Below are 72,089 nucleotides of genomic sequence, written 5' to 3'. Positions count from 1 at the left end.
AAGACTATTAACAAATATATATATATTTATATATATATATAAATATTATATATATATTATATATATATATATATTTTATTATACTTTAAGTTCTTGGATACACGTGCAGAATGTGCAGGTTTGTTACACAGGTATACCATGTGCCATGATGGTTTGCTGCACCTATCAACCCGTCATCTGCATTAGGTATTTCTCCTAATGCTATGCCTCCCCTAGCCCCCACTCCCAACAGGCCCCAGTGTGTGATGTTCCCCTCCCTGCGTCCATGTGTTCTTATTGTTCACCTCCCACTTATGAGTGAGAACATGCAGTGTTTGGTTTTCTGTTCCTGTGTTAGTTTGCTGAGAATGATGGTTTCCAGCTTCATCCATGTCCCTGCAAAGGACATGAACTCATTCTTTTTGATGGCTTCATAGTATTCCATGGTGTATATGTGCCACATTTTCTCTCTCCAGTGTATCATTGATGAGTATTTGGACTGGTTCCAAGTCTTTGCTATTGTGAATAGTGTTACAATAAACATATATGTGTGTATGTCTTTATAGTAGAATGATTGATAATCCTTTGGATTGCTGGGCCAAATGGTATTTCTAGTTCTAGATCCTTGAGGAATCACCACACTGTCTTCCATAATGGTTGAACTAATTTACACTCCCATCAACAGTGTAAAAGCATATCTGATCCTCCACATCCTCTCCAGCATCTGTTGTTTCTTGGCTTTTTAATGATCACCATTCTAACTGGCGTGAAATAGTATCTCATTGTGGTTTTGATTTGCATTTCTCTAATGACCAGTCATGATGAGCTTTTTTTCATATGTTTGTTGGCTGCATAAATGTATTCTTTTGACAAGTGTCTGTTCATATCCTTTGCTCACTTTTTGATGGGGTTGTTTGTTTTTTTTTTTCTTGTACATTTAAGTTCTTTGTAGATTCTGGATATTAGACCTTTGTCAGATGGATAGATTACAAAAATTTTCTCCCATTCTGTAGGTTGCCTGTTCATGCAAAAATTTTCTCCCATTCTGTAGGTTGCCTGTTCACTCTGATGATAGTTTCTCTTGCTGTGCAGAAGCTTTTTCATTTAATTAGATCCCATTTGTCAATTTTGGCTTTTGTTGCAATTGCTTTTGGTATTTTAGTCATGAAGCCCATGCCTGTGTCCTGAATGGTATTGCCTAGGCTTTCTTCCAGGGTTTTCATGGTTTTAGGTTTTATGTTTAAGTCTTTAATCCATCTTGAGTCAATTTTTGTATGAGGTGTAAAAAGGGGTCCAGTTTCAGCTTTCTGCATATGGCTAGCCATTTTTCCCAACATCGTTTATTAAATAGGGAATCCTTTCCCTATTTCTTGTTTTTTTTTCAGGTTTATCAAAGATCAGATGGCTATAGATGCATGGTGTTATTTCTGAGGCCTCTGTTCTGTTCCATTGGTCTATATGTCTGTTTTGGTACTAGTAACATGTGTTTTGATTACTGTAGCCTTGTAATATAGTTTGAAGTCAGGTAGCATGATGTCTCCAGCTTAGTTCTTTTGACTTAGGATTGTCTTGGTTATATGGGCTCTTTTTCGGTTCCATATGAACTTTAAAGTAGTTTTTTCTAATTCTGTGAAGAAAGTCAGTGGTAGCTTGATGGGAATAGCATTGAATCTATAAATTAGTTTGGGCAGTATGGTCTTTTTCACGATATTGATTCTTCCTATCCATGAGCATGGAATGATTTTTCATTTGTTTTTGACAAATATTTTATTTTAAAACACTGGAAGTAACCAGTATGAATGCAAGAAAAAATAATGAAGAATTCCTGGAAAATATATAACAAATGAGAATAAATTAATGGGCAAATCCAATGACTAAAAACCCATGACTACATACAACTGACAAGGGGGAACTTCCAACTGAGGTCGTTCTCCCAGCAGACCACAGAAGTCATGAGACAGATACAGACATGGGCTGGGGAGCTGAAGAAAGGAGAAGGCCATGGGGTTCTACCAGGTAATTATTGAAGAGCAGAATATTTGAGGGTAATACTAGCATTTATCCCCAAGGTAATATTCTAAATAAGCTATGAAGATAAGTTCTAACTGACGATACATTTTGAGTAGGCACTGGCACCAGAAAAGCAGGCAGTATTTTTGTAGCTCTTAATGTAAGCCAGAAGCCTGCATGATCCCCTGCCAAAAAAGCTACTTACCTATTTCTCCAGGTCATATGCCATCTCCCCTCCCATCCACACATCAGAAGTTCAGCTCCTATACTGAAGACAGAATTCATTGTTTTACACCCAAGATAGTTTTCAGGGATTCTTAGCCAGGTAAACAAGGTTAAAGAAATACTCAAGGAAGAACTGTAACTTTCACTTAATGCTAGTGGAAATGCCAAAGGGTACATCTGCTTTGGAAACAATTTGGTGGTAATGATATGTTCTTCCCCTCCTCCAGTCTATCCTCTATACTACTTTAAGAATCATCTTACTATTAAAAACATACTTAAGTAGAAAATAAAAGAATGCAAAATTGAACTTCCACATCCAGAAATGATAAATGAGTAAGTTCAGATAACTCGCTTAGGTCAATTAGAAGAGCTGCAAAATATAAAATGTATTAAAACTACCTACATGAATGCATGAGAGAGCTAACATTGTAGTGAAGAATTATAGCCATGATCTACGACAGACATACCCAGAAAAGTAAACCTGTTATTTGTGGTTGCTTGACCCCTGAGGGCATTTGTCAATTCCAGAAGACATGGATGAGAAGGTAAGCAGTACTTTTGAAAGCCTGTAGTTAGAAGCCAGAATCCACAATGGGATGGAGCCCTAATATGTTTGTTTCAGTGATCCAAAAAAAAAAAAAAAAAAGAAAAAGAAAAAGAAAATTAGAGTGAATCAGAAGTAACATAATCATTGCACAAACTGCAATCCAACTTTCGTTTCCATGCATGGCCCCAAGAAAAACAATTACTAAATATCAAAATTGCTACTGTCTCCACATGCTTTGGGGCAGAATGAAACACTCATCTCTAAAGAAAAATAACATCATGACAGGACTTAAATTTTTTACAAAGGGTTTTTTCAATATGATGTCTGACAAACAATAGAAAATGGCAAATGAAAATACCAAGACAACATAAACAAGAATGAATAGAATCGGCAGATCATAAAAACAGACCCACCAAGGCTGTGGACATGAAAATTACCAGATATAGATTTTAAAATAACTATGCTTACCAAATAAATAAAAGATTCATTTTTAAGCAAAGAATGATAAACTATAAAAATGGCATAGCTATGAAGCAAAACTAAATAGCAATTTTAACACGGAAAAATACAATTAAAATTAAGAACATAGATGATGCATTTTAAAACAAAACAGACACTGGTGAAATGAGAATTAGTTAACTGGAAGACATACTGGAATATCTTGAACATAATGAAGGAGAGAGGAAAAGCATGAAAAAAGAAGAGAGGGTAAGAGAGAAAGCATTGCAACAAGTTATAATATACATTATAATTAATTGTAGGACCATGAGAAGAAAACAAAGACAATGGAGTAGAATTAATATTTGAAAGACAATGACCAAGAATTTTCTAAAATTTTTTCTAAAACTGTTGAAAAGATACACACGCTTTTGTCTGTTTGGGCTAGATAGATCATAAACAACAGAAATTTATTTCTCAGAGTTCAAGACGCTAGGAAGTCCAAGTTTAAAGTTGCTGGCAGATCCAGTGTCTGGTGAGGGCCAAACATTAATCCAGTGTCATAGGAGGCTGTATTCTTCCTGTGTCCTCACATAGTGGAGGAACAATAAAGCTCTCTGAAGTTCCTTTTATAAAAGCACCAATCCCATATAGAGGGCTGTACCCTCATTACTTACTTATGGGACTTTGGGACTTTCCCAAAGTCCCCACCTACTAATACCATCACAATGGAGATTTGGTTTCAACACATGAATTTGGGGACAATACAGACATTCAATCTACAGAAGAAATAGAGGCGGCAAGTAATTATGTTGGAGACTCTTGGGAAGCGTACCTAGGAACATCTTCCAGAAAATACATAGAAAAATACCCACAATTGTTCAAGGTGTCAGGCATAATCTTCCAGGAGAAGGGTTTTATAAGCAGAGCTCTAAAGGATAAAGATAATTTAGCAAGGTGAAAGGTGAGGAGAGATGAATAGGGAAAAGAGTATTTTGAAGCAGGGAGAACAATATGTTATCTTTTCCAAAGAAAGAGGATGCAGTGACTTCCGGGAACTAAAGGTAACTCAATATTGCTGAAACATGGAATATGGAGTGGGAAAGTGGTTAGTGATAAGAAAAGGTCAGTGACAGCATCTTGATGGTGGGTCCTATAAACCATACGTTATTTGATTATTTGATAATTACGTTTTCATATATTAAAAGTCGCTGTTGGTATCAACTGATAAATAGATTGGGACAAGATTAGAGTTAGGATGCTAGTTAGAAGGCTATTGCAGTAATTCAGTCAAGAGATGGTGGTAGCACAAGATAGTAGAGCAGAAATGGAGAACATTAGGTGGATTTTGAAGTATAAATTTGAAGTTTATAACAAGTGGATTTGGGTGATAAAAGAGAACAAAGTCTTAAAGATGATCCCCCAACTTCGGGATTAGGCAACTGTGAGGAAAGTGGTATGAATCACTGAGATGGAGGTAACCTGAAGCTGCAGCAGGTTTTTGAGGAGATGATTTTATGTGGGACATCCTGTATGTGAGGTGCAAATAGCCCAGTGAAATGTGGATGTATATGGTATATGGGTCTGAGCACAAGAGCAAGATGTGGGTAGAGTTGTAGAGGAAGAATAGGTACATAGATAGCTGCTGAAGCCACAGAAGCGAGCTTCGGACAGGTGTCTGAGGAAATGTCAACATTCAGGAGACATGCAGAGGTTGAGAGTCCAGTAAAGCAGATGGAGCCAAAATGATTTGAGAAGTTTAGCTTTGAAGAAAAGGAAGAGATTCATTTATCATACTGGTTAAACATACCAGGAGCTAAGATCATATTATTAATACCTGTGTTTTAATATGGGTTCTGCCACTTACTAGTTTTACAAAGCTGGTCAAATCAGTCTCTCCAAGACTCATTTTTCCTTACCTATAAAATAGGGATGACAATATACTTACTGAATAGGGTGGTTTGAGAATTATATGAAACATACTATACTTTAAATTATTATGAATACACTTAGCAAAAAGCAGGATAGTTGTAGGAAGTGTGAGAGGCAGTCAAGATTAGTTGGGTGGGAGCTCAGATCTAGACTCAGGTCCTTTGCTCACTTACTGGGTAAGGTTGTAAGTTACCTGACTTCTTTCACCATACTGGGTCACAGTAGGACCTATCTCACTGAACAGTTGTAAGGATTAAATAAATAATATTTAAAAGGGGGTTAGGACAGTGTGGTGTTTTTTGCATGTCTAATGCATGTAAGAGTCTTACTGTTTTACATATAATATGCATGCAATAAATATTAATAGTTATAATTATTATCATCATCATTGACCAAACATCAGTGTCAACCTGGGCATGGGTTCATGTCAAAGAGACATTAAAATTGAACTACATGACGGGAGTAGGGCTTTAAGGACCACCATGGAGTATGTGAACCATCAGAAACTCTATCAGAGAAAGGAATCTAACTGAGTGAAGTACTCATTATCAAAGACTATTTTGATATAATTTTAGTCAAAAGAAAAATGATTCAATTAAAACCTTCTTTGGGTCAGGTGTTGGTGGCTCATGCCTTTATCCCAGCACTTTGGAAAGCTGAGGCAGGAAGATCCCTTGAAGCCAGGAGGTCAAGACCAGCCTGGGCTGGTGAGACCCCCATCTCCACAAAAAGAATTTAAAAATTAGCCAGACGTGGTGGCACACACCTGTACTCCTAGTTACTCAGTAGGCAAGATGGGAGGATTACTTGAACCCAGGAATTTGAGGTTGCAGTGAGCTGTGATTGAACCACTGTATGTACTCCAGCCTGGGTGACAGAGTGAGACCCTGTGTCAAAACAAACAAACAAACAAACAAACAAACAAAAATAACACCACACAAACAACAACAAAAACCTTCTTAGATTCTCCATTTTAAGTGAAAAAGTCTTAAGCCTTTTGTGGTATTAAAGCGGTTAACTATCAAATCTAAAAGCCTAAGAGAGGCCAGAGGGGCTTGTAAGATTTATGCTGAGAACATATACCACATATAGCAGCTGGCAGGAAAACAAAACAAAACAAAAACTAGAATCAGTTAAGAAAGTGAGAGATGAACCATGGAAAATTCAAGAGCTAACAAAACTAGTGGGAGAAAGAGCAGGGAGGGTGGGAGTTTAGAGGAAACAAATTTGAGATATTTTGAACCTTACTATGTGCCAGGTACAATTCTATTTTGAACCTTACTATGTGCCAGGTACAATTCTAAGGATTTATGTAGATTAACTTTTTACTCACTATAACAAGGCTATGAGGAAGGTAAAAGTAAAGAAATCAAAGCATAGAGAGTTTATATTACAACTCATTTAAGTACTTAAAAAGAGAGTTGGGGAAAGCAGGATGCATGAAGTTATGAATGGTATTCTATTTTGGTGTTATTTTAATGACTTTGTTAAATACTTAAATTGTCTTGTTCTAATTTTGTGTGAAATAAAGTTTCTTTGCTGCTGAAAGTGAGCCATACAATGGCTGTCGCATATGCATTAGTGGTTCTCAAACCTTTGCATCTATTAGAATTACCTGGAAATTCACCTGGCAAAATCCAGAGGTATGTGCCCTATTCTACCTCAATAAGCGTCATTTTTTATGACTGGATTAGCTCTCCAAGTGACTCTGAATCACATAAAAGTTTGAGCATCACTGGGTTACATAGTATTTGCTGTTGTCATTCACACCATTTGCCTGCCTGTTTGCCCCCATATTATCACAGCGAGTTCTGGTAAACCCTGCTGACCCTCTATTGTCCACAGGCTAAAGCTCAAGTTTCTTTAATGACACAGGATCTCTCACAGCCTATGAATTCAGTCTCATTACCCACGGTTCCCACACTTTTCACAGTTCCTCCAGGTATGTCAGGGTTCTCCAGAGAAACAGAACCAATAAGATAAATAAAGATATATAAGAGGAAAGTTATTAAAAAAATTTGCTCATGCAACTATGGAAGCCAAGGAGTCCCACAATATGCTGTCTGCAAACTGGAGAACCAGGGAAGAAGGTGGTATAATTTAGTCTGATTCCAAGTCCAAAGTCCTGAGAACCAGGAAAGCCAACAATATAACTCTCAGTCCAAGGCCACGACAAACTTATGGGTCACTGTTGTCAAGTCCAAGACTCTGAAGACCTGAGAACCTGGCGTTCTGATGTCCAAGAGTAGGAGAAAATGGATGTCTCGTCTCCAAAAGAAAGAGAACAAAGGTAATCTTCCTCCATTTTTTTGTTCTATCTGGGGCCTCAATAGATTAGATGGTACCCACCCACATTGCTGACAGTGACCTTTACTTCATCTACTGATTCAAATACTAATCTCTTCTAGAAACACCTTCACAGACACACCTAGCAATAATATTTTACCACCTATCTGGGCATCCCTTAGTCCAGTTAAACTGACACCTAAAATTAACCACCACAAGACCCACCTGAAAAGACATTTTCCTTTGTCTTAAATTTTTTTGTCTTTTATTTTACTATGTTATATTTCTTCGCTATCACACCTCCTCTAGGAACCAAAAGAACAGATACTTTTCACATCTGTTATTGCACTTGGCATTTTGCATCAAGTATTTGTTTTCTGTCTTACATGTATATTCCCCTACCCTCATCAATCATACTAAAAACTGCAAGCAAGAATTATACTTTATTTACATCCATAACCTTAGTGACTAGGCAAATTATACTTTATTTACATCCAGAACCTTAGTGACTAGACACAGATGGTGTTCAGCAAATGCTTATTGGATGAAAGAAACAAGTATTATAACATTTCTTCTATGCATCAATCCAATTCTTCTTTGCACACTCTGACTTAAAAGATATTATCCAAAAACAAAGAAAAAATCAACTTCTCCAATGAGTGTTAGCTACATCCCTATTCTTTGACATATGGATCACTTTTGACATTTTTTTAAGTTATAAATTTTTTTAAATGTTGAAAATGATACATATGTCAAGGAATAGGGATATGGCTAACACACACACACACACCACGGAATACTAGAGAATTATTAAAAATAAGTATTTCAGGGGATTTGCAGAGCAGTGAAATTATTTCTAACATGACATTATAATGCTGAATGCATGTCATTATACATTTGTCAAAACCTATATGGTGGCTCATGCCTGTAATCCCAGCACTTTGGAACGCCAAGGTGGGCAGATCATGAGGTCAGGAGATCAAGACCATCCTGGCCAACATGGTGAAACCCCATCTCTACTAAACATACAAAAATTAGCCGAGCTTGGCAGCACACGCCTGTGGTCCCAGCTACTCAGGAGGCTGAGGCAGGAAATTTGCTTGAACCCAGGAGGCAGAGGCTACAGTAAGCCAACATTGTGCCACTGCACTCCAGCCTGGGTGACAGAGTGAGACTTCATCTTAAAAAAGAAAAAAAGCCTATAGAATCACAACATCAAGAGTGAACCAATGTAAACAATGGATTTTGGGTGATAATTTATTCCGGTGTGAGATGTTGATAGTGAAGGGGATTGTGCAAGCGTGGAGGCAGAGGTATGTAGGAACTCTCTGTGCTTTCTCCTCAATGTTGGTGTGAACTTAAAACTGCTCTGAAAATAGTCTTTTTAAAAAATAAATAAATAAACCTTTTAAATATGTATGTCAGAAGTATGTGTGTACAAATCACACTGATTTTATAGGATACAAATTGGATCTTACACTGGAATTCATATACCATATAGTTACTTAGAAAATGAACTAATGTAAACTAAGGAAAATAAAGTTTAAATTTTACTTTTTACATTTTCATCAAAATTGCTTAACCTCACCAAAGGCAGGGAAAGAAAGGAGGGATATAGGACAGAGGAGGGGAGGAGGATGGAAAAGCAATTATGCCACATTTCTACATGTGAGAAATTCACATCAAAACTCTAAGAATCACTCTTTCAGGGAGCAGTTCTCAACCTTCATTCCATTGTTAATATGATGAAAGGTTGAAATATACTTTTTAGAGAATGTTCTAATTATTTTTGTCCATAAGGAGGGCTGTGTTTGGGGCCTAATTGGAAAAGTAAAGAAATAAGTAAAGTAAAATTCCCAAGTAAAGAAATACAAACTTCAATATTCATTTCAATCTGGTGCTCGTAGAAAACACCCATGTCCATTACATGAATAAAAGCCAAGAAAACAGTCATAAGCTAGGTTGAGCCAGCTCTAAAATGCAATTGCAAAATTCACAATCTGCTCTGCAAGCCTCTAATCCTACTTAAGTAACGATTCTACGTTCACAGCAGTTTTTCAGTATATTCAGAGACAATTAACAGAAATGTTACTAACATGGGCTTGATAAAACATTTTAAAGATGCAAAAAGCAAAGAGTTGTCTGGATTTAACATTGAAAAAGTGACTCTTATCCAAGATCAAACTACAGACAAGATGAATATTAGAAACTAGGTGAGTGGATATGTTAGATCTTAATTTTTCTTAACATGCCATACTGGTATAAGTTACTTTTCATTTTTGGTTTACTTTTTTCTCAAAACAATATTGATATTGTTAGTAGCATTTTTAATCAATCATGTGTCTCAAATATCTATATAATATATGATAGAGAGAATCCATAAATCTGTTTATTCCTAGTTTCTTTTCCTACTTGGAATGAATGAGAGAAACTATAATATTTCAAAGAGAAATAGTAATATACATGTGCACACCATTTAGAATGTACATTATAAGTGACTACATTTTCTTTCTTGTACCAATTTATAGTCGCCAGTGTTTAAAATCATTTCTGTGCAGTATAGAACTGAGATAAAGCAACAAGGGTTTAGTATTTGAACTGACTTTTACTACGAGGATTTCTAAACTAGCCATTTGCTTCAAAACACAGAATGACAAACAGATTGACAAGCTTTCATCATGTCCCTCTACAAGATTCTGGCCAACTGTCTGACTGACACAGCTGTCCCACCTGGGGCAAGAGGACAAAGAAATGACCTCTCTACATGGACCTTCTTCACTCATAATGCTACAAGAAAGCTAAAATAATGAGAGAAAATGATAAAAAGTCAAGATTGAAACTTTTAGAAGATATATTAGCTTATAAAAATAAAAGCCAAAACTTTTTAAACCAAAATTGATATTTTATTGAAGAAATTTTAAAAATTAGAAATGTAAGATTAAAAATGCCTGTTCTCAAGAAATCAATCACATTGCCTCTTATGCCACACATATAAAAATAAAGACAAAATCATCCAGGTTATTTGTTTGCAGATATGTACAAAATAATTCCTTCAAAGAATAATTATCTAAGCTTAGGAATAGATCCTGGAAACAGCACCTTAAATGACACCATCTGGGATATCACTACGTAGTCCACACATGGCTCTTTGCCTCCCCTCAAAACCTCTGTCACCTGCCCCAAAATTTCCTCTATTAGTCTTCCCACCATAGATAGCATGTTCTTGCAACATGCTAATACTGGGTTGACTACCTACAAGGTTCCAAGTGATGTGCAAAGTGCTGGTAATTCAAAACAAAGAGAATATGTGCCTTCTCTGAAGGAGCTTCAAGAATGGTGGGAACATACAGTAGACAGTTCAGTGTGTACAAAATCAGATCCAAATGTGCAAAGCCCTGTGATAGAAGAGTGTGCATGGTTCTCTGCCACATAAATCACATATAACTGACCCAGCACAGTGTCAGGAAAGATGTGTAGGCTAGGTACTGACAATTAGACCAGGACAAGAAAGGTGTTCCTGACAGAGCGGAAAGCAAAATCAAAGACTGGCAGAGAAAGTTAGTGCCCATAGAGAACCACCTGTGTGGCTAACAGGATATGAAAACTTTTTATGAACTGCTCTTCCCCTGAGACACCAGTAGGGGCTTAAAGCCTCCTTGAGGCCACTTCTTAGCAACAGGGGAGCATGGTAAGTTAGATTTTAGTCCTCTCTGATAATATGCTAATACACATAGTCCATGAACTTGTCTGACATTTTTCAACAGGGCTTAGGAGGGGTCTTAGCACAAAAAGGTTCAGTGGAGTGAGCAGCGGGCCTGCAGCTCAGGAGGGTGCCAGACACTGAGTCAGAGCATCGTGAGATGGATCTTCACTGCCAGGCTGGGATGAGGTGTGGTGGCAAAGGTCTAAACAGCCAGAGTCAGATAGCAGCTCAGTAGGCCCACTGCAAACCAGGGAAAGCAGGTCAGGTAAATGGTCTCCCGGCATGAAAAATAAATGGTCCTGTGATGCAGAAAGTCTGAACTCTAGGAATGCAACAGCAATTTATCAGCTAAATAAATATAAAAATATAAAATAAGGACACAAACAGGGGAGAGGCTCTTCCAGAGATTTTATCTCCTTTTTTTCTGATCTCATTCTGTCCCTTTTCTTCTATGCTCTCGATGAAAAGAAAAAGAAAAAGAAAAAAAAAGAGACAAAAATCAGCCTAGTTATAGTGAATTATAATACACAAATCATCACAAACAAATAGAAGATTAAACATGTTTATGTCCAAGAAATGCACAGCAAAAGCCAGAGTTGAGGATTCAGTGCATAAGCCAGATATACTTAATGTGTCTCTTAGGACCACCTCTCCCCATTTGCTACATTTTCCTCTCTTTCTTCTCTCTCCTTACTTCTGACCCAAGCTAACATTTCCCATTTCTCTCTTCAATACAAAGAAAAGATAGGCAGGATTCAGAGAAAGGAAGATACAGATTAAGATGATGAGAAAGTATAGAGATCTAAGCAGGCAGCTGAGGAGCAAGGGCAAAGAGGAAAGGTTTGAGGAAGGAATAAAAAGGAGGACAGTAAATAGGGAGGGGAGGTAGGATCAACAAATCTCACCTTTTGTTATTTTATCTAAGCCTAAATTCAAAGAAATCACAGCCTCTTGTGGGATCTACACTCATATCCTACAGTAAGACAGAAAATAAGGAACAAGTATAAGTCTCCTCTACATATCAATCCTGAACAAAGCTTCACATTCCCTGATTCACTGAACTTGAGTTTGTAAAATTACCAAGGCATAATCTGAATGTTTTTATTTCACAAAATATTTTAAGGCAGGGTGGCGGGGGGGGACATTAACTACAATTTCTACAGAAAATGAAGCAATAGCAGCACTACCAGCCTTTCATCTGACCACTATTAAGTTTATGTCACCTCTCAAGACTGTAAGAGAGACCTCTTTCTCCTCCCTGGTTTATTGTACCAGACTTACACTGTACTAGTGCATGCACCTGAGCAGACACAGAAAGTTCAAGTCTCTTTGCAGTTAATGTTTACTTTTTGCTTACTATATGCCAGGCACTCCTCTAAGTGCATCACATAGTATCTTATTTAATCCTCATCACTGACTCCATGAAGTAGGTATAATATTTATCCCTTTTAAACAAAAAGGATTCAAGCATCTTGCCCACGGGCATATAGCCAGTAATTGGAGGAGCCAAGATAGGACCCCCAGCAATCTATGGTCAGAGTCTTTTTCTAACTTGTAAGCTATATTGCCTCTGTCTCTGCCTAGCCTGTGAGAAGCAGTTTGTAAAAGTAATACAGCAGGAAGCATAATGGAAATTTAATCACAATTCTTTGACAATAAACTGAAGTTTATATAGCATGAAATGTTTTTCAGTTTTTTAAAAGAGAACATATTCTACTTTCTTACATATTTTAAAATAGTCCTGCCCAAAAGTAGACTAGACTCTGTAGGTACAAAGTGGCAGATTTGGTCTGAGGCAAACACCATTTAGCCTGCCTGTTTTTTCTGCAAATTTAAGTCTGTGGGCTAATTAGAATGTATACCTAAAAGTTCAAGTTTTGAAAATCCTGGTTCATATTTTGTGATGTCTTCACTGACTTCAATTAAAAAAAAACACAAAAAGATAATTCCCACTCCCCCTTGTATAATTTCTTCTATTTTCATCTTTTCTTGGAAAGCTTTTTATATTTCATTCTTGTGAAAAAGCCCAATTTAAATTCCAGTTTTTCATGATTCTTTGGAAGCAAGCAAATTTTCATGATCTTCAATGTTTGGCATAAGAGAAGAAAAGGCAGTGAAAACAATGATTTTTTTTTTATTTTTCTCAATCTGTTAAGTAAAAAGAACCTAAAAAAATCTTAACAACAAATTTAATATCTGCAGAGAAAGAATCTCTGCATGTAGAGTGGTGAAGCTGGCAATACTTGACTTTTGGTAGCTCTCACTCACTGGCCTCTGCCTAGAATTTTTAGTTCCTTGACCTGATCCCACTTCCCTCCACTTCAAGGCCTTTCCTCAAGGGCTCCTCCCACTTAGCTCATTTTTCTTTTGTAATTATCTGCAGCTTTCTGCTTAAATGTAGCTTACACAAGAAAGATTTTTCTGGGTGCCCTCACCCCCTCAGGACCACACCAAATAAGACTAGTTCCCTTTCTTCATGTGCTCTTGTAAACTTGATACTGTATTTTAAATAATGAGTTAAAATTTCTTTTTCTCCACCCAGACTGAAAGTCTCATGAGCATAAATATCATTCCTGTCTTGATAAGCTCCTGACTGTGCTGTAGTGCCCAAGACAGCACCTGGCCTGTGATTGATGCTCACTACAAAGTCCATCTGCATCTGCACCTATTTGAGACATGACTCCATATTAGAAACATGTGAATACCTAAATAATAAATTTATATGGGAAGTATAAAAAAATAACAAATATTCAATTTGACTCCTACACTGGTAATGGGATGTGTTACCATATGACTATCACAGTTTTTCAAAAAAGAGTATAATAAAAACCAGTTAAAAGTAACCATATTATCACTACTTAAGCCTGTGCAATACAGGGATTTTTATTTAATATTATTAAGTTTGCAAATAAAATGCATTAAACCATTTTTAATGGCTGACTTTTCATCAGAAAATTGTATTTAAAAGTTTCAGTCACAAGGTTTACTTCCTTCGCTTGCTTGATCATCTCCTATCATTACTCCAATAGCCAGAGTTGGCATATATTTCCCAGCAGCACCTATGGCAAACTAATCTGAAGTTTGAGAAATGAATCAGCCAATTTAGAGTTAAATAACTTTTAAAATTATTTTCAAACTCACAAGTTGCAATCTTTCAGAATATAATCAACCAAGAGGAAGAAAAATGAGGAAAACGCTGAATGAATAAACAAAGCTCATTCAATAATAATGAATTATTAGAAAAGAAAAAATCAAGTATATCTTGTCTTGGCGAAAGGATGGTGATAACTAAAATCAATCTCTTTCAATATTTAATGCACTCCGTTATAAGTTAGGCATGTGTTACATTTGCTTCTAAATAAAATAATTGATCTTTCTTGATTTTGAAATATACTCATTCACAAAATATCAACTAATTAACTAATTTATTAAGCCTATTATTAACTTCACACATCAATATATTCTTTCCTAATATTCTCTCAGTTAATCTCTCTTCAGTTAAATATTTAGAAGTACAAAACCTTTCATTTAAAATGTCATTCCACTCTATTCTTTAAAAACCTGCCTCAAATACATATACATCTATAGTTTATTAAATATCTGATTACTAAGCATCATCTGATCATCACTCTCATGAGCCTCTTTTCTGGACATTCCTGTTCTTTTTTCTGCTTCCCAGCTATAATAACTTTTTCTGTTTCTTAAATAAGCCATATTCCTTCAGACTTTGAGCTCTTTGCCCTTTGCTGGAAAGGTCTTCCTCTATTCTGTACCTCTTTATTTCCTACTACTTTCTCAGTTTGAGGTTAGCTCAAGTGCCACTTTGTGAAGGAAGCCAACTGTGGTTTTGCCCTCTCAAGGTGCTTCAGGGTTCTCCTACAAAGTACACAGAACTGTAACTTTTCAAATAATTATCAATAGTTGCTTAATAGCTATCTCTAAGGAATCACTAAAGTCACTAATGAAGTGACTGTAATATTGCCTGTAATCCCAACTACCTAGAAGGCTGACACTGGAGGAATGCTTGAGCCAGGAGTTTGAGGCTTCAGTGAGCTGCAGTCATGCCACTGCACTCCAGCCTGGGAAACAAAGCGTGACCCCCTTTCAAAATATATATATTTAATTAATAAATCACTAAATTAAGATGTTCTGCCTTCTCCTGTAGTTGCTTACTCTTACCAACATTTAATTTTATGGAAAGGAGACAAGAGAAATGAAGCCTATATCAAAAGTTTCCAATGGAAATATTTCACTAAAATGTATAATGCTCTACAAAATAAAATTTAACATTTCAAACTCTTTAGTTCTTTCAGTATGAAGTTGATCTAGGACCAACAAGCAGGCCACTCCTAAATACCATGATTAGTTAAATATCCAGGCTAGCAGGCCTCTGCTGACCTTACTAACCCACTGCCCCAAGCTTTCCTTGTCCCTATCCTGCAATGGCCAGAAAGAACATGTTCCCAGGCAGTCACCTGATTACCCTCCTGGAAAAGGGAGAGTCCAATCCCGTTTTAGAAGGCATTTTCTTCTATCCCACCAAAATCTTTTTATTTATATGAGAAGAGCATTCTACTGTTCATTTGGGTTAGTTTTGTCAGTGAAACAAAAAGCTAGTTAACATTTCACCTTCATTTGAAGAACAAGGTACATGGTGATTGATATGGTTTGGATTTGTGTCCTCACCCAAATCTCATGTCAAACTAAATCCCCAATGTTGGAGGAGGGGCCTGGTAAGAGGTGGTTGGATGATGGGGGCAGATTTCCCCCTTGCTGTTCTCGTGGTAGTGAGTTCTCACGAGATCTGGTTGTTTAAAAATGTGTGGCACCTCTCCCCACACTTTCCTCCTCTTGCTCTCACCATGTAAGACATGCCCCCTTCCTCTTCACCTTCCACCATGATTATAAGTTTCCTGTGGCCTCACTAGTCATGTTTCCTGTACAGCCTGCAGAATCCTGAGCCAAATAAGCTACTTTTTTAAAATAAATTACCCAGTTTGAGGTATTTCTTTATAGGAGAGTGAGAACGGACTGATACAATGATTAAGATTTTATAGGACAGGGAACAAGACTTTCCCCAAAATGGAGAAACATGTGTTTTAGAACAACTATATTTACTTGGAGTTACTTTGTTGCTGAATGGGAACTGTCTAGTGAAAGAAATTCTGAACAGAAGTCAAGTCTCAAATTCTAGTTCTGGTTAGGCCATTAGCTGTGAAACCTCAAATAAGTCTTTTAACTTACCTGTGCCTCTTCCTCTCTTCTCAAAAGTAAAAAGGATGAGCTAAATGACCATTTAGGCCCTTCTAGGTTTGTGGTTCTACTTTAATTCTTAAACAAAAATACAAACAATTTGCTTCCTTATTCCCTACTCATTTAGCTAAGAAGGAAGTCAGTGTCTTCAACACCACTTCTTCAGCAGCCTGTTATATCCACATTATTATATTTAGTTTGTTTGAGGTAGTTTAATTTAACAGCACAGCTTGTCAGAAGCACTTGCATATTTACATTGTAACGGCCTTCAGAGCAATTATGACATCAACAGAACTATTATAATTGCAATGCTGCCATAACATCTTATAGGTATAGTAGCACTAGAGATCAAATTTTTTATGGCACATACTCAAGCTACTGCACAAAGCAACAGTTTTTCCAACATAAATAGTTGAGTATTTTTTAAACATTTTGGATTTAAAAGACTAAGAGCCACTGACATACACCAGACCATATTGCCAGTGTGGAAAGAAGATATCTGACTTAATTTTTTTTAGTTGTGGGGGTGAAGCAAGATGGCTAAATATAACCCTCCAACAGTTGTCCCCCAACAGGAACACCATATTGAACAACCATCCACACAAAAATACACCTTCATAAGAAGTACTCCTGGAGCACATCACACTGCAGATAGGCCTGCAGTGACCAAAGAGTTAGATCACAACACAAAATTCCCTTTGAATATCTGGAAAGCATTCTAAAGAAGGATGAGTACAAACAAGTCCAGACTTCAAAGATTAAATACCTAACTCTTTAATACCCAGACATCGACAAATATCCAAAAGCATTAAAAAATCCAGAAAAACATGACCTCACCAAATGAACTAAATAAGGCACCAATAACCAATGATGGAGAGACAGAGATATGTGACCTTTCAGACAGATAATTCAAACTGTCCATTTTGAGAAAGCTTAATGAGCTTCAAGAAAATGAAGAGAAGGAATTTATAATCCTATCAGAGGAATTTAACAAAGAGATTGAAATAACAAACAAAATTCAAGCAGAAATTCTGGAGCTGGAAGACTCAACTGACAAATTAAAAATGCATCAGGGTCTCTTGACAGCAGAAATGGTCAAGCAAAGGAAATAATTAGTGATCTTGCAGGCAGTCTATGTGAAAATACACAGTCAGAGGAAACAAAAGGAAAAAGAATAAAAAATAATTAAACACATTTACAGGATTTAAAAAATAACTTCAAAAGGAAAATCCAATAGTTATTGGCCTGAAAGAGAAAGTAGAGAGACAGATCAGGGTAGAAAATGTATTCAAATAAATAATAACAGAAAATTCTCCTGACTTAGAGAAAGACATTAATATCCAGGTATAAGAAGGTCATGGAACACCAAGCAATTTTAACCCAAAAAATACTATTTCAAGGCATTTGCTAATCAAACTCTCAAAAAGTCATGGATAAGAAAGGATCCTAAAAGTAGCAAGAAAAAAGAAACAAATAATGTACAAATGAGCTTCAATATATCTGACAGCAGACTTCTCAGCAGAAAACTTATGGTTCAGGAAAGAATGGCATGACATATTCAAAGTGCTAGAATATTCTATTTTTGTCTCCATAATTCCAATTACCAGTGAGCTTTGCACCTTCAGATAATTTTTTATTGCTCATTAACATAATTTTCTTTCAGACTGATAAGCTCTCTTTAGCATTTCTTACAGGACATGTCCTATAAGTTTGAGACATCAAAACATCCCACCTGAGAAAATCATCTTCACCTTTAGAAAGACAAAAAGGAAGAGAAGACCACAAAACAACCAGAAAACAAATAACAAAATGAGAAGAGTAATTCTTTACTTATCAATAATAACATTGAATGTAAATGGACTAAATTACCCAATGAAAAGACATGGAGTGGCTGGATAATTTTTTTTAAAAAAAGACCCAACAATCTATAGCCTACAAGAAACATAATTTGCCTACAAAGGCACACAGATTGAAATAAAGAAATAAAAAAAGATATTTCATGCCAATGGAAACCAAAAAAGAACAGAGTTAAATATGCTTATATCAGACAAAATAGATTTCACAAAGAAAATTGTGAGACAGAGAAGCTTATTATATAACAACAAAGCAGTCAGTTCAACAAAAGGTTGTAACAATTGCATATATATTTACACTCAACACTAGAGCACTAGGATATATTCAACAAATATTATTAAAGCTAAAGAGAGACACAGATTCCAATACAAAAATAGCTAGAGACCCCAACACTCCACTTTCAGCATCAGACAGATCATCCAGAATGAAAATCAACAAAGAAACTTCAGACTTAATCTGCACTATAGACCAAATGAACCTAATAGATATTTACAGAACATTTCATCCAACACCTACACAATACATATTCTCCTCACCACATGGATCATTCTCAAAGACAGACCATATATTTGAGCAAAAAAACAACTATTTAAAAATTGAATTAAAATTGATATCATATAAAATATCTTCTCTGACCACAATGGAATAAAACTAGAAATCAATAACAAGAGAAACTGTATTAGTCTATTCTCACACTGCTATACATATACTACCAAAAACTAGGGTAATTTATAAATAAAAGAGGATTAATTGATTCACAGTTCCACATGGCTGGGGAGGCCTCAGGAAACTTACAATTATGGCAGAAGGGGAATTAGGCACCTTCTTCACAAGGTGGCAGAAGAGACAGTGTCAGTGAGTGAAGGAGGAACTGTCAAACACTTATAAAACCATCAAATCTTCAAAACCAATAATCCCCCAAACTATTAACTCATTCCAGCATTAACCCAAAAGTCCAAGTCTAAAGTCTCATATGAGGCAAAACAAGTCCCTTCTGCTTAGAAGCCTGTAAAATCAAAAGCAAAATAGTTACTTCCAAGATACAATGGGGGTACAGGCATTGGATATATGCTTCCATTCCAAGTAGGAGAAATTTGCCAACATAAAGGGGCTACAGGCCCCATGTAAGTTTGAAATCCAGCAGAGGAGTCCTTAAACCTTAAAGCTTCAAAATAATCTCCTTTGACTCCATGTCTCACATCCAGGAAATCCTGATGCAAAACTTGGGCCACCAAGGCCTTGGGCAACTCTGCCCCTCTGACTTTGCAGGATTCAGCCCCTGCAGCTGTTCTCATGGGCAGGTGTTGAATGTCTGTGCATTTCTTAGGTGCATGGTACAAGCTCTTTGTGGATCTACCATTCTGGGAGCTGGTGGATGGTGGCCATCTTCTCACAGCTCCACTAGGCAGTGCCCCAGTAGGGACTCTGTGTGAGGCCTCCAAACCCATATTTATCCTTTGCACTGCAGTAGGATAAGGGCCCCACCCCTGCAGCAGACTTCTGCCTGGACATCCAGGTGTTTCCATACATCCTCTGAAATCCTTCCAAGGCTCGGGGCTTGCACCCTCTGAAGCAATGGCCAGAGCAGTACCTTGGCCTCTCTTAGCCATGGGTGGGATGAAGGGCACCAAGCCCCAGATTGCACTATGCATCAAGGGCCTACGCCCGGATTATGAAACAGTTTTTTCCTCCTATGCCTCCAGGTCTCTGACATGGCCTGAAGACATTATCCCCATGGTCTTGGCAATTAACATTCAGCTTCTCATTACTTATGCAAATTTCTGCAGCTGGCTTAAATTTCTCCCCAGAATATAGGTTTTTCTTTCCTATCTCATCATCAGGCTGCAAATTTTCCAAACTTTCATGCTCTGCTTCCCTTTTAAACATAAGTTCCAATTTCAAACTATTTCTTTTTGAACTTGTACAACTGAATGCTTTCAGAATAATATAGGTCATGTCTTGAATGCTTTGCTGCTTAGAAATGTCTTCCTCCAGATACCCTAAATCATCTCTCTCAAGTTCAAAGTTCCACAGATTTCTACGGCAGGGGAAATATGCCACAGGTCACTCTACTAAAACATACCATAAGTGACTTTCACTCTGGTTTCCAAGAAATTCCTCATCTCCATCTCAGACCACTCAGCCTGGACTTCATTGTTCGTATCACTATGAGCATTTTGGTCAAAATCATTCAACAGGTCTTTAAGAAGCTCCAAATTTTCCCACATCTTTCTGTCTTCTTCTGAGCCCTCTAAACTGTTCCAACCTCTGCCCCTTACTCAGTTCCAAAGTCACTTCTACATTTTCAAGTATCTTCATAGCAGTGCCCACTACCTCAGTACCAATTTACTGTATTAGTCTATTCTCACACTGCTATAAAGATACTATCCAGGACTAGGTAATTTATAAAGACAGGATATTTAATTGAGTTTTGAGAAAACTCAATTTAATTGAGCTTGACAAAAATTACAGTTTTGTCAATTCCTAGTGACGAATTTTCTTTATAAATTAGGAAACACAATCATGACAAAAGGGAAAGCAAGCATCTTCTTCAAAGGCAGCAGAAGAGAGAGTGTGAGTAAGTGAAGAAGGAACAGTCACACACTTATAAAACCAATCAGATCTTGTGAGAACTCACTCACTACCACAAGAACAGCATAGGGGAAACTGCCCCCATGATCCAATCAATTCCCACCAGGTCCCTCCCTTGACATGTTGGGATTATAGGTGTCTTCCCTTGACACATGGGGATTACAATTCAAGATGAGATTTGGATGGGAACACAGAGCCAAACCATATCAGGATTATGGAAACTACACAAACACATGGAAATTAAACAATATGCTCTTGAATGACGAGTGGGTCAATGAAGAAATTAAGAAGAAAATTTAAAAATTTCTTGGAGCAAATAAAAATAAAATGCAGCATACCAAAACCTATAAGATACAGCAGAAGCAGTAGTAAGAGGACAGTTTATATCAATAAACACCTACATTAAAAAGTAGGAAACATCAAATAAACAACCTAACAATGTATCTTGAAGAAATTTAAAAAAAGCAAAGTACACTCAAAATTAGTAGAAAAAAAAGAAATAACAAACATCAGAGCAGAAATAAAGGATATTGAATGTTGAAACAAAAAAATACAAAAGATCAATGAAACAAAAAGTTGATTTTAAAAAAGATAAACAAAATAAAACACTGTAGCCAGTCTTAGAAAAAAAAGACCCAAATAAATGAAATCAAAGATGAAAAAGGAGACACATATATGTTGCATATGTCTATGTCTATGTCTATGTCTATGTACATGTACATACTAAGATTGAACCATAAAGAAATCCAATACCTGAACAGGCTAACAACTATGTCTATGTACCTGTACATACTAAGATTGAACCATAAAGAAATCCAATACCTGAACAGGCTAACAACAAGTAATGAGACTGAAGTCATAATAAATGTTTTGCCAAACATTTATTGGAAACACTAATACAAATTCTACTCAAACTATTCCAAAATACTGAAGAGGAGGTAATCACTCCAAATTTATTCAATGAGGCTAGTATTACCCTGATACCGAAACCAGACAAAAGCACATTTTAAAAAACAAAAACTATAGATCAATATCCCTGATGAACATAGATGCAAATATTCTCAACAAAATACTAGTAAACCAAATTCATCAACACAGTAAAAGGACCAGTCCTTTTACTGGTAACCAAGTGGGATTTATTCCAGGAATGCAAAAATGGTTCAACATACACAAATCAACAAATTTAGTACTTCACATCAGCAGAATGAAGGACAAAAACCATATGATTATCTTAACTAATGCTGCAAAGCATTTGATAAAATCCAACAATCCTTCATGATAAAAACTGTCAAAAAACTTGTTATAAAACAAATATACCTGAACACAATAAAAGCCATATATGACAGACCCACATACTGAATGGGGAAAAACTAAAAGCCTTTTTTCAAAGATCTGAAACAAGATAAGGATGCCCTCTATCACCGCTGTTATTCAGCATTGTACTGAAAGTCCTAGCTATAGCAATGGGAGAGGAGAAAGAAAGAAAAGACATCCAAATTGAAATAGAAGAAGTGAAATTATCCTTGTTTTCAGCTGATAGGATCTTTATCTAGAAAAACCTAAAGACCATCAAAAAAACTATCAGAAGTGATAAACAAATCCAGTAAAGTTGGAGAATACAAAATCAACATACAAAAATCAGTAGCATTTCTATATGGCAACAGTGAACTATTAAAAAAAGAAATCCAAAAAGTAATGACATTTACATTAGCTACAAATAAAATCAAATCCTTAAGAATAAACTTAACCAAGAAAGTGAAAAATCTCTACAATGAAAACTATAAAACTTGAATAAAGAAATTAAAGAATACACAAAAATATGTAAAGATATTCCATGTTCATATATTAGAAAAATTAATATTGTTAAAATATCCATACTTCCCAAAGCAATCTATAGATTCACTGCAATCTCTATCAAAATACCAATGAAATTCCTAACAGAAATAGATAAAATAAAACTAAAATTGCTATGAAACCACAAAAGGCCCAGAATAGCCAAAGCCATTCTGAGTAAAAAGTACAAAATTGGATGAATCACATTACCTGACTTCAAATTATACTACAGAGCGATAGTAGTCAAAACAGCATGGTATTGGTGTTTTGTGATAGACAAATGGAACAGAATAGAGAGCCTAGAAATAAATCCACACATTTACAGTGTGCTCATTTTCAACAAAAGTGCCAAGAACATACATTGGGGTAAAACAGTGTCTTCTATCAATGGTCCTTGGAACACTGGATATCTATATGGAGAATAATGAAACTAGACCCCTATGTCTTGCCATATACCAAAATCAAATTGAAATAGAAACTATAAAACTACTAGAATAAAACACTGGAAAATTTATCTAGGACATTTGACTGGGCAAAAAGTTCTTGAGTAATACCTCAGAAGTACAGGCAACCAAAGCAAAAATGGACGAATGAGATCACATCAAGCTAAAAAGCTTCTGCACTGCAAAGGAAAAATATCAACAAAGTGAAGACACAACACACAGAATGAGAGAAAATATTTTCAAACTACTCATCTGACACGGGATCAATAACTAGAATACATAAAGAGCTCAAACAACTCCACAGGAAAAAAACTAATAATCTGATTTTAAAATGGGCAAAGATATAAATAGAAATTTCTTACAAGAAGACATATAAATGGCAACCAGGTATATATTTTTACCTTTTTAATTTCCATAGGTTTTGGGGAACAGATGGTATTTGGTTAGATGAGTAAGTTCCTTAGTGGTGATTTGTGAGATTTTTGGTGCATCCATCTCCTCAGCAGTATACACTGAATCCTATTTGTAGTCTTTTATCCCTCAGCCCCTTTTCACTCTTTTATCCCGAATCCCCAAAGTTCATTATGTCATTCTTATGCCTTTGCATTCACTTATATCATTATAATTATGATCATTATATCATTATAACTAGTATATCATTATATCACCCACTTATATCATTCTTATACCTTAGCTCACACTTATGAGTGAGAACATATGATGTTTGGTTTACCATTCCTGAGTTACTTCACTTAGAATAATAGTCTCCAACCCCATCCAGGTTGCTGCAAATGTCATTAATTCATTCCATCTTGTGGCTGAGTAGTATGCCATGAGATAGATAGATAGATAGATAGATAGATAGATAGATAGATAGATATAGATATAGATATAGATATAGATATAGATATAGATATATCACAGTTTCTTTATTCACTCACAACCAGGTATATTTTTTTAAATGCTCAACATCATTGATCATCAATGATCAATGATCAGTCTTCAGAAATGCAGATCAGAACTAAAATAAGAGATTATCTTACCCCAGTTAAAATCACTTTCATCCAAAAGACAGCCAATAATGAACGCTGAAAAGGATGTTGAGAAAGGGGAACCCTTGTACACTGTTGGTGGAAATGGAAAAGTACAGCTACTATGGAGAACAGTACAGAGGTTCCTCAAGAAAACTGTGAATAGTATTAACATTTCCAGCAAGCTCACTGCTAAGTATATATTAAAAAGAAAGGAGGCCAGGAATGGTGGTGCATGCCTGTAATCCCACCACTTTTGGAAGCTGAGGCAGGTGGATCACCTGAGGTCAGGAATTCAAGACCAGCCTGACCAACATAGTGAAACCCCATCTCTACTAAAAAATACAAAAATTAGCCAGGCATGGTGGCAGGTGCCTGTAATCCCAGCTACTTGGGAGGCTGAGGCAGGAGAATTGCTTGAACCCGGGAGGCAGAGGTTGCAGTGAGCCAAGATGTGCCACTGCACTCCAACCTGGGTGACAGATAAGACTGTCTCAAAAAAAAAAAAAAAAAAAAAGAAAAGAAAAGAAAAGTAAAGTAAAGAAAGAAGGAAAGAAAAAGGAAAAGATAGAAAAGAAAAGAAATAAGGATGTCAAAGAGATATCTGCACCACCATGTTTTTTGTAGCACTATTCGCAATAGCCAAGTTTTTGTAATCAAACTACGTGTACATCAACAGATGAATAGGTAAAGAAAATACAGTACATATACACAATGGAATACTATTCAGTCATTAAATAAAATATAATCCTGTCATTTGCAATAACATGGTAGAACTGGAGAACATTATGTCAAGTAAAATAAATGAGGTAAATAAAGACAAATTTCTCATGTTCTCACTCATATGTGGAAGATAAAAATTACAACAATTGATCTCACACAGAGAGAGACTAGAATGATGTTTACTAGTGGCTAGGAATAGTAGAGGGAGGCAGGAGGAAAAAAAAAGTGGGGATGGTTAATGGGTCCAAAAATATAGTTAAATAGAATGAATAAGATCTAGTGTTTGATAGCATAACAAGGTGACTATAGTCAACAATAATTATTGGATGTTTTTTAATAACTGAAAGAGTAAAATTGGAATGTCCCTAATACAAAGAAATGATAAATGCTTGAGATGATGTATACCCCAATTACTCTGATGTGATTATTATACATGATATACCTTTATCAGAATACATGTACCCCATGCATATATAAACCTATTACATACTCATAGTAATTAAAAATATAAGTTATTTACAAATAAGTTTGTTTATGAAACAATCATAATACATATATCATAGCCTACTTGGCTGTTCCATAACTGCAAAATGGTTTAGCCTAGGCATACTGCTTTGGGCCAAGGTTATGAAGGTCTAAACCAAAAGAAAATTATTATATTCAATTCATTAATATTAAGTGACTGGAACAATAAACTAATTGATGTTTTAGATTTGACAATACATTTTTCTCAGATTTTCAGATATCCTACAAATCTAACTCAAATACTCTTTCATAAGTTTCATGCTACAGAAAACAAAGTACACAGGGAGGTGATGGTATGGGAGAAAAAGGATGTGTGTGTCCCTCACTGAAGGAAAATTATATCTCTATGACATGTCTTTTTTTGGCCCAAGTCAATGGAGTCCGCAAGGGAAGAACTGAGGAACTCTGACAAGTCAGAGTTACTGGGAAAAAGAATGTGGAGCTATGGAAGGGAGAAATCAAGAACTGAAGAGATTTTTAGGGCATTCAGAGGGAGGGAGCTCAGAGATTTAACGGACAGAGTTCATTTGTGTGAGAAGTGGTGGAAGTGGGAGATTTAGCTGAGCTTTATTATTTCAATCCCACTTGGCATGCTTCAAGAGACTCAAGTGAATATTTTACTGCTTTTCAGAATATTCGGCAATTGATCTGGTTTTGTTCTTCATAGCTAACATCTCAAGTGTAAGCCTTAAAACTGCTTAGATTTATCTGTATTATATTTATATTTTACAAAGTAATAAAACCAGCTATTAAGAGACTAAGAGTTCTACAATACAGCAAGTTTCTGGAGGGATGGTATTATTCATCTCACCACACATTCCCAGTTCTTAGCCAGACAAGGTGTTCAATAAATATCTGTAGAATAGAAGATGGATGAGTGGATGGTTTCCTTATACACACAGCAGACAAAGCAATTGAACAGAAAATGTATGCAAAATAAAATGTTCACATAGTATTTTTCTCCATTATTTCAAAATTTAGGTGAAAGTTACTCTAGGTCTGAATTATTGCAGATAATTTTCTCAATTCTTTATTCCACTTTTTATGACTTAAGTAAATGTTTTATTTCATCAATTAATTTCTCTGTGTGCTAAATTTGTATTACATAATAGAATTCACTCACAAATAACAACCTTGTTTGTCAAGTGGGACTAAATTAGTCTGATTCTTCAGTAAATTATGAATAGAAAGAATGGGTTTAATTCAAGACACGCAGTGGGTCTGTGGCAAAATGAGGAACCAAAGGATGAACTTTGATTACATCTAATCCTGGTTTACCCCTGAGACACAATTTTCTGCAAAAGGCAGCAGATGTTTTGTATCTTTATCATAATTTCAGGAATCACTACATGACATGGAATTAGTATTAAGCAGTCACTTAAAAGAAAAATATCCTTGATGGCAACAATACAACACTGGTAGATTTGAAAGTTATAATTTGGAGGGGGTCAAAATAGCCAAGTGGAAGCAGTGGTGTGTGACTCTCACAGAAACAAAAGAGGCGAGTGAATACAGCACCTTCAACTGAGATATCCAGGTATTCACATTGGGACTGATCAGGAAAACAACTTAACCCATGGAGAATGAAGGAAAACAGAGTGGGGAAACAGCCCAACTGGGAGTGACACAGAGCCAAGGGAACCCCCACTTCCAGCTAATGGAAGCTGTGAGAGAATGTGCAAGCCTGGGAAACCACAATTCTCCCATGGATCTTTGCAACCCTCAGATCAGGAGATACCCTCATGAGTCCATGCCACCAGGGCTTGAATCCAACACACAGAGCTGTGTGGAGTCTCAGCAAATCAGCCGCTCAGGTATGCACAGAGAGCCAGGGGCTTTACATACTCTGGCCCCAGGATCCCTGGCAAAGTGGGAGGTCCATACATGCCCCTAGGAAAGAGACTGAATCCAGGAGGCCAAGCAGCATCAGTCTACAAGCCCCATTTCCGCCACACCTCACATTATAAGACCCACTGGCTTGGAATTCCAACCAGCCACCGGCAACAGGGTGGGGCCTGCCTGAGATGGGACAGAGTGCCTGGGGGTAGAGGCAGGCCACCATCTCTGCTGTTTTGCCAACTCAGCCATTCCAGCCTGTGGGCTTTGGAGAGTTCAAATGGTCCAGATGAGAAAGGGTACCTCCAGCACAGCACAGCTGCTTTGCCAGAACATGACTAGACTGCTTCTTTGAGTGGATGGCTGATCATTCTTCTTCACTGGGTGGGTCCTCCCAGTCACGGCATTCAGTTACCCCACCTGCCTATATTCTATAGATGGAGCTCTGATCTCTCCCTGAATGAAGTGCCCAGGGGGAGGGGCAGGCCACCACCTTGGTTGTTTGGACCACTCAGCCATTCTAGCCTGTGGGCTTTGCAGAGTTCAGGCCAACCAGGGCAGAAGCATTTACCCAGCACAGCACAGCTGCTTTGTCAAGGCATGGCCAGACTGCTTCTTTAAATGGGACCCCAATCCACTCTTCCTTATGGGGTGAGTCCTCCCAGCTGGGGCCTCCACCTATCCCCACCTGTATTCTACAGACACAGTTCTGATTTCTCCCTGGTACCAAGTGCCTGAGGGGAGAAGCTAGTGGCCATTTTGGCAGCTCTGCCGTTTCAGCCTGCAGGCTTTGGAAAGTCCAAGCCGACCTGGGGCAGAGGTGGTTCATCAGCTGTTTTGTCAAGGTGTGGCCAGACTGCTTCTATAAATGCTACCCAGATCCATTCCTCCTGAGTCCTCCAAGTCAAGGACCCCAGCCACCCCAGCCCATGTTCTACAGGTAACAGAGATCTAATTTCTCCTTGGGACAGAGTGTCCAGGGAGTGCAGGGCAGGCCACCTCCTTTGCTGTTTCAGCATCTCAGCCAGTCCATCATGTGGCCTTGGAGAGCCCAAACTGATTAGAAGCTGAAGGAATCCTCAACACTGCACAGTTGCTCTACCAAAATGCAGCCAGCCTGCTCCTTTAAGCAGGTCCCTAATCCTGTTCCTTCTGACTGGATGAGAGCTTCTAACTGGGATCTCCAGCCACCTACAGGCATGTTCAGGCCAGCAGTAGGTCAATACTCCTACGGAACAGAGCTTCCAGTGGAAGGGGCAGGCTGCCAACTTTGCTGTTTCACAGCCTTCACTGATGATACCTCCAGGTAATGAAAAAACTGAGGTGACTAGGGTCTGGAGGGGACTCTCAGAAAACCACAGCAGCCCTACAGAAGAGTGTTACAACAAAAACAAGCAAACAACAACAAACACAAAAACCTCACCCAAAGGTCAGCAATCTCAAAGATTGAAGGCAGATAAGCCAAAAAGTTAAGAAAGGATCAGGCAAAATGCTGAAAACTCGAAAAGCCAGAGTGCTCCCTTTCCTCTAAATGACCACAACACCTCTCCAGCAAGGGTTCAGAAATGGGTTGAGCCTGAGATGGCTAAAAAGGCAGAAGTAGGCATCAGAATGTGGATCAGGAAAAACTTTGCTGAGCTAAAGGACCATATCGTAACCCAATGCAAAGAAGCTAAGAAACATGACTAAACAATGCAGGAGCTACCAATCAAAATAGCCAGTAGAGAGAGGAACATAATCTACCTGGATAAAGCTAAGAAACACACTACAAGAGCTTCACAATGTAATCACAAATATTAATAGCAGAAAAGACCAAGCAGAGGAAAGAATATCAGAGCTTGAAGACCATATTTCTAAAATAAGACAGGAAGACAAGAATGAAGAAAAAAGAATGAAAAGGAATAAACAAAACCTACAAGAAATACAGAATTATGTAAAGAAATTGAATCTACAACTGATTAGGGTACATGAAAGAGAGGGGGAAAGTGGAACAAATTTGGAAACATATTTCAGTACATCATCCAGGAGAACATCCTCAACCTAGCTAGACAGGCCAACATTCAAAATCAGGAAATACAGAGAACCCCAGTAAGATACTCCATGAGATCATCCCCAAGACACAAAATCATCAAATTCTCTGAGGTCAAAATAGAAGAAAAAAATGTTAGGGACAGTCAGAAAGAAGTGCCAGTACACCTAAAAAGGGAAGCCCATCAGACTCACTGTGGCCCTTTCAGTGAAAACCCTACAAGCCAGAAGAGATTGGGGGCCAATAATAAACATTCTTAAAGAAAAGAATTTCCAACCCAGAATTTTATATCTGGCCAAACTAACTTCATAAATAAACGAGAAATAAGATCCCTTTCAGACAAGCAAATGCTGAAGGAATTTGTTACCACCAGACCTGCATTATAAGAGCTCCTGAAGGAAGCACTAACTATGGAAAGGAAAAACTTTTACCAACCACTACAAAAACACATTGAGGTACACAGACATGTGATGCTATGGAGCAACGACATAAGCCAGTTTGCAAAATAACCAATTAGCATCATGATGACAGGATCAAATCCACACATAACAATATTAACCTTAAACGTAAATAAGCTAAATGTCCCAATTAAAAGACACAGAACTGAAAGCTGAATAAAGAACCAACACCCAATGGTATGCTGTCTTCCAGAGACCCATCTCACATGCTAGGACACACTTAGGCTCAAAATAAAGGGATGGAAGAATATTTCCAGAGCAAAAAGAAAACCAGCAAAAAGCAGAGGTTGCAGTCCTAGTTTTTGACAAACAGACTTTAAACCAACAAAGATCAAAAAAGACAAAGAAAGGCATTACATAATAGTAAAGGGTTCAATTCAACAACAAAAAAATGCTAACTATCCTAAATGTATATGCACCCAATACAGGAGCAACCAGATTCATAAAGCAAGTTCTTAGAAACCTTCCAAGAGAAATAGACTAACACAAAATAATAGTGGGAGACTTTAGCACCCCACTGACATAAACAAAGAAATTTAGGACCTGAACTCAGCTCTGGATCAAGTGGACTTGATAGATGATATGGTTTGGCTTTGTGTCTCCAACCAAATCTCATCTTGAATTATAATCCCCAGGCGTTAAGGAAAGAACCTGGTGGAAGTTGGTTGGATCATGGGGGGTTGTTTCTCCCATGCTGTTCTCATGATAGTGAGTTTTCATGAGATCTGATAGTTTTATAAGTGTTTGGTGAGTTTCTTCTTTACTCGTTCTTCTCTCTCTTGTTGCCATATGAAGAATGTCCTTCCTTCCCTTATTTTCTTCCATGATTGTAAGTTTCCTGAGGCGTCCCCAGCCACGCAGATCTGTGAGTCAATTAAACCTCCTTTGTTTATAAATTACTCAGTCTCAGGTAGCAGGTTTAGAGCAGTTTTGAGAATGGACTAATAAAATATATATCTACAGAAATCTCCACCTGAAAAAACGGAATATACATTCTTTTCATTGCCACATGGCACCTACTCTAAAATTAATCACATAATCAGAAGAAAGACACTCCTCAGCAAATGCAAAAGAACTGAAATCATAACAGTCTCTCAGACCACAGTGCAATCAAATTAGAAATCAAGATTAAGAAAGTCGCTCAAACCCATACAACTACATGGAAATTGAACAACTTGCTCTTGAATGACTTTGGGGTAAAAAATGAAATTAAGGAAGAAATCAATAAGTTCTTTGAAACTAATGAGAACAAAGATATAACATACCAGAATCTCTGGGATGCAGCTAATGCAGTGCTAAGAGAGGAATTTATAGCACTAAATGCCTACATTGAAAAGCAAGAAAGATCTCAAGTTAACAACCTAACATCACAACTAAAGGAACTAGAGAACCAAGAGTAAATAAACCCCAAAGCTAGCGGGAGACAAGAAATAACCATTATCAGAACTGAACTGAAGGAGATAGAGACTACAGAAAACCATTCAAAAATCAACAAATCCAGGAACTGATTTTTTTTTAGAAAAAATAGACTGCTAGCTAGACTAATGAAGAAAAGAGAGAAGATTCAAATAAACACAACTGGAAGTGACAAGGGGGATATCACCACTGACCACACAGAAACACAAATAAACATCAGAGAGTGTTATAAACACTTCTATTCACTTAACTAAAAAATCTAGAAGAAATGAATAAATTACTGGACACATACACCCTCCCAAGATGGAACCAGGAAGAAATTGAATCCCATCCCTGAATAGACCAATAATAAGTTCTGAAATTAAGGCAGTATCAATAGCTTACCAACAAAAAAAAAAGCCCAGGACCAGACGGATTCAGAGTTGAATTCTACCAGAGGTACAGTGAAAAGCTTGTACCATTTCTACTGAAACTATTCCAAAAAATTAAAAAGAAGGGACTCCTCCCTAACTCATTCTATGAGGCCAGCATCACCCTGACAACAAAACCTTGCAGAGTATAACTTTATTCCACCTTCTATCACATCCCCCACGTAATCAGCACACACAAACTTTCAGCCAAAATGCAAAACTTTACTTTCAATGTCCTCCCTTGGTGAACCTTGTATTCACCTGTTCTTTTTCCTACTTCTCTACAGATTTAGTGCCTTTCTTATTACCTGAATGCCTCCCTCTAGGTAGTATGCTCTCCCCATTTTGATGGCAATATGAGAGTAAACAAACACATGGATTAAGACATTCATTCCAGTTAACATCATTGGCTAAGAGTAGTTTGATACAGTTGGGATTATCAGAGGTATTTTGTATTTTAACCTAAAGTAGTTATGTATTACAGAGATCAACATGTTGGCAGCTGGGATGCATTTTGACACCTTCATGTCACATTATCCTTCATTTACTTATGTCTAGGGTATTTCTGTGTATGTCCTATCCATCTCTCTGCAACCAACAAAGGATCTCTCTGCAACCAATAGGAAGTTATTTGTTCATTTAAAACAGTCAATATATCTCAAGTGTAATTACATAACTTAGCATAACCTCATAATTCAGACTGAGAGAAAGAACAATAAGAATTACTAACATTTATTTTTAAAAATATGTTAAGTATTTGAAAGCTTATTAATATCCAGTAAAAATATAAATGTTACCATGTCCAGATCTTTTAATAAAAAGTTGAAACTGATTTCTAATTCCAGAAAGTATTGATATATAATTTATGCTTAAAAATTTGGAAAAAATTAGTAATTTCACTGTGTTCATTAATAATTTCTCTAAGAAACATACTTTAGATTTAAGGACACACATGGGCTGAAAGTGGAAGGATGGAAAAAGATATTCCATGCAAATGGTAATGAAAAGGAAGCAAGAGTGGCTATACTTATATCAGACGAAGTAGACTTTAAGTCAAAAACTGTCTGTAGAGACAAAGAAGATATAATGATAATTACATAATGACTACATACTGATAAAAAGGGTCAATTCAATAGGAAAACATGGTGATTATAAACATATGTGCACCCAACATCAGAGCACCTAAGTATATAAAACTAGGAGAAATTGACAGCAATACAATGATAGTTGGCTACTCCAGTACCCCACTTTCAATAATAGACAGAACAACCAGACAACATCAATTTAAAAAACAGCAGACTTAACACTATAGACTAAACATATCTAACAGACATATACAGAACTTTTCACAAAAAGCAAAACAGTAAACATTCTTCTCCAGCACACATAGAAAATTATCCAGGATATATCACATGCTAGAACACAATACAAGCCTTAATAAAATTTTTATTTCAACTTTTACTTTAAATACAGGGGTTACATGTGCAGATTTGTTACATCAGACTATTGCAAAATGCTGAGGTTTGGAGGACAAATCCCAACACTCTGGTGGTGAGCAAAGTGCCCAATAAGTAGTTTTTAAACCCACCCTCTAGTAGCGCATAGTGTCTATTGTTCTCATATTTATGTCCATGTGTGCTGAATGCTTCACTCCTACTTACGAGTAAGAACATGTAGCATTTGGTTTTCTGTTTCTGCATTAATTTGTTTATGATTTATGGACCCCAGCTCCATCTATGTTGCTGAAAAGGACATGATTTTATTCTTTGTTATGGCTACATAGTAGTCCATAGTATATATTTCCTTTATCCAATCTACCATTGATAGGCGCCTGGGTTGATTTCATGTCCTTGCTATTGTGACTAGTGTAGAAATAAGCATAGGAGTGCATGTGTCTTTTTAATAGAATAATTTATTTTCTCTTAGATATATACCCAGTAATGGGATTGTTAGGTCAAATGGTGACTCTATTTTCACTTCTTTGAGGAATCTTCAGACTGCTTTCCACAGTGAAAGAACTAATCCATATTCCTACTAACCGTGTGTCAGTGTTCCCCTTTTCCCACAACCTCTCTAGGATCTGTTATTTTTTGACTTTTTAATAGTTGCCTTCCTGACTAGTGTGAGATGGCATCACATTGTGGTTTTGATTTGCATTTCTCTGATGATGAGTGATGCTGAGCATTTTTTCATATGTTTGTTGGCCACATGTATGTCTTCCTTTGAGAAGCATCTCTTGATATCCTTTGCTCACTTTTTAATGGGGTTGTTTTTTGTTTCTTGATTTAAGTTCCTTATAGATTCTGGATATTAGGCTTTTGTCAGATGCATAGTTTGCAAATATCTTCTTTCATTCTGTAGATCTTCTGTTTCCTTTGCTGTGCAGAAGCAATTTAGTTTAATTAGGTTCTACTTGTCTACTTTTGGTTTTGTTGCAATTGCTTTTGGGAACTTAGTCAAAAATTCCTTGCCAAGGCTGACGTCAAATAGAGTATTTCCTAAATTTTTTTCTAGGATTTTTATAGTTTGAGGTCTTACACTTACAACTTTAATCCATTTGAGTTAATTTTTTTATATGTTGAAATGTAGGTGTACAGCTTCAAAATTCTAAATATGGCTAGCCAGTTATCCCAATACCATTTGTTGAATAGAGATTCCTTTTCCCCTTGCTTGGTTTTGTCAACTGTGTTAAAGATCAGATTGTTGTAGGTGTGTGGCTTTATTTCTGAGTTTTCTATTCTGTTGCATTGGTCTATGTGTCTGTTTTTGTACCTGCACCAAGCTGTTTTGGTTTCTGTAACTTTACGGTATGGCTTAAAATCAGGTAGTGTGATGCCTCCAGCTTTGTTCCTTTTGCTTAGGATTGCTTTGGCGGTTCTATTTTTTTGTTCTATATGAATTTTACAATAGTTTTTTTTTTTTTTTTATTCTGTGAAGAATGACACTGGTAGATTGGCAGGAATAACACTGAATCTGTAAATTGCTTTGGGGAGTATGACAATTTTTACAATGTAAATTCTTCCAATCAGTGAGCATGGGATGTTTTCTCATTTATTTTCATCATCTCTGATTTCTTTCAACAGTGTTTTGTAGTTGTCCTTGTACAGCTCTTTTATCTTCTAGGTTAGTTGTATTCCTAGGAATTTGATTTTCTTAGTGCCAGTTGTGAGTGGGATTGGGTTCTTGATTCACTCTCAGCTTGGATGTTTATAGTGTATAGATATGCTACTGAATTTTGTACATTGATTTTGTATCCCAAAACTCTATTGAAATCATGCATTTAAATGATTAAATAATCATTAAATCTTCTTGGAGCCTCTTGACTGAGTCTATGGGGTTTTCTAGGTATAGAATTCTATCATCTGTGAATACAGATCTTTTAACTTCCCCTATTCCTATTTGGATGTCTTTCATTTCTTTTCCTTGCCTGATTGTTCTGGCTAAAATTTTCAGTGCTATGTTGAATAGAAATGGTGAAAGTGGGCATTCTTGTCTCGTTCCAGTTCTCAAGGAAAATAGTTCAAGCTTTTGCCCATTCAGTATGATACTGGTTGGCTCTGGAATTGTCATAGATAGCTCTTATTATTTTGAGGTATGTTCCTTTGATGTCTAGTTTGTTGAGGGTTTTTATCATGGAGGAATGTTGGATTGTATCAAAGGCTTTTTCTACATCTACTGATATGATAATATGATTTTTGCTCTTTATGTGGTGATGTTGACCCAGCCTTGCATTCCAGGAATAAAGCCTGCTTGATTGTGGTATATTAACTTTTTGATGTGCTGCTGGATTTGATTTGCTAGTATTTACCTAAGGATTTTTGCATCTATGTTCATGAGGAAAATGAGTCTGAAGTTTTCTTTCTTCATTGCGTCTCTGACAGACTTTGGTATCAAGCTGATGCTGGCTTCATAGAATGAGTTAGGAGGGAACTGCTCATTTTTAATTTTTTGAATAGTTTCAGCAGGATCGGTATCAGTTCTTTGTAGGTGTGGTAGACTTTAACTGTGAATCCATCCATCTGGTCCAGGGCTTTTTTTGGTTGGTACATTCTTTGTTGCTGATCCAATTTCAAAAATAGATATTGGTCTATTCAGATTTCAATCCCTTCCTGATTCGATTTTGGGACATTGTCCACTTCCAGGAATTTATCCATTTCTTCTAGATTTTATATTATTGATTCATGTGCATAAACTTGTTCATAGTAGTCTCTGAGGATCTTTCATATTTCTGTGGGATCAGTTGTACTATCATCTTTGTCATTTCTCATTGTGCTTATTTGGATTTACTCTTTCTTTTTCTTTGTTAATCTAGCTAGGGGTCTATCAATTTGAATTATTTTTTCAAAGAACCAAGTCTTGGTTTCACTGATCTTTTGTATGGATTTTTGCATCTCAATTTCATTAAGGTCTTCTCTAATTTTAGTTATTTCTTTTCTTCTGCTAGCCTTGGAGTTGGTTTGGTTTGTTTTGTTTTTTTCCCATAGTTCTTTTAGGTGAAAAGTTAGACTGTTAATTTGAGATGTTTCTAATGTCTTTATGAAGGCATTTAGGGCTATAAACATTTCCCTTAACACTGCTTTGGCTCCATCTCAGAGATTCTGGTTCTCTGTATTTCTTGGATTTGCATGTTGACCTCTCTTACAAGATTAGCAAAATTCTCATCAACTATATTCTCAAATATATTTTCCAAGTTGCTTATTATCTCTCCTTCTGCCTCAGGAATGCCAATGAGTTGCAGATTTGGTCTCTTTACATAAGTTCAAATTTCATGGAGGTTTTATTCATTTTTCTTAATTTTATTTTAATTTTTGTCTGAGTTGATTCGAAGAACCGGTCTTTGAGCTCTGAGATTCTTTCCTCAGCTTAGTCTATTCTGCTGATACTTCTTATTGTATTATGAAATTTTTCCACTCAGGAAGTTCAATTGGCTCTTTCTGTCTTTTTTTTTTTTTTTTTTTTTTTTTTTTTTTTTTTTTTTTGTGACGGAGTCTTGCTCTGTCGCCCGGGCTGGAGTGCAGTGGCACAATCTCAGCTCACTGCAACCTCCGCCTCCCAGGTTCTAGCAATTCTCCTGCCTCAGCCTCCTGAGTAGCTGAGATTACAGATGCATGCACCACACCTGGCTAATTTTTTGTGTTTTAGTAGAAAAGGGGTTTCACCATGTTGCCCAGGCAGGTCTCCAACTCCCGAGCTCAGGCAATCCACACGCCTTGGCCTCCCAAAGGTCTTTCTTAAAATGGGAATTTCGCCTTTCAGCTCTTGAGTTGTTTTATTGGATTGCTTGGTTTCCTCGGATTGACTTTCAACTTTCACCTTGATCTCAATGAAATTCTTTGCCATCTAGGTTCTGAATTACATGTCTGTCATTTCAGACAATTTAGTCTGGTTAAGAACTACTGCTTGAGAGCTAATGAGTTCCTTTGGAGATAAGGGGATATTCTGGCTTTTTAAGTTGCTGAAGTGCCATTTTTTTTTTTTTTTTTTGAAACAGAGTTTCACTCTTGTCACTGGGGCTGGAGTGCAATAACGCAATCTTGGCTCACCGCAACCTCCGACTCCTGGGTTCAAGCGATGCTCCTGCCTCAGCCTCCTGAGTAGCTGGGGTTACAGGCACCCGCCACAAAGCCCAGCTAATTTTTTGTATTTTTAGTAGAGACGGGGTTTCACGATGTTGGCCAGGCCGGGCCTCGAATTCCTTACCTCGGGTGATCCACCCGCCTCGGCCTCCCAAAGTGCTGGTATTACAGGCGTGAGCCACCGCGCCCTGCCATTGCTAAAGTTCTTATGCTGATTATTTCTCATTTGGAGGGCTGGTATTCTTTTAATTGTGGTGTAAATTGCGTATAGTCTGTTGGCTTCATTTGTGGACGTTTTCAGGGAACTAAGACTCTGCACAGGGTCCTTGTGGTAGAATTTTCTTGGTTTTGTAGTAGACAGAATCAGTAGTGATTTTTTTGTGTTGTAGTTTGGGCTGCAATCCAGTAGATGGTGCTTGAGAGCAATGGACAATAGGCTCCTGTTTGACGACTCTGGTATTTGTAGCTGTGCTGTGTGGTTTGAAGGGGAGAGAGATGACACCCTTGCCAGGTCTACTCCGGGGTTAAGGCAGCCACCTCCAATCACTGGCACTATGCCCGTGATGTTGCTACTGTTGTTATGTCTTTGGGGCCGCTGGTCTCCCATGGGCAGAAGTCTGGTAGGGAAATAGGCCACACCCTTACCATACCAACTCTGGGGAGGGAGGCATGGCTAGGTCCCACACCAGTTTGAAAACCTGTGTGACTCAGCTATCTCATATTTCTGAAAGTGTGGTCTCCCCCATTCAACTGCCAAGTGCAGATCCCAGCTTGGCACTCCTGAACCACAGGCTGCAGTCCTGAGGCTACAGGACCCACTTGGGCTCCTTCCTCCAGATGCACCAGGTTGAGTTTCAGGTGCAGTGTAGGATCTGAAGGGTTCCCATGCTGCCGGAATGCACTCAGGTGGTGCAAAGTACCGAGGTTGGGCAGAAGGTTGCACTGTGTACATGCTCCTACCCCACAGCAAGGCAGGAGCCCTGGGAAAGGCTGGCAGGGCATCATTGGGCCTGCAGGACAGATGTGCTCCAATTCTGCGGGGAAGCAGGTTCTGCTTTGTCCTGAGCAGTTAGCTGGAGCCATAGCCTCTCTGAGGGAGGCTGGTAGCCCTGGGGTTGGGCACTTATGTCCAAGCTTTACCAGAGCTGACCCATGTTCCAATATTCCTGGCTCTGTGCCTACTACAGCTTCATCTCTGTCTAATCTCCAGGGAGATGCCCCTGCCAGCTCACAAGTCAGTGTGGGTATGGAGTCCAGAGGTCAATGATGGGAATGAGCAGACCCCCAGTCCCTTCACTTACCCCTTCTCCCAGGTTTCATTCAGGACAGGGGACTGGCTATAGCATTCAGGCACTCTGCCTGGGATTCCCAATTTCCTCCATCTTCAGCCTCAACAGTTGCATATTTTTCTCCATCCACATTCAGTGTTATGTCTCCAAAGATCTGTTAAAATTATGTCGATGTAGTTGAAATTGTGTTCTCTCTCTATAGGAGCAGCACTTCCTAGTTGCATGTAGTTGGCCATTTTGGAAACAGTCAATTCAATCACTCTTAAACCTAGAAACATTTCCCAGCTTCTGAGGTATCCTGACTTCATAGTATGAATCTCCCTGTACCATTTCCCAGCTTCCAGGTGTCTTATCATTCTCTCTATGGATCTTCCAGTACCTGCAGGTCACAGGGCAACAGAGGCTGCAGGAGAGTTACCTAAGGCCTCCTGGATCAGAGGACATGGAAGAGTCTTAACAAATCTAAGATTAAAATTATACCAAGTATCTTTTCCAACCACAATGGAATGAAACTAGAAATTGTAACAGCAAGAAAATTGACAAATATATGAAAATTAAATAAGACATTCAAACAACCATTGGGTCAATTAGAAAATCAACTGAGAAATTTTAAAAATATCTGTAGTCAAACCAAAACAAAAATGCAACTTTCCACAATTTTGGGGATGCAGCAAAAGCAGCTATTAGAGAAAGATTTATACCAATAAATGCCTACATCTAAAAAGAAAAACATCTCAAAGAAATGACTAATTTTATACCTCAAGGAACTAAAAATCAAACAAAACATTAACCCAAAGTAAGCAAAAGGAAGGAAATAAGTATAATCAGAGAAAAAAAACCAAAACAAATAGAGAAAACAAAGACTACAGAAAAAATTCAACAAAAGTGAGTTTAAAATATATATATGTATAAATGTATATATATATACACACTAAATCAACAAACCCTTAGGCAGGAGAAAGAAAAAAGAGAGAAGACTCAAATAAGTAAAATCAGAAATGAGAGAGGAGACATTACAACAGAAATAAAAAGGATCATAAGGGACTGTTATGAACAATTATATTCCAACACATTGGGTAACCTATAGGAAATAGATAAATTCCTAGGAGCATACAACCCATCAAGACTAAATCAAGGAGAAACAGAAAGCCTGAACAGACCAATAACAAATAGAGATGAAGTAGTAATCAAAAGCCTCTCAACAAGGAAAAGCCCAGGGCCAGATGGCTTCACAGCTGAATTCTACCAAAATTCAAGGAAGAATTCATACCAATACTTCTTAATCTCTTCAAAAAATAGAAGTGGAGGGTATACTTCCAAATTCATTTTATGAAGGCAGCATCACCCTAAAACCAAAGCCAGACAAAGATACCACAAGAAAAAAACCTTCAGGCAAGTATCTCTAATGAACATTGATGGAAAAGTCCTCAATAAAATACGAGCCAACTAAATTCAACAACACATCAAAAAGATTATATACATGATTGAATGAGATTTATCCATGGGATGCAAGGTTGGTTTAACATATGCAAATCAATCAATGTGATATACCACATTAACAAAAAGAAAGACAAAAACCACACGATCATCTGAGTAGATGCAGAAAAAGCATTTGACAAAGTTCAGCAAAACTTTATGATAAAAACCCTCAACAAAATAGGTATAGAAGGAATTTGCTTCAACCTAATAAAGGTCATTAATAAGAAGCTTACACCTAACATCAAAATCAATGGGAAAAACTGAAAGCTTTTTCTCTAAGACCCAGTACAAGGCAAGAATGTCCCTCTTGCCACTTCTACTCAATATAGTACTGGAAGAACTAGCAAGAACATTAGACAAGAAAAAGAAATAATATAAATCCAAATCAGAAAGGAGTAAACTTATCCCTATTTGCAGGTGATATGATCCTATATGTAGAAAACCCTAAAGATGCCACCCACAGTAAAACTTTTGGAATAAATGAATTCAGTAGAGGAGCAGGTTACAAAATTAACACCAAAACATTTTTACATTTCTTTACACCAATATTATTCTACCCGAGGAAGCAATCAAGAAAACAATCCTAATTACAATAGCATCAAAAAAATTAAAGAATTTAGGAAATAAGTTTAAGCAAGGAAGTGAAAGATCTGTGTAATTAAAACTATAAAACACTAATAAAAGAAATTGAAGAAGAAACAAATAAATGGAAAGCTATCTCATGTGTATAGATTGGAATAATTAATTTTGTCAAAATGCTCATATTATCAGAAGCAATCCATAGATTCAATGCAATCCTGATACCACATCAAAATTTCAATAACCTTTTCACAGAAATAGAAAAAAATCTGAAAACTTGTATGGAACCATAAAAGACCACAAATATCCAGAACAATCTTAAGAAAAACAAAGTTAGAGGTGTCGCACTTCCTAATTTCAAATCATGTTACAAAACTATAATAAACAAAACATTATGGTGCTGGCTTAAAAACAAACACATAGATCAATGGAACAGGATAGAGTTCAGAAATGAACCCAAGCATATACAGTCAACTAATTTTTGACAAGGCCACCAAGAAGACACAATGGGAAAAGGATAGCCTCTTCAGTAAATGATACTGGAGAAACTGGATTTCCACATGCATAAGAATGAAACTGGACCTTATGCTATACACAAAAATCAACTCAAAAACAGATTAAAGACATAAACATAAGACCTGACGGCCTAAAACCCCCAGAAGAAAACATAATGGAAAAAGCTCCTCGATATTGGCCTTGGCAATGATTTTTTGGAAATCACACCAAAATTCCAGTCAATCATAACAAAAATAAACAAGTGAGATTATATCAAACTAAAAAGCTTCTGCAAGCAAAGGAAACAACAAAATGAAATGGCAGCTTTCAGATTGTGAGAAAATATTTACAAACCATTTATCTAATAAGGGGCAAATATCCAAATTATATAAAGAATTCACACAACAGCAAAAAAAATCAATTAATTCTATTTAAAAATGGGCTAAGGACCCAAACAGACATATCTCCAAGGGAGATACACAAATAGCCCACAGGTTTATAAAAAGTGCTCAACATCACTAATCATCAGGGAAATGTGAATAAAAACCACAGTGATATATTACCTCACACCTGTTAGAATGGGTATCACTAAAAAGACAAGATAAGCATCAGCAAGGGTGTGGAGAAAGTGGAACCCTGTGCACTATTGGTGAGAATGTAAATTATTATGGCCATTATAGAAAACAGTATGGAGTGTCTGCAAAAAAACTAAAAATAGAACTATCATATGACCCCACAATCCCTCTGCTGGGTGTATACCCAAGAAAATGAAATCGGCATGCCATAGAGTTATCTGCACTCCCATCTTTATTGCAGTGTTACTCACAATAGCTAAGATATGGAAATAGCCTAAGTGTCCACGAATGAAATGGATAAACGGATAAAGAAATTGAGATATATGAACTGTTAAGCTTTTAAAAAGAAGAAGATACTGCCATATATGACAACATGGATGAGCCTGGAGGACATTATGCTAAGTGAAATAAGCCACATACAGAAAGAAAACTACTGCATGATCTCATTTATGTATAGAATTTTTAAAAAGCTAAACACATAAAAACAGAGTAGAATGGTGGTTACTATGGTATGGAAAAGGAGGAAATAGGGATAAATAGGTCAAAGGTACAAGTTTTCAATTATGTAGGACAAATAAGTCTAGAGATTTAAGGGACAGCATGAGGACTATAGTTAATAATATTCTATTATATACTGAAAATTTGCTAAGAGAGTAGATTTTAGATGCTCTTACCACCCACACAATAGGTAACTATAGAAGGTGATGGATTGATTAGTTTGCTCAACAATAGCATTATTTCACTATGCATATCAAAACCACATGTGTACATCTTAAAATATATAATAGAAAATTGCCTACATCTTTATTTATATTATTAATTTGTTTATTCCAACTTTCACAGATAATCAAAAAATAAATTTCAGTTAGGTTTATGTCTGAATATTCCAAACTTTTTAACCTTACAATAATCTTGTTAGTTATTAATGTGCATCTTTTTCACCGAGCAAAGTTTATATCAAAAGTGCTTATACCTTGAAACCAAATGAAATGTTTTACTGAAACTGCCTAACTTGACTTTTATCTTAACAGGAGATTAAACATTGAGTTTTCACATTCAGACTGAACTACAGCTACCTAGACTATCTACCCAGAAAAGAAGTCCCCATGATAATCCAATTTCTGAGGGGATGTCATAGAGTCTGAGCAAGAAGGTCAGACATTAAATAACCTTGCTAAGTTTTCTTTAATTTTTTCCTTGGCTCTCCTTACACCTGCCAGATTGAGGGGAGGAAAATAGTTGTATGGTTATAAGATGATTGCCAAATTATTTGAGCTGCTCTGATAATTACGTAGTTTGACATGTCTTTTAATTTTTTATCTTGTAGAATTAATATTTATGTTGTATTCTTCTGAAGCCACAATCCTTTCAACTGGGGTTGGCAATGAGAGTTTTCTTGCCAGAAAACTGAATACAGATATCAAACTAATTGACCTAGATGATTGTTTCTGAAACTTTATCCCAGTAGACTTCTAAGAGAATGAATTATGGTAGATAGTCAAATCAAATCTTCCAGCCAAGTTCTCTTCATTTTAAAATCATCTATTCCCCACTATCTCACATTTAAACCTATTGCTTTATCCCACAACTATGAAGAAAAATTTTATTCAACTCCCAAATAAGCACTCCACTTTGAAAAAAAAAAAAAGAAGAAGAAGAAGAAGAAGAAGAAGGCAGGCAAAGCAGTGAGAAGGGAAGATTTTGGATCCTCTGGTTAGATCCAGCTTTAATACAAGATTTTAGGATTATAGGTCATTGGGGCAACATCTCTACTAGCTGAAAACTAGTATCCTATTTTAGGAATAGGTGTTATCTGTGTTATTTTGTACAAATTCCTTAAGTGCACATAAATATTTAAATCATGTCATCTTTCTATCATTTGAAATGGCATAGTGATACCAGCCAATTTTTTATCTATATTATCATCTCATGGAGATATGAGAGACAGAGACAGAGAGACAGAGAGCCTTAACGCCATTTCAAAAAGTTCTAAGAATATTCCATTCCATAGCAGTGTTCAGAGGTAATAAAGTCATACTGAGGTAGTAAATGAGACTCAGAATGCCAGATGAGTTGCATAATACCTCTTGCTGCTAACCTTTGCTAGCCTAGTAAATATCCTTAAAAAGAAGATAAGTGAAAAAGTAATGTCCTTCAAACCTAGGAAATACAGTAGTAGACAGATTTAGTGCAAGGAAATAATCTCAAAAGCAAAACTTCTATTTGAAGCAATAAATTAAATAAATTATTATCATTAAATTGAATAGCTATAAATTAGCTAAAATTTCAAAATAAGGTTCTCGTTTTTTAAAATGAAGCAATTAGAATATATCATTGAGAAGATTTTACCCAGTTTTTAGATTCAGTGATGATGTCAGGTGTCCCACAAGACAGTATAATAAGAGTAAAAGGTAAAATTTTAAATTCTACATTTATATATGGCCCGAAAAATGGTTACAGAGTGCTTTTTAAATATCACAACTATGCGGTGGCTCACGTCTGTAATCCCAACACTTTGGAAGGCTGAGGCGGGCAGATCACGAGGTCAACAGATCAAGATCATCCTGGCCAACACGGTGAAACCCAGTCTCTACTAAAAATATAAAAATTAGCTCAGTGTGATGGCAAGCGCCTGTAATCCCAGCTACTCAGGAGGCTGAGGCAGGAGAATTGCTTGAATCAGGGAGGTGGAGGTTGCAGTGAGCCAAGATCGTGCCACTGCACTCCAGCCTTGTGACAAGAGCAAGACTCCGTCTCAAAAAAAAAAAAAAAAACCACAACCACGAAGTCTCCAAAGCCAGTCATATTTCTATCAGCATGGCAGTCATTTATATGATTGTCCTGATGCATGACCCAGTTCAATTAACATGTCACTCAACCCTTATTTCCACTATAAAAAATATAAGTTGATACTTAATATGTGCACATGGTGTCTCTGGGAAATTTAGTAAAACATAAAATCCCACATTCAAAAACAGCGTAGAATATGCTCTATGCTTCAGTGTTTGTGCATGTAAAGAAATAATGGTCTGGCCTAGTTTTTAATTTAAAATTAGTAGAGTACCTAGTGATTTAGAATGCACTTCTCCTTGTGCCTTTCACTAAGTAATTCTTTAGCTGATACCTACTTTGGGTAAATTATCCTTTATATTTATACCAGAACTTCAGAATAAATGTTTTAATCTTCAAAGAACTTTATAAAGTGAACAAAATACCTATATCAACATCCTCAAAAAGAAAAGCTTCGGTGCATAATGATTTTCATGCATCTTGCCTATCATTTTGAAGTCATAATAGCAATATTTATAGATTCAAAGCCATTCAAAGCCATTCTCTTTCAAGAATTAAATGGAGACTTCAATTCCAATTGAAAACTGCTGAGGAATTTAACTTTGTTTCACTAATATTCCCTCTTAACAGAAATTCTAATTCACAGCAGAGGGCCAAGCTAAGGTCAGCAATTATGACGGCAAAGTAACAGAGACTATTAATGGCAAGCAATATTGTAGCTGACTTAATACCCAGTGACAGCAATTCATGTTGAGCTGTTAAAGAGATATAAAAGCACATAGTCTGTGGCAAGCAGCTTTCTAAAAGCATCTGCTTGAAGATTCTATTTCATAGTGTAAAGAGCTCTTGATAAGCTATGCAAAGGCCTGATGAATGGAGAAAATTTATCCTGGCTAATAAACAAACAAATAAATAAAACCCTCAAATTGCTATGCAGTTCATTGGGATATTTTGGTTTTAAAGTGAAGAGGATATGTGGTATAAAATCCAGGTAAAATGATTAAGAGACTAAGAAGAATAGAGGTTGGGTGGAATCATTGGTATCTGAATCCATAGAGACAGTCTTAAAAGCTTTTCCAGAAGGAGTCAAATGCATATTCACCTTCATACCATTCACCATCATTAGTTCGGGAGAGTCTGTTTATTACAAAAGAGACACTGCCACATTTCTCACTTAGCAAAAAGTGAAGCAGATTCATGTCATCTTTTTGTACTTCAGTTTCCTCATCTACAAATGAAAACACTTCCTACCGTCCCAAAGTAAAAGTTAATTAAAGTAATAAACAAATATATGATACAGTAGCATCTCAATTTTCCCAAGTATTCTAAAACATTTTTACAAAACATGAACTCAGAAATATTTCCCACAGTGTCCAAGCATAAGAAGCAACAAAAACAAATAAGAGTAAGTAAAAATGAAATAATTTAAGTAAGATGCCTGACAATTTCACGAATCAGGAAAAAAAAAAAATCACTCCATAGCACATTGTGATCATTTCATTAATTTAAAATTAAGTCAACCAGCAAAGGAACAAGGTGTAGAAGGAGGAGAAACAGGATGAGGAGAAGAGAAAGAAGAAGGTAATAAGGAAGAGAAGGAGAGAATAAAGAAAAAGAAAATACAGTGTATAAGTCTTAGGCTGAATAAATGTAAAAAACTCAAATGAAGTTGAAGCCTGCATTACTGTCCAGCCTTAGACTGTGTCCTTAGGTTTTGTCCCCCAACACATAGGTAGGTGTGTGCTCTAGAACACGGTGGTGTGACTCAGCAAGAGAATGAGGACGGTCTAGAACAGTGAGTTTCAAATTCTTTTGATCATGAAGCATAGTTTTTTTGTTTTTTAATCTAGAATAAAACAAGAGTTTAACAAAGCAATATTAAGCCTTATCATATGTGATGGTCTCCAATATTATGTATTAACTTGACTAATGTGCAATTCTTGTTATTTGGTCAAATATGGTAAAATATCGGCAATTTCACATGATTCAAATAGCTAATACTTCAAATTACTGTGTTTTTCCCTTTTTAAATGCTTCCTTTCCTCTCTCCTGCATAACAATCAGATCTGCATGTGGATCTGAAGACTCTCTCCATATTCTCTGCCTCCTCGGGCATTTCTCGTCACAGATCTTTCTCCTTGTTGCTCCTCTGCTATCTGCCCATTCCATTTCCATCACTCTCCTGGTTCCTCAGGCACTGTATCTCTCCTGGATGTATTTCCTGTATTTCCTGAGACACCTGTCCAGACCTCCCTTCTGTGACTTCAGTTGCTACATACGTACTTACTCTTCCTACATTCACAACTCTACCCGCATCTAGCTCTTGGGCTCAGACTCCTATACCATATACATCTACATTTCACTGGGCTATTTGCACTTCACATACAGAATGTCCCACATGAAATCATCTCCTCAAAAACCTGCTGCAGCTTCAGGTTACCTCCGTCTCAGTGACTCAGACCACTTTCCTTGTGGTTGCCTAGCCCAGAGACTGAGGGCACCATCTTTCCTACCTTGTTGTCTTTCATCATCCTAATGGAGTTACGATAAATTTAAAATGACTTTCCAAATTCATCTAATGTTTTCCATTTCCACTGTTTTATCTTTATTCAAACCACTACCATCTCTTGACTGAATTGGTATGCTAATTGGTATGCTAACGTTAATCTTGCCCCAATCCAATCTATTTACTAATCAATACCAAGAGTGACTTTTTATACAAAAACGATTATCAAATAATCAAATAACTTATGCTTTATAAGGCCCATCAGGCTGTCACTGACCTTTCCTTACTTGTCTCACCACTTTGCTACTCCACAATCTGTATTTCAGCAATTCTGAGTTGTCTTCAACTCTCTGAAGTTACTGCATTCTCCTTTGGGATTGTATACATACTGTTCTCTCTGCCTCAAAACACTCTCTCCCTGTTCATATCCACCTTTCACCTTGCTAAACTATCTTCATCCTTTAGGTCTCAGCTTTAAAAAACCCCTCTGGGCCAGGCACGGTGGCTCACGCCTATAATCCCAGCACTTTGGGAGGCCTTCGGGCGGATCACAAGGTCAGTGGATGGAGACCGTCCTGGCTAACACACTGAAAACTCGTCTCTACTAAAAATACAAAAAAAATTAGCTGGACATGGTGGTGGGTGCCTGTAGTCCCAGCTGCTCGGGAGGCTTAGACAGGAGAATGAAGTGAACCCGGGAGGCGGAACTTGCCATAAGCAGAGATCGCGCCACTGCACTCCAGCCTGGGCAACAGAGAGAGACTCCGCATCAAAAAAAAAACAACAACAACAACAACAACAAAAAACCTTTCTGCTAGAAAGCTATGCCTGACACCCTGGGCAATAGTGGGTAGTTTTCCCAAGAATTGTCTGCAAGATTTTCCTAAGTACTATTCCCAAGATTCCCCCAACATAATTATGCACGATATTTTCATTCTTTTTTTCCTGTCTCCCACATTGAAGCACCATTCTAGCATGTCAAGAATCATCTCTTGCAATCTCAGTACCTGGAACAGTGTCTGGAATAGTGTAAGTGCTTAACAAATATGTGTCGTGAATATGAGAGAGATGAATCTTTACAGGACATATTACCAAAATGCAAAGATTGGAACCAGAGGGCCAAATAACCAACAGAGATCTTAAACTTTACTTTTAAAGCCACGTAGATGAATGTATCCAATTCTAAATATTTTTATTAAAACTCTGAGTCTTTAAATTATATTTTGCTGTTGTCAATTTATAATTACAAACATAATACACTAATTATAAAAATAGACTACTATAAAAATCTATAGTGTAGAATATTTAAAAGTCTCCTATAATTTTCCACACATACCCCCACAGAAAATCACTATTTACAGATTGATGAATATTCTTTTGGTATTTTCTTTTCTTTGTAACAGGTTTGGTTGAAAAGTCTCAGTTCAGTGACAAGGGTGAAGTTGGCTTCATGTTTTTTGACAAGCTCTTCAATCTCATTCGCATCAGGAAGACTGCATTCATCAGCCCAATGAGTTTCCATATGATATTTGTCTGAGTTGCTTCACTTAAGATAATGGCCTTCAGTTTCATCCATGTCTCTGCAAAGGAGCAAAGGATATGATTTCATTTTTATGTCTAAATAGTACTTCATTGTATATGTCTACCACATTTTCTTTACACATTCATCCATTGATGGACACTTAGGTTGATTCCCTTTCTTTGTCATAGTGAATAGTGCTTCAATAATAAGCAAGGCTGGATTGCTAGACCGTATGGTAGCTCTATTTTTAGTTTTTTTTAGGAACCTCCAAACTGTTCTCCATAGCAGCTGTACTAATTTACATTCCTACCAACAGTATATGAGGGTTACATTTGCTCCACATCCTCTCCAGCATTTTTTATTGCTTGTCTTTGAATATAAGCCATTTTAACTGGGGTAAGAGTATATCTCATTGTAGTTTTGATTTACATTTCTCTGATGTTCAATGATTTCATACATCTTTTTATATACCTGTTTGTCATTTGTATGTCTTCTTTGAGAAATGTCTATTCATATCCTCTGTCCATTTTTTAATTGAATTATTAGATTTTTTCCTATAGAGTTGGTTTGTGCTTCTTATATATTCTGGTTATTAATCCCTTGTCAGATGGGTAGTTCTCAAATATTTTCCCCATTCTTCAGGTTGTCTCTTTACTTTGTTAATCATTTATGTTGCTGCACAGAAGCTTTTTAGCTTGATGTGACTCCATTTGTCAATTTTTGCTTTGGTTGCTTGTGTTTGTGGGGTATTACTCAATAAATCTTTGCCCCGTCCAATTTCCTGGAGAGTTTCCTCAATGTTTTCATTTAGACATTTCATAGCTTGAGGTCTTAGATTTAAGTCTTTAATGCATTTTGATTTTATTTTTGTATATGGTGAGCAACAGTAGTCTAGTTTTATTCTTCTCATATTGATATCCAGCTTCTCCAGCACTATTTATTTAAGAGACTGTCCTTTCCCCAATGTGTATTCTTGGCCCTTTATCAAAAATGAGTTCACTGTAGGTCTATGAGTTTATCTCTGGGTTCTCTATTTTGTTCAACTGATCTATGTGTCTGTTTTTATGCCAGTATAGTGCCATTTCAGTTACTATAGCTCTGTAGTATAAAGTCAGGTAATGTAATTCTTCTAGTTTTATTCCTTTTGCTCAAGATTATCTTTGGCTATTCTGGAGCTTTTGTGGTTCTGTGTACATTTTAGGATTAATTTTTCTATTTTTGTGAAGAATGTCATTGCTATTTTCATATGCATTGCATTAAATTTGTAGATTGCTTTAGATGGTATGGACATTTTAACAATATTGATTTCTCCAGTCCATGTACACGGAATATCTTTCCATTTTATTCTGTGTCCTCTTCAATTTCTTGCATCAATGTTTTACAGTTTTCATTATAGAGATCTTTCACTTCTTTGGGTAAGTTTACTCTTTGGTATTTTATTTTACTTTATTTTATTTGATGCTATTGTAAATGCGATTACTTTCTTGATTTTTTTTTTTCAGGTTGTTCACTGTTGGAGTATGGACATGTTACTGGTTTTCGTATGTTGATTTTGTATCCTGCAACTTTACTGAATTTTTTTTTTTTTTTTTTTTTTTTTTTTGAGACGGAGTCTTGCTCTGTCACCCAGGCTGGAGTGCAGTGGCCGGATCTCAGCTCACTGCAAGCTCCGCCTCCCGGGTTTACGCCATTCTCCTGCCTCAGCCTCCCGAGTAGCTGGGACTACAGGCGCCCGCCACCTCGCCCGGCTAGTTTTTTGTATTTTTTAGTAGAGACGGGGTTTCACCGTGTTAGCCGGACTGGTCTCTCGATCTCCTGACCTCGTGATCCGCCCGTCTCGGCCTCCCAAAGTGCTGGGATTACAGGCTTGAGCCACCGCGCTTTTTTTTATCAGTTCTAGTAGATTTTTTGGTGGAGTCTTTAGATTTTTTCCAAATGTAAGACCATATCACCTGAAAGCAAGGATAATTTGACTTCTTTCATTCCTATTTGGATACCCTTTATTTCCTTCTCTTGTCTGATTGCTCTAGCTAGAATATCCAGTACTATGCCGAATAACAGCAGTGAAAATGGGCATCCTTGTTGTAGTCCTAATCTTAGAGGAAAGGCTTTCAGTTTCTCCTCATTCAATTTAATACTAGCTCTTGGTCTGTCACATATGGCTTTTATTGTGTTGAAGTATGTTCCTTCTCCATCCAGTTTTTTTAAGATTTTTTTTTATCCTGAAGGGATATTGTATTTCATCAAATGCTTTCTCAGCAGCAACTGAAATGATCATATGGTTTTTGTCCTTCATTCTGTTGATATAATGTATTACATTAATTTATTTGTGAATGTTGAACCATCCTTGCATCCCTGGGACAAATCTCATGTGGCCATGATGAATAATCTTTTTAATGTGCTGTTAAATTCAGTTTACCAGTATTTGGTTGAGAATTTTACATTAATATTCATAAGGAATATTGGCTTATAGTTTTGTTTTTTTGTTTTTTGTTTTTTGTGGGTTTTTCTTGATGTGTCTTTGTGTGGGCTTGGTATCAGAGTAATACTGGCCTTGTAGAATGAGTTTGGACATATTCCCTCCTCCTTTATTTTTCAGAATATTAATTCTTTAATTCTTTTTATAAAAGAAATGATTGAAACTTGAAGCTACTAAAAGAAATTAAGAGTTCCCAAATTAGCAAAAATAAAGGATAATTTTAAAAGATACTTTTTTCTTATTCTCAATCACTTTAATGGATAATAGTATTTTTTGCTTCAGATAATATATTCTGAATTTATAACATATGTAAAATAAAATATATGACAACTATAGTACAAAGAATGAGAGAAACAAATGGGAATTATACAGTTCTAAGATTCTTACACTCCTCATGAAATGGTATATTATTCTATGATAAACTGAAAATGTGATAAATTAATAATGTTTATTTTAAACCCTGGGACATCCAACTAAAATTAAGAATAGAGGTATAACTAGTAAGTCAATAATGGAGATAAAATAGAAGCATAAAAAGTACTCAAATAATCCATGAGTAGATAGCAAAGGAGGGTGAACAAAAGGAATAGTTGGAACAAATAGAAAACAACTAGCAAGCTCTTAGACATTATACCAAAACCACAATTCACAGAAAAAAAAGTAAAAATTTTTATCTGCAAAAGACACAATTAAGGTAATGAAAAGATAAGCAAAAGACTAGAGAATATATTTGCAAATCATATATCCAACAAGAGATATATTATATATATATATATATTTCAGAACATATATTAAAAATTCTTACAGCTCCACTGTAAGAAGACAAATAATCCAGTCTTTAAAATGGGCAAAAAAAAAAAAAACTTGAACAGGCATGTCATGGAAAAGGACACACAGATGGCAAATAAACACATGAAAAAATGTTCAACATCATTAGCCATTTGGAAAATGAAAACCATGCTAAGATATCACTACTTATGTATTAGAATGACTAAAATAAAAATTATTGACAATACCAAGTGCTGAGATGGATCCAAAACAATTGGAATTCTCATACATAGCTTTTGGGGACCTTAAATGGTATAGCCACTCTTGAAACAGTTTTGCAGCTTCTAATAAATAAATATTTATCATGTGCCCAACAGTACTTCTCTTGAGTATTTACCTTAGAGAAATGAAAACTTATTTTCACACAAAAACCTGTACCACTGGAATGCTTATAGCAAATCTATTTATAACCACAAAAATCTGGGAGCAAACCAAATGCCCATCAACAGGTGACTGGATTAAACAAAGAAACAAACAAAACACCTGTGATGTATCCATACAATGGAATACTATTCTGCAATTTAAAAAACTACTGATTCACAGAATTATTTGACTGAATTGCAAAGGCATAAGCCTAAGTGGAAGAAACCAAAGATTTCTCACAAGGTTACACGCTGCATGCTTCCATTTACATGACATTCTCAGGAAGACAGATAGTGACCATAAATAAATCAGTGATTAGCCAGAGATTAGGGGTAGAAGGAAGATGTGACTACAAACGGATTACTCAGGAAAATTTTTTGTAGTGATGAAACTGTTCTATATCATGAAAGTATTGGTAGTTTTTAGTTTTAATTTTTATTTTTTATTTCAGCAGTTTTAAAAATTGCTTTTAAAAATACTAGCTCGCCGGACACGGTGGCTCACACTTGTAATCCCAGCACTTTGGGAGGCCAAAGGGTGGATCACCTGAGGTCAGCAGTTCGAGACCAGCCTGCCCAGCACAGTGAAACCCTGTCTCTACTAAAAATACAAAAATTAGCCGGGTGTGGTTGCGCATGCCTGTAATCCCAGCTACTCGGGAGGCTGAGGCAGGAGAATTTCTTGACTCTGGGAGGCGGAGGTTGCAGTGAGCCATGATCGTGCCATTGCACTCCAGCCTGGGAAACAAGAGCAAAACTCCATCTCAAATAAATAAATAAATACAATAAAAATACTAGCTCTAGAGCAGTGATTTGAAAAGTGTGATCTTCAGAGCAGCAACATCAGGGTTTCTAGGATGTGTTATATTTTCAGGTCCCATCCAGACATCCTGAATTAGAAACTCTCATTCTAACTCTAGACCCCCACATAGGAATACGTTTTAACAAACTCTCCAGGCGATTCTGATGCTCACCAAAATGTAAGAAGCTCTTTCTAAAGAAAGGTTTCTCCACCTTGGTACTATTAACATTTTGGACCAGATAGCTATTTGTCTTGGCGAGCTATCTTGTGCATTGCAGACAGGTTAACAGCATCCCAAGCACTACCTACTAGATGACAGTAGAAGTCCATCACCTGTCATGACAATCAAAAATATCTCCACATATTGTCAAATGTCCCCTAGAAAGCACAGTATCCCCTGGTTAAGAACCATGGCCCTAAAGTAAAATCCTATTTACAAAAGTGAGCATTTTCTTTCTAGCTTGATGCACATCCATTTTCTTCATTAACTTCCCACTTCCACGTTTCTTCTCCTCTGAGCTAAAATACATATGAGACATTAATTGTTCTATACCATAGTAAATTTCAGTTTCATGAGCAAATAATAAGCTCTGTTAGGAGTGGATGTTAATTAAATGGAAGCTATAATCAGAGTTTATCTCCCAGTTATTTATAGTAGGTGTTCTGTCAGTGAAAAATTTAAGAGTTAGATCCATGATGGCAGAAGATGACTTTCAAAAGCCTGTAAATATAACTCTTGGGTTTGGGGATTTTTCCTGTGCTTTCAGGGAGAAAAGCATACTGCATAAACTCTATGTATCCCAAAATATTGCTGGTTACTCTCACTTTGCAGGATACAGTTATTCACTAAGATAAATTCAGGTATATATTTCCAATCCTGCTCTACTTAAAAGTTAGATTCAAATTGACACCACTCTGGCTAACCAATCTTCTGATGGCAAGCTTTCAGCTGCCTCTTAATCTTGTCCTCTCATTCAGCTTACATTTTGCCATTTTATTGGCACAAAGATCATAAGATACTTTGTCAAGTGCCCTAATAACATAAAGGTATAGTACATCTATTGTTAGGCATTCTTTATCAATATCATAAGCATACTAATAGTGAAAAGAGAATAGTTTGATGTGACTTACCCTGTACTTATGTCTATTCATCCTCGAATTCCTAACAGAAAATCCTCATTTTTAATGTGCCTCATAATTAATGTGCATTCTCATAAAGTCAAAAAGTTTATAAGTTCATGGCAATGTTTCCCCCAAAGGACTTAAAAATATGTGCTTCCTTACCTGCAATTACTTTATTCACCCTGACTCATCAAATAATGTCCAAGGTTGGTGCTGAAATTTCCAGCTTAGCCATCTCAAGCCTGTCCAAATTTTCTATAATCACTAGCGAACCCTTTCTGGTCACCAAAAGAAGACTCCCCAAATGCTCTTGTATTGACTCGCTATCTGCAACTTTCAAAAGATATTTCTTTATTTTTTCATGGTCCTAGGCAAACTCTGGGTCTAAGGGTGATATATTTTCTTTACCCTATGAACCTATGTACATGGACATATATCTTAATCATTCTCCCCAAAAGAATTCCTTTCTTCCTTCAGCTAAAGGACATATCATCCTTCCTTTTCTTTCCATATTTGTTTCTCTTATGATTGCCAGATTTATAATTATGTTTTAGCTTATTCTACTCTTCCCATGTTTCTAAGCAAATCTGAGTCTTGCAGTCACTGTGTCCCGTATGTATTTCAGATAACCTTTTTAACTTCTAATTCATAAAAATTCCATGGGGTTACTTCTCTCTACCTCAATCTAAGAAATTGACCTAGACTCTATATAATTAACGCTAGTATTCTTTATATGTTCCTTGATATATTACACTAAAGTTTTGGTCCCTGAAATGCCCAACTATTAAGTCCATTGGAGCAAAAAAAGGTAACAACTCCTTTTAAAGAAAAATAGAAACAAACATATTAGTTTTAATAATTTTATAAAATATTTGACATTAACATTTGAATTCTGTCTGAAGATATACTCAAAAATGTTTACAGCAATACAGCAATTTCTTTTTTTCAGATGGGATTGAAAGTTTGTTCATTCATCTAGCAAATCTTTATTTGCATTCCTCCTAAGGTATACTAAGCACAGCATTAAGTGATTGTAATATAACAATGCACAAGGCACTGGCGCAGCCCTTGGGACACAGGGAAATAAATAGGCAGAAGCAATTTGCTATGGCAAATGTTATTAAAGATGAAGTGCAGGATGCCAAAGAAGCACAGAGGAAGCACATCTCATTTGAATGAAGGTGATGGTGTTGCAGGCAAAATAAGCATTGAGCAGGAAAGTGTCTTAGAGGAGTAGAATCTCTAGAATAAGGGCTAAGATGATGAGCAGGTATCAGAAACATGAGATAACAACAGGAAGGCAGGCAGGCAAAATGTTCCACGGCCACATAAAACACATGCAGTCCTAGAAAGAAGGGAGAAGGGAGAAGAGCAAGAAAGCTCAGGAGAACAGAATATCCTATCTGACTGGAGGACTGAGTAAACTGCAGAACAGTGATTCATGAAGAGGGAAGAAAAGAAAGATCCAGATAAGGAAGGAATTTTTATTTTATCCTGAGAACATATTTTTAGAGGGACAGTGACACAATTACACAAAGATTCCTCTCATTGCAAGAGGAATGATAGAAATCAAATTGAATTGCAGGTAGGCTGGACACAAGGCGGCCTGTTAGGAAACTGTGGCAGGAACCCAGGTAAGCAATGAAAGCAGCCTGGATTAATTGAGCAGCCACATTAACAGGGACAAGTGGATGGATTCTATTGTGAGGTAGGTATGTCAATGGGACTTTGTGATGGGCTATAGGTGGGGAGAGACAAGACTGTCAGTCACTAATGGCACCTTAGTTCCTGACTGAAACAACCTGGTGAAGACAGATGCCATTCACTAAGAATGTAAATACCAAAGAGAAAGAGATAAGTCACAGAAGATCATTATTAGTTTCTAAAGAGGTAAAGAGGGACATTATTTTTCACTCAGTATCTATTTCTATAAACATGATAATTATATTGGCAAGGTTGTTGTAAGAACCAAAATGAGAATACATTTAGGAAAACCACATGACACAGTGCCTTAATGGTGTACATAAACTTCTTGTTAATGTCTTAGAATAATTACTTTGATATCTGTAAAAAATATACTTTGGCCAAATGTTTGTTTTGTAATGCTTAGCATTTTTTAAGATTTCTGGACTATTTCAAATACATCTAAACAATTTGAATTTAAGTATCTACAAAAGAAAGTATTTTCCCACCTATAAACCTTTTTAAAATACAAAATGTCTTATCAAGGATCTTTAAAATGAAGGTATGGAGTTATCTACTTTGTTCCAGGAGATGCGTGGGGATATGATAAATCAGAGGTGAATAAAAGAATCCCGCTGTCAAATAAAAGACAAACAAATAAAAAATAAATGTGATTATAGGCATATGCACTGGTTGGTGCAGAAGTGCAGAAAAGGACCACCTATTCCTATCTGGGAAGGGTGTGGGTGGTCAGCCAGGACCTAACAGGGAAGGTGGCATTTACCTGAGCTGAATCATGAAGGACAAGTAGAGGTTTGCTGGATGAGGAAGAGGGGAATGGGTATACCAGTGAAACAAAAGATCATTGCAAAAGTGAGACAAAATGAAATAACCTTTACTTTGGTGGACATGAAAAATGGTGAGAGAAATAGAAAAAAATAATAAATAAAAAGGTGTTATTAAGAATTGCAAGTACAAATAATGAAACATGAAAAATCCACTTGTGGCAAATTAAATGTGTAAAAATAATTCGAGCTTGATATACATAAAACATAAGGAAAACAGTGTACCAGATTTTAAAAATTGTGAGAAAATAAAAATTGCTTTTGAAAAAAACACCACCACACTGGTCAAGTAGAAACAGAAGACTAAGGAAATACCTAAGCAATGATATAGAAAAAGATTGAAGAACCAGATACATCCATAGACCTATAGAGAAGAAAATAAAAAATATATATATATGCTCATACACTTACATATATACATTCACTTAGACACTTTATTTTTGTATCAGCTTTTATTCTGTCCTAGAGTTTATTCGAATCTCAGCAAAGAGTTAAGAAAGGATTTTTATTTGCAATTCCATTTATCATATTCCTTATTTTATTTAGATTAGTATAGGCTACACTGAGTTTTCAAGTGAATATCGAATCTCTGGAATTTTTAAAAGAATGTACTCTCTGTAAATACAATGTTGTAGGATAAATATACTAATGCTGGTCCTTCAGAAAGAAATTTAAAGCGTACCAAAATCTAAAAATACACTTACTTGAAAATCAAATGAATCTACTAAGTATATTTACTCTCCCACCAACCCACTCCCATTTGTCTCACATAAAGCCCTTTTTTATCATATAAAATAGCATGGTTGCATTATATATATTCTACTATATCCTATAAAATGGTGCATGTGAAATTATTTTAAAAGAACACCTCTGAGCTGCTGTATTCAAGAAAGCCAAGAAATAATAGTATTTATATTTCTTTCCAGCCTAGGAAATCTATTTCCAACCTAGAATGTATTTACTATAGGAAGCAATTCCTTTTCCCTCCAAAAGTAAAATTAACGTTTATATGTCACTTAGTACGTACCAAGATTGTCCTAGGTACATTATATCTAACAACTCACAAAATACAAATAGCCCTGAACGATAGTTATTAAAAGAATTTAAAATACTTCCATGAACTATAGCACTACAGAAAATGCAGCACATGAAAATACAGTAAGAGCACTGCATAACACATCATACACAGTAAAATACTTTGGAATAAATGAATGAATCCATTAGAAAATATTTGAAGACTTCCTACAGGCCAGACACTGTTCTATTAAACAAGACATACAAATGTTGCCACATTTATAATGCTTGTAAGGGGAAATACATAGTACTTAAAAGTAAATAAATTATTTGGTATATTAGAAGATAATTTTGCTATGAAAAATAAACAGGGGAAGATAAAGATCAGCAGTGGGGAGGTGGAACAAGATGGTGAAATAGAAGGGTCTGCCAATCATCCCTCCTGCAAGGACAACAATTTAACAACTATCTATGCACATACACACACACAAAGCACCTTCATAAGAGTCAAAAACCAGGGGACCGCTCACAGTACCTGTTTTTTGTTTGTTTGTTTTTGTTTTTCTTGAGAGAGAGTCTTGCTCTGCCGCCCAGGCTGGAGTGCAGTGGCGCAATCTCGGCTCACTACAAGCTCCGCCTCCCAGGTTCATGCCATTCTCCTGCCTCAGCCTCCCGAGTAGATGGGATGACAGGCGCCCGCCACCACGCCCGGCTAATTTTTTTTATTTTTAGTAGAGACAAGGTTTCGCCGTATTATCCAGGATGGTCTCGATCTCCTGACCTCGTGATCCGCCCACCTCGGCCTCCCAAAGTGCTGGGATTACAGGCGTGAGCCACCACGCCCAGCCACAGTACCTGACTTTAACTTCATATTGCTGAAACAGACACTGAAAAGGTAGAAGAACAGTCTTGAATCACTGACACTACCCTTCTCCCATCCTCTGACAGCAGTGCCAGAGTGGTCCAGAGAGGTTTCTGTGCACTGAGGCAGGGAAAGCACAGCAATTTGAGGGATTGAACTCAGTAAAATGTCGTGTTAAAACAGAAATGAAAAGTGGACCAAACTCAGCTTATGCCAACCTATGGAAGGAGCCCTAGCTGGGGTGAAATTGTTAATCCCAGTGGAGAGTACTTGAGTTTCCACAAGCATCACCACCAGGGGTTAATGTGCTCTGGAGCTCTAAATAAACTTGAAAGGCAGTCTAGGCTGCAACACCTAGATGAGTCCTAGTGATAAATTGGGCCAAGAGCCAGAGGATAGGAGGACACGTGACATACTGAGACATCAGCCAGGGAGGCTAAGGGAATGTTGGCATCACCCCTCTCCTAACCCCAGGCTGAACAGCTCATGGCTCCAAAAGAGACCCATTCCTTCTGCTTGTAGAGAGGAGTGGGAATAGTGGAGAGGACTTTGCCTTGTATCTCGAAATACCAGCTCAGCCACAGCAGGATAGGGTACCAGTCAGAGTCATGAGGCCTCCTCTCCATGCCCAAACTGCTAGATAATACTCCTAGACACACCCTGGGCCAGAAGGAAACCTGCTACCTTAAACGGAAGGACTGAGTCTTGGCACCATTCATTGCCTACTAACTGAAGAGCCCTTGGGCCCTGAATAACCAGCAGCAATACCCAGGTATTATATTGAGGGACTTGAGTGAGATTCTGAGATTTACTGACCTCAGGTGAGACTCATCACAGTCCCAGCTGTGGTGGCTGTGGGAAAAGACCCCTTCTACTTAATAAAAGTGGAGGGAAAAATAAAGGGGACTTTGTCTTGAACCTTGGGTACCAGCTTGGCCATAGGGCGGTAAAGCACCAAGTGGATTCTTGGGATCTCCAATTTTAAGACTTCAGCCTTGTATGACATTTCTGGACCTGCCCTGGGCCAGAGGAGTACCCACTGCCCTGAAGGGTGTGTCCCAGGCCAGGCAACATTCACCAAAAGCAGACTAAAGAGCCCTTGGGCCTTAAAAGAACATCAGTGGTAGTCTGGCAGTATTCCCTATGGGCCTGTGGAAGTGGTGGCCGCAGGCTGAGGTTCCTCCGTCTTTGCCAAGGGGAGGGAAGAGTGGGAAAGACTGCGTCTGGTGGTTTGACCGCCAGCCCAGCTGCAGTACAGTAGAACACCAGATAGGTTTCTAAGGTTTTTTACTCTACTCCGTCTCCCAGACAGTACCTCTGGACTCACCCAGGGCCTGGGTGAATTTGTGACCCTGAAGGAAAGGACACAAGCCTGGCTGGCTTTGTCACCTGCTGATTGTAAAATCTCATACCCTTGAGCAAACATAGGCAGCAGCCAGGGAGTTGATTTGAGCAAGCCTTGGGCAAGACGCAATGCTGTGCTGGCTTCAGGTCTAACCTAGCACAGTCACAATGGTGGTGGTCACAAGGTTGCTTGTGACGCTACACCCCCAGCTTCAGGTAGCTCAGAGCAAAGAAAGAAACTCCATTTGTTTGGGAGAAAGTAAGGGAAGAGAACAAGAGTCTCTGGCTGTTAATTCTGAGAATTCTCCCAGATCTTGTCCAAGACCATCAAGGTGGTACCTCTATGCATCTGCAAGAACCACAAGTTTACCAGTTTTGGGGTGACCCTTAAAGTAGATACAGCTTAGATTATAACACCCAAGTCCTTTTGAATATCTGGGAAAGTCTTCCCAAGAAGGACAGGCACAAACAAGCCCAGACAGTGACGACTACAATAAATACTTAACTCTTCAATTTCCAGACACAAACAAACATCTACAAGCATTAAGACAATCCAGGAAAACATGACCTCACCAAATAAGGCAACAGGGACTAATTTTGGAAACACAGAGATATGTGACTTTTCAGACAGAGAATTCCAAATAGCTGTTTTGAGGAAACTCAAAGAAATTCAGAATAACATGGAGAAGGAATGCCTCCAGCTTTGTTCACTTTGCTTAGGATTGTCTTGGCTATTTGGGCTCTTTTTGGTTTCATATAAATTCTAAAATAGTTTTTTTCTAGTAGTGTGAAGAATGTCAGTGGTAGTTTGCTAAAAACAATTGAATCTATAAATTCCTTTGGGCAGTATGGCCATTTTAACAATATTGATTCTTCCTATCCATGAGCATGTAATGTTTTTCTATTTGTTTGTGTCATCTCTGATTTCTTTGAATAGTGTTCTATAGTTCTCATGGTAAAGATCTTTCACCTCCCTGATTAGCTGTATTCCTAGGTATTTTATTCTTTTTGTGCAAACTGTAAACAGGATTGCATTCCTGATTTGGCTCTTGGATTCACTGTTGTTGGTGTATAGAAATGCTAGTGATTTTTCTAGGTTGATTTTGTAAGGGATGTTCACTTTTACCACTGTTATTCAGCATAGCAGTGGAAGTCCTAGCTAGAGCAATCAGGCAAAGAAATAATAAAGTGCATCCAAATTGGAAAGAAAGAAATCAAATTATCCTTATTTGCAGATGATCTGATATTATATTTGGAAAAACCTGAAGACTCCACCAGAAAACTGACACAAGTATCAGTTTATGAGAATTAATCAACAAATTCAGGAAGGTTGCAGGATACAAAATGAACATATAAAAATCAGTAGCATTTCTATATGGCAACAGCAAACAATCTGAAAAAGAAATCCTAAAAGTAGTCTCATTTAAAATGCCACAAATAAAATTAAATACTTGGGAATTAACCAAAGAAGTGAATGATATCTATAGGGAAAACTAATAATCACTGTTAAAATAAATTGAAAAGGATACCAAAAACTGAAAATATATTCCATGTTCATGAATTGGGAGAATCAATATTGTTAAAATTTCCATACTACCCAATGCAATCTACAGATTTAATTCAATCCCTGTCAAAATGCCAAGGACTTTCTTCACAGAAATAGGGGGAAAAATCCTAAAATTTATATGGAACCACAAAAGACCCAGAATAGCCAAAACTATCCTGAGTAAAAGAATAAAACTGGAGGAATCACATTACCTAACTTCAAATTATACTACAGAGCTATATTAAACAAAAGACCATGGTTCTGGCATAAAAACAGACACACAGACCAATGGAACAGAATAGAGAGCTCAGAAACAGATCCATACACCTATAGTAAATTCATTTTCTTTCTCTTTTAAGTTCTGGGGTATGTGTACAGGATGTGTAGGTTTCTGTGCCATGGAGGTTTGCTGCACCTATCAACCCACCACCTAGGTAATAAGCCCAACATGCATTAGCTATTTTTCCTAATGCCTTCTCTCCTCCCACCCTAGCCCCAACAGGCCCTTGTATGTGTAGTTTCCCTCCCTGTGCCCATGTATTCTCATTGTTCAGCTCCCACTTATAAGTGAGAACATGTGGTGTTTGAGGTTTTTTTTTTTTTTTTTTCTGCATTAGTTTGTTGAGGATAATGGCTTCCAGCTCTATTCATGTCCCTGCAAAAGACATTATCTTGTCACTTTTTGTGGCTGCATAGTATTCCATGGTGTGGTGTATATGTACCATATTTTCTTTATCCAGTCTATCGTTGATAGGCATTTGGGTTGATCCCATGTCTTTGCCATTGTAAATAGTGCTGCAATGAACATCCGAGTGTGTGTATCTTTGTAATGGAATGATTTATATTCCTTTGGGTATATCCCTAGTAATAGGATTGCTGGGTCAAATGGTATTTCTGGTTTAGATCTCTGAGGAATCACCACACCACCTTCCACAATGGTTGAACTAATTTACATTCTCACCAACAGTGTAAAAGCATTCCTATTTCTCCACAACTTCGCCAACATCTGTTGTTTAGTAAATTCATTTTCAACAAAGGTGCCAAGAACGTGCATTGGGGAAAAGAGTGTCTCTTCAATAAATGGTGCTGGGAAAACTGGATATCTCTATGCAGAAGAATGGAACTAGACCCTTATCTCTCACCATATACAAAAATTAAATTAAATGTACTACCAATTTAAATCTAAGACCTCGAACTATAAAACTACTACAAGAAAACATTAGTGGAAATCTCCAGGACATTGGTCTGGGCAAAAATGTCTGGGGTAATACCCCATAAGAACAGGCAACCAAAGCAAAAATTAACAAATGGGATTACATGAAGTTAAAAAGCTTCCGCACAGCACAGAAAAGAATCAACAAAGAGAAGAGATAACCCACAGAATGGGGGACAATATTTGCAAACTACCAATCTAACAAAGGATTCATATTCAAAATCTATAAAGAGCTCTAACAACTCTATAGGAAGGAAATCAAATAGTTAAAAAATAGGCAAAAGACCTGACTAGACATTTCTCAAAAGAAGACATACAAATGGCAAACAGGCATATGATCAACATCAACATCACTGACCATAAGAGAACTGCAAAGCAAAACCACAATGAGATATTGTTTTACCCCAGTTAAAATGGCTTATATCCAATGACAGGCAATAACAAAGGCTAGTGAGGATGTGGAGAACAAAGGCTGAAGGGATGTGAGGATGTGTATGCTCTTGGTGGGAATGTAAATTAGTACAACCACTATGGAGAACAATTTGGAGGTTTCTCAAAAAACTAAAAATAGTATTACCATATAATCTAGTAATCCCACTGCTGGGTATATACCTAACATAAAGGAAATCAGTAAGTATATCAAAGAGATATCTCCATTCTCATGTTTGTTCCAGCACTGTTCACAATAGCCAAGATTTGGAAGCAACCTAAGTGCTCATCAACATGTGACTGGATAAAGAAAATATGGTACATATATACAATTGAGTACGATTCAGCCATAAAAATGAATGAGATTCTGTCATTTGCAACAACATGGATGGAACTGGAGATCATTATATTAACTGAAATAAGCCAAGCACACAAAGACAAAAATCACATGTTCTCACTTACATGTGTGATTTAAAAATCAAAATAATTGAAGTCATAGAGATAGCTGAAGGAGAAGGATGGTTACCAGAGGCTGGGAAGGGTAGCGGGCAGTTGAATCAGGGGAAGATGGGGATGGTTAATGGGTAAAAAAAGAAAATAGTTGGAAAGGATGAATAAGATCTACTATTTGATAATACAACAGGGTGACTATAGTCAATAATAATTTAATTGAACATTTTAAAATAACTAAAAGAGTATAATTGAATTTTTTTAACAAAAAGGATAAATACTTGAGGGATAGATACTTCATATTCCACGATGTGATTATTACACATCGCATGCCTGTACCAAAACATCTCATTTACTCCGTAAATATATACTCCTACTATGTAACCACAGAAATTAAAAATAAATAACTTTTGGCCTGGCACAGTGGCTCACACCTGTAATCCCAGCACTTTGGGAGCCCAAGGTGGGTGGATTATGAGGTTAGATTAAGACCATCCTGGCTAACACGGTGAAACCCTGTCTGTAGTAAAAATACAAAAAATTAGCCAGGCGTGGTGGTGGTTGCCTGTAGTCCCAGCTACTTGGGAGGCTGAGGCAGGAGAATGGTGTGAACCCGGGAAGTGGACCTTGCAGTGAGCTGAGATTGCATCATTGCACTCCAGCCTGGGCTACAGTGTGAGACTCTGTCATAAATAAATAAATAAATAAAATAACTTTTTAAAAAAGATCAGGAATGGGGTCAGAGCAGGGAGCAGTTTATGATTTTAAATATGGTGGTCAGGCTGGGCCTCATTAAGAAGGTGACATTCGTGCAATCACCATAAAGGAATAAGAGAGATAACTCTTCAGCCATATGGCTGCTCTACTGAAAATCAACGATAGTGAGTGTATTAATCTCCTAGGGCTTTCATAATAAAGTATCATAAACTGAGTGGCTTAAAACAATAGAAATTCATTCTCTCATAGTTCTGGAGACTAGAAGTACAAAATCAGTGTTGGTAGGGACACTCTCTCTGCAAACTCAAGAAGATTCATCCTTGACTCTTCTAGCTATTAGTGGCTAGTGGCAGTCCTTGGCAGTCCTTTGCTTATAGTAGATAGAGGTTCGTTTCACTTCCATTCTCCCACAGCTTTCTCACCCTCTGTGTGTCTCTGTGTCTCTGCTTACTCATCTTATAAGGACACCAGCCATTGGATTATAACTCATTTTAATCCAGTAAGAACTTATCTTAATTAATTATCTCGGCAAAGACCCTATTTCCAAATAAGGTCATAATCTGAGGTTCCAGGTGGATATGAACTTTTTTTCCAGGGGGGGAACACAATTCAGCTCAGTATAGTAAGTCAGGGATGTAAGCAAGAAGACCTGTTAGAAAGTGATTACAATAATTCATTAGTAAAAATTAATGGTACTTGAAAATGGTTAGCAGTAGAGATGGTAAGAAATGTTAGATTTTTGTTCTATCTTAAAGGTAAACTAACAAGATTTATGAGTAGACTAAAAGTAAAACGTGGAAGAGAAAAGTCAATGATCAGTTCAAACTTTTGGCCTGAAAAATCTAGAAGGAATAAATTGCCATCAACTGAGCAAAACACACAAACAAACAAAACTGCTAACAAATCACATTTCAGTATCTCTGTTGTAAGAATTAGAAGGGGGAGGTTCCAAGATGGCCAAATAGGAACAGCTCTAGTCGGCAGCTCCCAGAGTGAGCGACGCAGAAGACTGGCAATTTCTGCATTTCCAAATGAGGTACCAGGCTCATCTCAATGGGGCTTGTCAGACAGTGGGTGCAGGACAGTGGGTGCAGCCCACAGACCGTCAGCCAAAGCAGGGCAAGGCATTGCCTCACCTGGGAAGCGCAAGGGGTCAGGGAATTCCCTTTCCTAGCCAAGGGAAGCCGTGGCAGATGGCACCTGGAAAATTGGGTCACTCCCACCCCAATACCATGCTTTTCCAACGGTCTTTGCAAACAGCACACCAGGAGATTATATCCCGTGCCTGGCTTGGAGGGTCCCACGCCCACGGAGCCTCACTCACTGCTAGCACAGCAGTCTGAGATTGAACTGCAAGGTGGAAGCAAGGGGAGGGGCGTCCGCCATTGCTGAGGCTTGAGTAGGTAAACAAAGTGGCCACGAAGCTCAAATTAGGTGAAGCCCACCACAGCTCAAGGAGGCCTGCCTGCCTCTGTAGATTCCACCTCTAGGGGCAGGGCATAGGTGAACAAAAGGCAGCAGAAACTTCTGCAGACTTAAACATTCCTGTCTGACAGCTTTGAAGAAAGTAGTGGTTCTCCCAGCACAGAGTTTGAGATGTGAGAACAGACAGACTGCCTCCTCAAGTGGGTCCCTGACCCCTGAGTAGCCTAACTGGGAGGCACCTCTCAGCAGGGGCCGACCAACACCTCATATGGCCGGGTGCCCCTCTGAGACGAAGCTTCCAGAGGAATGATCAGGCTGCAATATTGGCTGTTCTGCAATATTTGCAGTTCTGCAACCTGCACTGGTGATACCCAGGCAAACAGGGTCTGGAGTGGACCTCCAGCAAACTCCAACAGACCTACAGCTGAGGGGCATGACTGTTAGAAGGAAAACTAACAAATAGAAAGGACATCTACAGCAAAACCCAATCTGTACATCACCATCAGCAAAGACCAAAGGTAGATAAAGCCACAAAGATGGGGAGAAACCAGAGCAGAAAAGAAGAAAATTCTAAAAATCAGAGTGCCTCTTCTCCTCCAAAGAAACACAGCTCCTCGCCAGCAACAGAACAAAGCTAGACGGAGAATGACTTTGACAAGTTGACAGAAGAAGGCTTCAGAAGATTGGTAATAACAAATTTCTCCGAGCTAAAGGAGGATGTTCGATCCCGTCACAAAGAAGATAAAAACCTTCAGACGAGATTAGATGAATGGCTAACTAGAATAAACAGTGTAGAGAAGACATTGAATGACCTGATGGAGCTGAAAACCATGGCATGAGAACTACATGACACATGCACAAGCTTCAGTAGCCAATTGGATCAACTGGAAGAAAGGGTATCAGTGATTGAAGATCAAATGAATGAAATGAAGTGAGAAGAGAAGTATAGAGAAAAAAGAGTAACAATAAATGAACAAAGCCTCCAAGAAATATGGGACTATGTGAAAAGACCAAATCTACGTCTGATTGGTGTACCTGAAAGTGACGGGGAGAAGGGAATCAAGCTGGAAAACACTCTTCAGGATATTATCCAGGAGAACTTCCCCAACCTAGCAAGGCAGGCAAACATTCACATTCAGGAAATACAGAGAATGTCACAAAGACATTCCTCGAGAAGAGCAACTGCAAGACACATAATTTCAGATTCACCAAGGCTGAAATGAAGAAAAAAAACGTTAAGGGCAGCCAGAGAGAAAGGCTGGCTTACCTACAAAGGGAAGCCCATCAGACTATCAGTGGATCTCTCAGCAGAAACTCTACAAGCCAGAATAGAGTGGGGGCCACTATTCAACATTCTTAAAGAAAAGAATTTTCAATCCAGAATTTCATATCCAGTCAAACTAAGTTTTGTAAGTGAAGGAGAAATAAAATCCTTTACAAACAAGCAAATGCTGAGAGATTTTGTCACCACCAGGCCTGCCTTACAAGAGCTCCTGAAGGAAGCACTAAATGTGGAAAGGAACAACTGGTACCAGTCACTGCAAAAACATGCCAAGTTGTAAACACTATCGATGTGAGGAAGAAACTGCATCAACTAATGAGCAAAATAACCAGCTAACATCATAATGACAGGATCAAATTCACATATAACAATGTTAACCTAAATGTAATTGGGCCAAATGCTCCAATTAAAAGACACAGACTGGCAAATTGGATAAGGAGACAAGACCCATCAGTGTGCTGTATTCAGGAAACCCATCACACATGCAGAGTCACATATAGGCTCAAAATAAAGGAATAGAGGAAGATCTACCAAGGAAATGGAAAAAAAAAAAAAAAAAAAAAAAGCAGGGTTTGCAATCCTAGTTTCTGATAAAACAGACTTTAAACCATCAAAGATCAAAAGAGACAAAGGCCATTACATAATGGTAAAGGGATCAATTCAACAAGAAGAGCTAACTATCGTAAATATATGTGCACCCAATACAGGATCACCCAGATTCATAAAGCAAGTCCTTAGAGACTTACAAAGAGACTTAGACTCCCACACAATAATAATGGAAGACTTTAACACCCCACTGTCAACATTAGACAGATCCACAAGACAGAAAGTTAACAAGGATATCTGGGAACTGAACTCAGCTCTACACTAAGCGGACCTAATAGACATCTACAGAACTCTCCACCCCAAATTAACACAATATACATTCCTCTTAGCACCACATTGCCTTATTCCAAAATTGACCACATGGTTGTAAGTAAAGCACTCCTCAGCAAATGTAAAAAAACAGAAATTATAACAAACTGCCTCTCAGACCACAGCACAATCAAATTAGAACTCAGGATTAAGAAACTCACTCTAAGCCAGTCAACCACATGGAAATTGGACAATCTGCTCCTGAAAGACTATTGGGTACATAACAAAACAAAGGCAGAAATAAAGATGTTCTTTGAAACCAATGACGACAAAGACACAATACACCAGAATCTCTGGGACACACTTAAAGCAGTGTGTAGAGGAAATTTATAGCACTAAATGCCCACAAGAAAAGCAGGAAAGATCTAAAATTACCCTAACATCACAATTAAAAGAACTAGAGAAGCAAGAGCAAACACATTCAAAAGCTAGCAGAAGGCAAGAAATAACTAAGATCAGAGCAGAACTGAGAGATAGAGACACAAAAAGCCCTTCAAAAAATCAATGAATCCAGGAGCTGGTTTTTTGAAAAGATCAACAAAGTTGATAGACCACTAGCAAGACTAATAAAGAAGAAAAGAGAGAAGAATCAAGTAGACACAATAGAAAATGATAAAGAGGATGTCACCACTGATCCCACGGAGATACAAACTACCATGAGAGAATAACTATAAACACCTCTATGCAAATAAACTAGAAAATCTAGAAGAAATGGATAAATTCCTGGACACATACACCCTCCCAAGACTAAACCAGGAAGAAGTGGAATTTCTGAATAGACCAGTAACAGGCTCTGAAATTGAGGCAATAATTAAGAGCCTACCAACCAAAAAATGTCCAGGACCAGACAGATTCACAGTCGAATTCTACCAGAGATACACAGAGAAGCTGGTACCATTCCTTCTGAAACTATTCTGATCAATAGAAAAAGAGGGAATCCTCCCTAACTCATTTCATGAGGCCAGCATCATCCTGATACCAAAGCCTGGCAGAGACACAACAAAAAAAGAGAATTTTACACCAATATCCCTGATGAACATCGATGCAAAAAATCTCCATAAAATGCTGGCAAACTGAATCCAGCAGCACATCAAAAAGCTTATCCACCATGATCAAGTGGGCTTCATCCCTGGGATGCAAGGCTGGTTCAACATACGCAAATCAATAAACGTAATCCAGCATATAAACAGAACCAAAGACAAAAACCACATGATTATCTCAATAGATGAAGAAAAGGCCTTCAACAAATTCAACAGCCCTTCATGCTAAAAACTCTCAATAAATTAGGTATTGATGGGACATATCTCAAAATCATAAGAACTATATATGACAAACCCACAGCCAATATCATAATGAATGGGCAAAAACTGGAAGCATTTCCTCTGAAAACCAGCACAAAACAAGTATGCCCTCTCTCACCACTCCTATTCAACATAGTTTGGAAGTTCTAGCCAGGGCAATCAGGCAGGAGAAAGAAATAAAGGGTATTCAATTAGGAAAAGAGGAAGTCAAATTGTCCCTGTTTGCAGATGACATGATTGTATATTTAGATAACCCCATCATTTCAGCCCAAAATCTCCTTAAGACTTCAGCAAAGTCTCAGGATACAAAATCAATTGTGCAAAAATCACAAGCATTCTATACACCAATAACAGACAGAGAGTCAAATCATCAGTGAACTCCCATTCACAATTGCTTCAAAGAGAATAAAATACCTAGGAATCCAACTTACAAGGGATGTGAAGGACCTCTTCAAGAAGCATTACAAACCACTGCTCGACGAAATAAAACAGGACACAAACAAATGGAAGAACATTCCATGCTCATGGATACGAAGAATCAATATCATGAAAATGGCCATACTGCCCAAGGTAATTTATAGATTCAATGCCATCCCCATTAAGCTACCAATGACTTTCTTCACAGAATTGGAAAAAACTACTTTAAAGTTCATATGGAACCAAAAAAGAGTCCACATTGCCAAGATGATCCTAAGCCAAAAGAACTAAGCTGGAGGCATCATGCTACCTGACTTCAAACTATACTACAAGGCTACAGTAACCAAAACAGCATGGTACTGGTACCAAAACAGATATGTAGACCAATGGAACAGAACAGAGCCCTCCGAAATAATACCACACATCTACAACCATCTGATCTTTGACAAACCTGACAAAAACAAGAAATGGGGAAAGGATTCCCTGTTTAATAAATTGCCTTGGAAAACTGGCTAGCCACATGCAGAAAGCTGAAACTGGATCCTGTCCTTATACCTTATACAAAAATTAATTCAAGATGGATTAAAGACTTAAATGTCAGACCTAAAACCATAAAAACCCTAGAAGAAAACCTAGGCAATACCATTCAGGACATAGGCATGGGCAAGCACTTCATGACTAAAACACCAAAAGCAATGGCAACAAAAGCTGAAATTGATAAATCGGATCTAATTAAACTAAAGAGCTTCTGCACGGCAAAAGAAACTACCATCAGAGTGAATACGCAACCTACAGAATGGGAGAAAATTTTTGCAATTTACCCATCTGACAAAGGGCTAATATCCAGAATCTACAAAGAACTTAAACAAATGTATAAGAAAAAATAAAACAACCCCATCAAAAAGTGGCAAAGGATATGAACAGATACTTCTCAAAAGAAGACATTTATGCAGCCAACAGACACATGAAAAAATGCTCATCATCACTGGCCATCAGAGAAATGCAAATTAAAACCACAATGAGTTACCATCTCATGCCAGTTAGAATGGCGATCATTAAAAAGTCAGGAAACAACAGCTGCTGGAGAGGATGTGTAGAAATAGGAACACTTTTACACTGTTGGTGGGACTGTAAACTAGTTCAACCATTATGGAAGACACTGTGCTGATTCCTCAAGGATCTAGAACTAGAAATGTCATTTGACCCAGATATCCCATTACTGGGTATATACCCAAAGGATTATAAATCATGCTGCTATAAAGACACATGCACACGTATGTTTATTGCGGCACTATTCACAATAGTGAATAGACTTGGAACCAACCCAAATGTCCATCAATGACAGACTAGATTAAGAAAATATGGTACATATACACCATAGAATACCATGCAGCCATAAAAAAGGATGAGTTCATGTCCTTTATAGGGTCATGGATGAAGCTGGAGACCATCATTCTGAGCAAACTGTCACAAGGACAGAAAATCAAACACTGCATGTTCTCACTCATAGGTGAGAATTGAACAATGAGAACACCTGGACAGAGGGTGGGGAAAAATCACACACCAGGGCCTGTTGTGGGTTCGGAGGCTAGGGGATGGATAGCATTAGGAGATATACTTAATGTAAATGACGAGTTAATGGGTGCAGCACACCAACATGACACATGTATACATAGGTAACAAACCTGCACATCGTGTACATGTACCCTAGAACTTAAAGTATAATAATAAAAAAAAGGAATTAGGAATAGGGAGGTTAGAAGTTGAGTTTTACATATATAAAGTTTAAGATGCTTATTCAACATCATAGTGAAAACATCAATTAGGCAGCTGGATATACAAATATGAAGTGGGGAGAGATCTGGGCAAATCTGGAGTTGGGGAGACCTGGGACGGAGTTGAAAATTTGGGAGTTACTGGCTAACATTTAAATAAATGAGACACTTAAAACAATAGGTAGAGATCACCATTCAGAATGTGAGCAGGTGAGTTACTAGGCAATAAGAAAATGAATAAGACAAAGAGAGAGAGCAGGAAGAAGCAATTCCCAAGCAATGAGTAAAGCATGCTACCAAAAATCTAATGGCAAAAGCAACACTTCTTAACTAATGTGTCAACAAACATCTATGACGTTAAGAAATTTTGGGTATTTAGAAGTAACAAAAACAAGAAATTCTTGCAAATGGTAAGAAGAACCCTTCAATAATAAAAGGACCAACTGCTGAGAGGGAGTTAGGAAAGAGGATGGAACATGCAAAAGAGTATTTTGATCTTTAGACAAGGGAATTTTAGAGAGAGCTCACACTGAAAGAGCAACCATTCTCTTGGCATAATAAACAAAGGATGTTTCCTGATTCCTTAGTAACAACTGGAAATGGATATTACAACAATATTTATAGTATTCACGGTTTTTATATTTAATATGTGCTTAAATTAATTACAGAGTAAATGTACTATCATTCATTTGTATGTTGGGAAGCGCAGTCTTTCTTGTTTCATCATAAAGCTTCAAATTAAAAATATCTCATAGACAGATAACCATAAATATACATTAAAGTACACTTATATCTAATAGATGCTTCCTAACAAACATAGTCACAATCTTGACATCACTACCAGTAATTGCCTCATACTTATACCATATGCTGCCACAGTGGAAAGCACTTTGGATATATATATTAAGAACTTTAAAACGTTCATTTAAAAAAAATTTTTTGAG

The sequence above is a fragment of the Macaca fascicularis genome, chromosome 7 (assembly GCF_037993035.2).
Source record: "Macaca fascicularis isolate 582-1 chromosome 7, T2T-MFA8v1.1".
Lineage (NCBI taxonomy): Eukaryota > Metazoa > Chordata > Mammalia > Primates > Cercopithecidae > Macaca > Macaca fascicularis.
Note: the sequence above shows the minus strand (reverse complement) of the source record.